The sequence below is a fragment of the Convolutriloba macropyga genome, chromosome 9 (genome assembly GCF_964194025.1).
Source record: "Convolutriloba macropyga chromosome 9, txConMacr16.3, whole genome shotgun sequence".
In the NCBI taxonomy this organism is placed as follows: Eukaryota; Metazoa; Xenacoelomorpha; order Acoela; family Convolutidae; genus Convolutriloba; species Convolutriloba macropyga.
In genome coordinates, this window is record NC_134476.1 from 34669574 (window position 1) to 34741662 (window position 72089).

General features: G+C 34.9%; 2 protein-coding genes across 3 annotated transcripts in view; one reads left to right on the forward strand and one right to left on the reverse strand.

The window, feature by feature from the left end:
• Window positions 1–19194: 19194 nt before the first annotated feature.
• Window positions 19195–27401, reverse strand: LOC142345359 (serum paraoxonase/arylesterase 2-like). Its single transcript, XM_075397388.1, has 5 exons — window positions 27051–27401; window positions 26157–26349; window positions 20913–21227; window positions 20171–20378; window positions 19195–19559 (listed from the first exon to the last, which is right to left on the reverse strand). Exons 1-5 carry the CDS (start codon window positions 27200–27202, stop codon window positions 19285–19287), a joined length of 1143 nt encoding a protein of 380 aa, XP_075253503.1. The 5' UTR covers window positions 27203–27401; the 3' UTR covers window positions 19195–19284.
• A 25349-nt stretch (window positions 27402–52750) lies between these two features.
• The window catches only part of LOC142345360 (uncharacterized), a 34359-nt gene continuing 15020 nt past the window's right edge, over window positions 52751–72089 (forward strand). For both annotated transcript variants that reach the window (XM_075397390.1, XM_075397389.1), the window contains exons 1-4: window positions 52751–52865; window positions 60792–61029; window positions 71299–71330; window positions 72036–72089. The exon at window positions 72036–72089 is cut by the window's right edge and continues 125 nt beyond it. In XM_075397390.1, the coding sequence (XP_075253505.1) occupies window positions 52755–52865; window positions 60792–61029; window positions 71299–71330; window positions 72036–72089 (435 nt within the window). In that variant the 5' untranslated portion in view covers window positions 52751–52754. The remainder of the gene's footprint in view (window positions 52866–60791; window positions 61030–71298; window positions 71331–72035) is intronic.

Consider the following 72089-nt stretch of genomic DNA (forward strand, 5'->3'; position numbering starts at 1 on the left):
AGTAGTAGTAGTAGTAGTAGTAGTAGTAGTAGTAGTAGTAGTAGTAGTAGTAGTAGTTGTAGAAGTAGTAGTAGTAGTAGTAGTAGTAGTAGTAGTAGTAGTAGTAGTAGTAGTAGTAGTAGTAGTAGTAGTAGTAGTAGTAGTAGTAGTAGTAGTAGTAGTAGTAGTAGTAGTAGTAGTAGTAGTAGTAGTAGTAGAAGTAGTAGTAGTAGTAGCAGTTGTATGTTCATGAATTATAATCAGGTGCCGGAAGTCGTGCAAAGCCGAATTTTAAACCTCTTACCTTCGTTATACAGTTGATAAATTTAGGTTTTTTTTAATCTGCGGAGTTCCTTCATCAACCAACTCTTCTTTTTTCGAGAAACTTGTTATCTTTGATTGCGTCCTCTTTGGCGAGGGCAGGAAGGATGTAGAGAGTTTTCAAAGAAATTTTTCTTCCTTTCATTACCATCGCAAGCGCTAGTCTGGCTTCAAGGCCCGTTGCCAGAATAACTAACAATGTTTTCAGATTGATCTGGTTTAATCAATTTTTCGCAGTCTTCGTGTGTGGGTTTTCATTCCAATTGTTTCTCGCATTTCCTGAATTTCTCTATTTGCGGGAACACACTTTCAGGTTTCAATTTGAGGGAATTCTCTTTTTCCTCCTCCTCTATTCTAAAGCTCTTGCTGGTGTCACGATCCAGTGTCTTCATATTGTTTCTGGTCTTAGATTGTTTCTTTTGTTCACTTCTTGGAGCTGCGACTCTCAGTTCTGAATAATTCCTCCCCATTTTCTCTTTTTTCGTCTTCAAAATTGGTTACATATGATTTTGAAACATAAGTGTCTACCTTTCTTCCAGGCTTTACCGTTGAACTTTCAACTATTGCAAGTCCATTTTCTTCTGCTTAGTCATCTTTTAAATGGTTTGGCATCGAATAGAAGAATCGCTTTCATTGTCGCGGCAAAACAACATTGCAAATTGTCTTAAATCCTTGGTCCCAGTTATCTCTACTTGAGACTAGATGATGCAGTTAAGTTCAAGTTTAGGTATAAATTGCACTACACGCAGACGTATTTTGGCATTTAGGGGGATATATAAGCCACATCTTTTGTACTTTTTTGCTCATCTCAGTCTACTATCAAAGAATTAAGATAAAAGAAATTGACTTTTGAATCTGTACAGTCAACTTCAGTAAATAATATAGCTAGTGGTCTTGAACAATCAAATTCATAAACCGGTTGCTACAAACAAGATAAAACGGAATAGATAGACAAGTATAGGTTCGTAACTGGACAATCATTCCCACGTTACAAATTTGATCTCCCGTACTGAGCAATCAACTCAGAAAACCAGCGAATTGAGGTTTACATAAGGAAGCAACGGGATAGCCAAGTCGCCACAAACAGCTTTTTTTTATTACTAAACAACCAAATTGAGAAAACAACTAGTACAATCTAATCGGTGTAGGAAGGGGAGAGCCATGTCTGGTTACTACAGACAACTTTATTTGTTTATTGGTCATCTACTTCTTCAGCTAGCCTCCTGCGCTTCATTTCCTCTTGCTTCGCCGATAATTTTCCCATCGTTCGTAGAAGTGATTACAGATCGAATCAGCTATCCGGAATTACTCACAAATTATTCAGTCCCAGGTCAGGAGTCAAATGCAATTTGCAAAAACTGCTCCCAGAATCAGTATAATTGTACTTTTATTGAGATTACAGATAATTCACGACTTTATATATGGGTATTGGAAGAGTTTTCAGATCTGTAAGGAGGTCTTCTGCTCTGTCTTTTTTTTAAACAACTCCTATGATCCTGGGCCAAAAATGAAGCTTCTGGATGAGCCCACCAACTTAAAGAGGTGGCCAGGGAAAAATATTATTGGTATTTGTGCCATTTATCACTTCGTGCCGAATAATTGCAGATTGGTTTGGATAACCTTCCAAAAATTTTTGTAATGTCTTTTTCTCGATTTGCAATTCTGATGCAGGTTGACACCGATGTCGCTATGGACGTGTGCTTCAGCTCATCCACTAGGGGTAGTAGAGTGCTTTGTGAAGTGAACTTGCTGCAAAATTACCAACATTATCAAGGGGCCACAACGGCTACCCCGAGAAACATGTTTTATCTGAAACTATTTTTAGTTAATGATGTACAAGATCAATGAAATAAGATTGAGAACCTTTAGGTGGTTTACTTAAACTCAAAACTTCCTGTCAATTTTCTCATTTTTAAAATCTCTAGGTATCATGTAGGTTGGCTCGTGACATATGCGCTTAAGAAATGTTAGGAAGAGAACTGATAGAATTTCTGATTCGTAAAGACCACTTCTAATTGGTCGCGACATAGTTCATTGAACTCGAGATTTTTTTTCCGCAGGGACAAGAACTCCGATTCTTTGTAATCCTCCTCTTCTATTTAAATCAGCTTTTTATTCAACATTAGAGACACTAAATCGGGTAAATTGGATAATGAAAAGTAGTAGGACCCATGGAAAGGAGCCATATCTATAGTTTATTGTAAGTAAATTGATCTGGAAGCTGATGCCCCTGCTTGTCAGCTCATCGGAGATGTGCAGTTCACTCATAACAACTCAAAGTTGTGAGACTGTTGAGGCCCCCAGTGTTCAAACAGTCTTTGGATGAAACAATCCAGAGCTCGGCTTGAAGCAATTAAATCTGCTATCTGATTTCACTAGTTTGGTGCCCTTAGTGTAAAGTTGTTCTATCGCAATTCGCGCGAAAGATTTTGCACTGATTCCCCCTGTTTGTCCACAAAAAATTCCAATTAAGCAGGTGTCACCTTCGCGTCAAACTTTTCTGTCAGTGTCATGTTGATCTATATAATCCTGCCTCTCTTTCTGCGATAGTTTAATGTTGGAAGACTGAATGACTTTGATCTCTATTGGTAGTTGTTTCCATTGATCTCTCCAAAAATGGGTCTTGCTCGACGTCGTAAATCTCTATCAGAATCACTTGATTCCTCCTCAGGTTTCAACGTATTCAATACACAGCTGAACAAGTCCTCTGTGCAGCCGAAGGTAGATTCGTATTATCGTCATTTTGAATGTTTTCTAGATCCCCGCAGAGATGAGGTCTGCTTTCTTTTGCTTGTCATGTTAAATGAGAGTTGAAGGTAGGCATTCGGTCTATGCTTGCAGCTATGTTTTTCTTTAATTCAAATCCAGTTAGTTCTTTTTCATTGTCCAAATTTTGATTCCCAGCTTTTTTACTGCTCTTCGTTAAAAAAGTCAGTCCTAGGGTTGTTTTGTTAACTGGAACGTACAAAACTATGCTACAGAAAGAACGATTGTTATATCAAAAGATTCTTATATTCATGGTTTAGTCTCTGATAGTCTTCTCCAGTGATTGTTGTGAATGATTCAGCATCATCTGCGAAAAGATGACTTCGTGCAGTCTAGCATTGAATTTACGAACACGATAAAATGTATAGGACGCCAAACTCATTCGGATAACCCATTATAAAGCTCGGTAACTACTTCTCAATAATTTTCCATGAAATATACCTTAAGTTTTTCGGTCAGTAATTATAGGGACCTTTTTGGCGCTTTCTTGTATAAAGGACTAATACAAGCCCTTCTGATATCTATGGGCAGATCTCCAGCGTCCCACGACAAGCTAAAGACTTCTCTTGGAAATAGAGGCGTCACGGTTCTAGACTCAAACAGTACCCTAGGATGCATATTCTACTGTCCTGCCGACTTTGAAGTATAAATTATCTCTAACTTCTTCAGTATCTTGTTTTATGTGAATGAGATGGCGTCGTTTATGCGATATGTTTTCTCAAATTGATTTTTGAAGACCCCGATGGTTCCTTGGTAAAATCTGATGGAGAAAAAACAAAAAAATCTATCTTCTCTTTGTTTGTTTTGATCATTTCCCCGTCCTCTTTTTGCCCGTAAAGGACAGCCTCGCGTGTTCCCTTTTTTCTGATTTACGCAACTATAAAATACTCTTGGTGTCGAATTTGCCGTAGCAGAAAATTAGATTTCAATCAGTTGGCAACGTTTTTAATTGCTTTGCGTGCTCTGTTTCTTGTTTTTACTTAATCGCGCTAGTTTTCTTTAGTGCTCTCCACGCTCTCTGGTGAATGTTCACCACGCCTCTTTTTTTTTACCTTTGTATTATGCAAGGATTCAGAGGGATACTGGATTTTTTCATCTCTTCATCTTTACTATCAATGTGTTCTTCACATATCGGCGGTTTACTAAAGCTTTGAACGTTTCCCAGCAATTGTGAGGTTCTCTTGTCTGTGAAAATATAATTTCTATAGCAATTCGACCTTGCATTTCATGGTGATAACCTTTCCAGAATTTTTTTCTGTTTTTCACAGCAGAGCTTACTTGGATTGTGAGTGTGGTATTTTTAAGTCGTTGGTCGCTCTTACCCAGTGGTGCACAAAATTCTATGTTACGGGGAGTAAGCGTAAAATCCGGGAACAGCAACTCAAGAAGTGATGACTGGTTATTGTTTCCTGCTCTCGTCGGCTTATCTATGTTTGAGGTTGAAGTCTCGCACAGCTTCGATAGAACGAGACTCTTACCTAACCCAAAAAATAGGCAATGTAAACAGACAAACAGAACTGCTACCAATTTACTGATATCTATATATTTTGCAACGTGTTGCGGGTTTCTTTGATTATAGCCCTTAGCTTAGTTGTCAGATAATCTAGAGCACCCACCTCAATTTTGATTGAAGTTGACATAATGGGTATATAATTTCAAGAGAGGTATAACGAAAAAGACCACGGACTGAAACCTATAGCACAGCCAGAACCTAAACTCCACTTGGGAGGCGATAGCTTTGTTACAACCAGGAAGATAAACCAAATTTTGCTGCAAAAATGCAGAGTACGAACCATTGCGCATCAAAAGACAGCAAAAGGTTGATAGCTAATTCTTTGACAGGATTTGGATCACGCCCAGATGAGTTTCAGCTTATTTTTCTCTTATTGAAGTCCAGTTTGATATGGTCTGTGCAATTGCAGCAGCCACACAATAGTTATCATACACATTGTCTGTCTCAGAATAGTGATAACAGGCTGAACACATTGGTTTTCTTGACGGTGGACCAACATATTTGACGACTGATCGATGTTTGCAGGAGTAATTGAGGGCCAAAGGTGTCCAAGCTACGCTCAAAATTATAGAAGTAAACGGAAAAGAGGATCTGTAGATAAAATAATTCCTGTCGACATAAAAAGACTGCAGTCAAACTAATTCTATCAAATATAACTCAGTTAATCAAGTTTGGCATGATTCTTTGTTAAGACGCCAAAGATGCCATATGGATTTCCACACATTGGATTTGGAGCATCTGCGAAACACGCTCTAAAGGAACTGGGATTACCATATGGAGAAATATAACCAATTGCAGCAAACAATGCAAGACAACTTCATCAAATTATGTAAGATGTAAGTGAATCCTTCAAATAAATAACAGCTCAAAACGCAAAAACATACTCATGAAGTGAATAAAAAATTGCGACGGCCAATTCAATGAACGAAGACATCAAATAGACACAAAGTCACTTGACATTAGCAATTGAATTCAGTCGAATTTAAATTTAATACTGAGTGCTTTTCTGTAGAAGATCTAAAAGAGTTTGCTATACTGACAACAGTTTAAAAGTGTCTTCTCTCTTTATTTCTCTATTCATTTTCTCGTTTCCATTTCTATATATTGTGATAATATTTTTTTTTGCACAAGACCGAAGATTAGGACTCGTTTTTTTCTTCCTGCCGGTCGGGACCTACTATGAGAAGGTATTAAATTTAACTAATAGATTTAATAGGGAAAGTAGCTCACACAGTAGCTAAGAGATGGATTTCCACCAGAAGGTAAGCTGGTAAATCAGACTGCTTCAAACTGTGTACCAAGTGGAGATAAACAAAAAACTCCCCGTACAAACCAGGCAGAGACTACTGACTTCAAGCGATCCTCCAACTGGGAACAAATCCTCAGTACTTGACAGTGAGAGCAGTTGGGCATACTCTAAACAGGACTGACGTCACTGGCCATCACACCCTGTAACTGGCACCCTTTCTGGTTCTACAATCAAGACAAACCTCTTCACTGACGACACTAGTCACTACTTCACTGAGAGGGATTCCAAACCACGACACAAGTCTTAGCCCACTTCAGAGAGGACACAACTCATCGCCTACTCCACCCTACCTTTCAACAAGGATGACACATTCAGTGCATTTCTGCTACACTTCGCAAATTCGGATTTGAAACTCTCAACCCCGGATCGATGTAGCAGTAGAAATACTGAATGTACACCTTCAACCAATCAGAGACAGAGAAGACACTATTCTTTTTTGTATAGAGAGAACCGAACTAAATGTAGTCAGTCTATTAGTTAGATACACCATGTGTATACCATTGACTCCGGTGCTTTACTTCTTAACGACCGTAATAATAGAATTTTGCTCTCAGTGTTTTACAGAGTCGGTTAGTCTTAGAGATATAGGTAAGTCTACTTCGCGCGCAGAATTAAGTAGCCCTAGCTCTTTATACTTTAAGGCTGTAAAAGGAGCCCACATCGGGTCTGCCTTAGTTGCTAGAAGAGACAGTCAAGGAAAACGATATGGAGATTAATAGGTGAAGAACAATCACTTCCGGAGCTTGGACAACCGAGCAGATATTGGCTTCAGGAAAGAACTTTTGAGGAACTCTATAGGTGTGAGTTGCTCCCATGGCCGCAGAGCTGATAACAGAAATTGAATGGGCGGGGCACGTGCACCAAGACTTTGCCCTAGTCGGAGATCTCTCAAAAGTCTCAAACGTTCTCTCAAAAACCGTAATTACACATGTTAAAGAAAAGACAGGTATTATTTAGTTGGAACATTTCGGTAACTCAAAAACTAAAGAATGCAACGGCATACGTACAGAGGGCATTTTTCAAACGCAACAGGCAATAATTCTGACAAATGTTAAAAAAAGAAATAAAATCATTTTCAAAGTCACAACGGCGAGAAAATTTTGCCGAGGAGATGAAGTCTCCCCAAGCTGAAAGGAAAGTTCACAGAATGCACTCTAAATTACATTTGTTCTAACACTTTACTGAAGCGTAGGGATTTTCTCCTGCCAAAAACAGAGCAAGCAAAATTTATTTGAACTTGAGTGCAGTGCATCCGAAAAACTTTACGTTGAAAAAATACTTGCAGTTAATTTGATTTCAAAGCACTGAGCATATCCTTGTCTTGCAAAAGACGTCAATTTTAGGCATGCGAAAAACTTTCGAACTGTAATATGCTTCAAGAACATTTTAAAATTGTAGGAGGTGAATCAGTTTTTTTACTATGAACAATAAATGTCTTTTTACGTGTCTATTACTAAGCAATGTGGATGAAAAAGCCTAAAGTAGACACAAAGTGTTGTCTCGAAGTAATTATTCAATATACTGCGTACATGAAGGGGAAAAAGTGACCAGCGACAATGGAACCAACTCTGATGGAGCTGAATTAAAAATACTGGAAAAGTTGCCACATGAAAAATACAGAGATTAGAGAAAACACGATTCAAAGAGGGATTAAACGGAAGTTCATTCCCATTGTAGCTCCCGAGTTTGGCCGAGATTGCGGGAGGCCGATCACAAATTGCCAGAAAGCAATATATGCTGAGTTGGTGAACAGTTTATTCAGCAAGGACTTTCTATGATCTAAGATAAGATTGGATGAGCATTTATTGCACGCAAGACAAGTGACACCATTTATCGGAATCTTGAAGACCCGGAAAAATTCAAATTCTTTTTGATTCATGGGATTAATCATTATTCGCTAATTTTGAATACTCTAAAAAATCGCAATCTACAGCGAACAGAAGTTTCAGACAAGGCCTTTTCGTGGGTGAATTGATGTTAGTTACATATGAGGAGTCGATTTATAGAGACAATCAATGGGTGTAACTATGAAATTCAAGCAAATAACTGAAGTTTTCAACAACCTCTGATAAAGCCAGCACCTGCACTACCAGATGGGAATGAAATTTTTGCTTCGAGAAACAGATCAGTTTTTTACGTTTGTAAACATACCTAGATAATAAATATTGCTTGCACATGAATACTGTAAATGTAGTGGAACCGGAACTCCAACTACAACTAACTCTGCTACAACCAAGTCTGTATTTCTACGTATGCTCAAATTATGAAACCTTTTTGGTATTGCATCAAACATCTTAGAATTGTTCCCGAATGAATTCTGTTCATGATATAAAATGTTTGACAAAAAAATGACGTTATGGAAAACTGCTGACCTTTTGTCGACATCCCTATCTACAGTCAATGACCGATTCAAAGAATGACATGTACAACCAAGTAACTGGTAGAATAAACAATTTTGGTAATCCTAGGCAGACATTAGGACTGCAGTTAAACGAAAACTTTGTAGGAAATACTTAAGCAAATATTCAAAATAGCTTCATCGCTGCCGAGCATAAATAAATTTATCACGTTTTTGAGCAATTGAATGCACAAAAACAGAAGAAATTCCAATTATAACAAAATTATATTCAGTTTGTTCCTGTCGTTTTAATAAATACTGCGAATTTTGCGTTACAGAATCTAGGAGTTAGAATTAATCCTTGAGACTGCGAGTCGAAATTTTTTTTTGTTGGACATTGAAATTCAGACGACAGCATAATTATTTATTTGGCTGAGCGCTTAAGCTAGCAATTAAATTTTTCAAAATTTTGTCAATGCTACCTTCCGCACTGCTTTAAAAAACTAATAGTAAAGAATTTTGTCTATCAGAATAACAAATGAACAATTTACAGTGAAATGAAGGGTAGGGTATAAAATTGAATTTAGCGTCATCAAACTGAATATGATACCGTAGTACTGTGCCACATTTTCAACACCGATTTCATGGCCAGAAAAGTTGTCATTTAAGTTTTGCCGTGGGGTTGATTTCCGGGGTGGAGTTTTTAAGATTGCGTAGTTGAGGGTTTCTTGGCAATACGTGTCCAAATTTGATCTACCGACGTAGCAAAACTTTATGAGCTCTTTAATTGGTTGCAACAGATGTCTCTGGTGCTTGCGGGGGCGACAAAATGGCTGGTTCTGAAGCAATGAAGTCATCTCTTTCTTGCTTTCTGTTCTACAAACAATTCTAATTAGGGGATTTTTTGTGCGTTTGATTTCCGTTTGAAGGATATTGCGGTATCGTGTGTACTCGGCTGATGACCTTTCGACCGGTCGGTTTCATTTTCACTTTAGAGACTGGAAAACTCTGTACCAGTTGGAGATGGTGAAATTGTTAACTGAGAAACTGAGAGTTGAATGTATTTAACAGGTCGCTTTGGGAAACTAAATTAATTGCTCAAGAGATGTTGGATTGACCGGATGAAACAGGACATCCTGTGGGAATTTGTTAATTATTTCAGCGCTTTTCTTTTTTCCGTCCCCCTTCTATAACAGATACCTTTTGTTGGATCTTTTCCGCTAGCGCCCCCCCCCCCCCCCCCGTCTATATAGCCAAAATTTAGGCACCCCCAAAAAATTAATATTTTGCTCCCTTCTGAAAAGGTTATTTGTTTTCATAATATCGTTCCGGGTATAATACATCAATAACCATATAAGCAACAATTTTCAAGAAAATATAGTAGTAGACTCTTTTACAAAGCTCATATGTACTAAACATGCAATAAGAAAAAGATTTGGTTGATGTTTACATTATATGCAGTGACTTATTGCTATGCACATATATTATTTTTTTCTAAACGCCTATTCACACGTATGCATACGTAATAACTCAAATGCATACATAATGTTTAAACCTATACAAATGATGGGTGCCCGCTTACGCAACACAAATGAATTGCGACTCTGAATAAGAATCTTCTGCTTTGCAATGTCTAGCCGGAGCAGATGCCATTGGCATGAACTGTTCTACGTCAATAATGCTAGAATTTTTTTTCCCACGCAGAATCCTGAACCATATTGTCCACTGGCGCCGTATCTTTGTCTTAAGTCAGTTTTTTATGTTTTCGAAATAAATAGACAACTCTGGCGTAGTGTCAAATTTACTTAGAAGAGTTTGAAGCATTCTTGTAAAACCCATGCTTGGAAAAAAATCCGACAAGGACATTGTTTGAATGTTTGAGTAATTGGTAAATATTGGCAGAAATATTTCGACTGAAAAAGATTTCATTTGTGTTATTGTTCTTCTTTTTTGTAAGTGATAATCTTTTTTTCTATTATTCGGAAAAACTTTTCAACAACGCAGATATATCTATGGCAGTAACTCTGGCTGCAATTTCTTCAACATTATTTTAAAAACATAAAAGGTAGTTTAAGGTACCTAAAGGCCCATGATGAGTTTTTTCGAGGAGTCTGACCAAATTTGATGTCCAAAATTTCGAAGGAAGTGTACTTAGAAAAACAGCAACTTACGCTTCATGTATGTCTTCCAAGCTTACTGTTAAGTTAATTACACAATTTCGCAGTTTTCATGGTGTGTGCTATGACTTTTTAATAAATAGGACAATAAATTGATCAATGCGAACGCAATCACTTTTGACACTTAGGTCCCGCCAGAGGAAAAGGATATAGGGGTTGATCTCTTGCATCATTTTATTCTTCGTTTGAATGCTGTCCTTGAGTTTTTTTACATATGCATCCTGGTTCTTCAGCGCAGCCATAAAACTCGTGCTAGCAACCTTCGATATTTTTGTCTATTGCAGTTTCCCCTGGATGGCGTTGCTGCGGAGCTGATGAAGACGTTGAGTCGTTGGGCGAATGAGACATTATTGGGTACGGAGGAGTTTTTTGCTGCTCGGTTGTTGCGAAATTTTTTCCGAAGCAAGCGCGTTAATTCGAATAAATTTTAATGCGAAGTTTTGGGTTGCTGAATAGACATTGACCTATCATTATGTGAACATGAGGGTGTGTGTGTGTGTGTGTATGTGTGTGTGTGTGTGTGTGTGTGTGTGTGCGTGTGTGTGTGTGTGTGTGTGTGTGTGTGTGTGTGTGTGTGTGTGAGAGAGAGAGAGAGAGGGCGAGACCGTTTTTAAGAGTCTTTTTGAGCAGAAAACCAAACAGCTTATTTTAGGATACTTAAATATAAAAAATGGCTAGTCTTTACATTTTGGTGCCAAATGGATTTTAAAATTAGAGTGAGAACTTGCTGCACGTGCGCTTTTTTAGTAGATTCATAACAATGCTAAAATCACTCAAGTCTATATTTCGCTTACCGAGTGTAGCAGCTATTGCATTTTGAGCATGAGTGCTTGTTAATCTCTAGACAAGCTAAGAGTTTACAACGCTGTTGACACAGAATTTGTTTTCGACTGATATGGCCTAGCAATTGAGTGAGTGTACAATTTGAACAAGATTTGAACAATTCAGTTCAAATAATTCGATGTTTTAATGGTCTGCATGACAAAGTCAACAATCTTCGATAGCGTTGCTACCAAAAATGCTTTGTCGTCAGGGAGCTATGATTTGGTGTAGATTTTTAGTTAAGAACTCCAAACTGTGCGAATTGGTTGTGTTCAAATACAAAGTCAAATGGCAGCAATCAGTCAATCCATCATGTTAACAAGTAATTATGAGAGCTGTAAGAATGACACTATTTTCAAATACACGAGAAGTGCACCATAGTTTGAAAATCGTATAATTTTTTTCTAAGAAATTAAGTTTAAAAGGTTTAATTGGCCAAACAAACCCTTATGATTCTAATTTGTTAACGATATCGTTTTCCTCTTATGAACTAGAACACACAGCCAACATGCAATAGGTTTCCATTCCTTTGTTTGCTGTTTTAAAATGGCACCCAGAAATATGTAAGTATCCCAGTTAACTGGCTCAGCGAAATATGGGTCAGAATGACAATTTTGTGTTGATTGTGGAACTTGATATTTAATTGCTCTGAATCGAATTACATGACATTTAGTCAATAGAAATAATATATTTTTTTTCGACAATGGTCTTAGAGGACAAGACAATTCATCCAATTTGCCAGAACGTTTTAACTATATGATAAACAGGTCCAAAAGTGAACACAAATTTTGTCAAATTTTACACTTGGGTCGAAACAATTGAAAACTGTTTTAGATTCGGTCCTTTATGTTCTGATTTGTATGAGTTTTAAACCATGCTATTCTGTTTTTGTTTTTATCTAAATGACATTTTGGAAGAAACAATCTAATTTTATCCACGTATAGTTTCCTAACGCAAAAAAGTTCGTCTTCTGAGGTTTGGCTTACAATCAAAAAATGAGTCAGAAATCAAAAAGTTTTTGGAGACCTATAATGGCTTATTCCTTGGACTTTAATCTTAATTGAAGCTCTTAATCGCAACATACTGTGCTTGATGGAACTGAAATTTTTACTTTACGTTAAAGATGTTCAATGATCCATTTTTAGGCATTTTTTATTTGATTATGTGTGTTGCTTTTTTCATCGCTTTGTTTTAAGGATATCGGAATTGGGTATACAAATTTTAGTCAGATCAATCTGAAAGTTTTTCAGAATGTCCTTTTGAACTTATCAAAAAATTAGTACTTTATTTTGCAAATTTCTTAGCATTATTATTCTTTTCTGGAGTTCCGGGATAAAAATTCGGGAAATAATCTCTGGATTTCGGACAACCTTATTCACATTGTCGTCTATCAACAAAGCGCGGTGCCATTGGACATTGTCGTGGTTGATAACACGCGTCAAAGAATTCAATAAGTTGAATTTTAAATTAAATTTTGAACTGAAAATATACAAAAATTAGCTTGTATTTATAGTAGTAATCTATTCGAAAATATACAGGAAATTTAGCTTAGCTAAAAATATTTTACATGATAAGCATGTTAATAGATCTTAACTCCGAATCCCGGAGGTGATTTTCTATTGTCATCAAAACTTCATGAGAATCATATATGGATTGGGTACAATCGAGTTCATTAGTTGGAGGTCGGTGGATGTTAGAATCAGGTTTCTGTTGGTGGGAGAATTTACTTCTGACATATGATTGATAGGTAATTAAGATAATGATAGCGCCAAAATAAAATTAGAATTGAGTTAATTAGAAATTAGTTAGAAATTAGAATTAGAAATTAGTTTTGTGGCTATTACTTATCGACACAGCAATAAAGTTCGTCAGGTAAGTTCTTCTTTCGTTCTTGAAACTTTAATAAAGAAAACTTCTAAATTTCTTGATGTTTCTTTGAAACCATCACATTCTCCCTCCTTTTTTAAGCAAGTTTGTGGGTATAGTTTCTCCAAGCCTGTCGGGTTGTTTTCTGTTTCTTGTTCATGTTGGTGAAGGCTCTGAGGTTTCGGGTTGTTGGTGCTCTGCAGATGATGTGGCTGCAGAAGCTTCATCTTGAAGTGAAGTTCCCAAATCTATGTTCTGAAGTTGTTGTTCTGATTGAGATATGGTCTCTTCCACTGCTGGTTCAGTTTTCACATTGTCCTCGTCTAGTCGCGCAATTTTGTTGTCGCTCACTAGAATAGTCCGTGCTGAGTTTTCGAGCTGTATAAAAGATGTTGTCAAGCCCTTCCTGATGATGACGGTAGCAGGAACTGTCTTTGTCTTTTCGTTGGCCTTGGGCTCGCACAAGAATGGGCTCGCACAAGTCGAAATCTGCTATTGCTTGTAGTCTCACTCTGCATCTCAACAAGAGTTCAACTGGAGTTTTTCTCCTCATCTTTGAAGTGTTGCGATGTGTCATCAGTGTCCTTTGCAGGAATGCTCCAAATGACACATTAAGGTTGGGACTCCACGCCTGAAGTGCCCGCTTCACTGTCTGAACTGCTCTTTCAGCTAGTCCATTAGCTCTTGGATGATAGACGGGTGATTCCATTTTCTTAACTCCCAGTGATTCACACCACTGTTTAAGGTCACCACATACAAATTCAGGACCATTATTAGATACTAGAGTTTTTGGTATTCCGAATCTTGCAAAGATTTGACTAAGATATATTTTAACTGTTTCTGATGTTCTATTTCCCGCAGGGAAGGCTTCTATCCAACCAGAACCTGCGTCAACAATTACTAAGAGATTATTGCCTTGGTCCTTAACATAACCCCAGTCCATGTGGAGCCGTTCCCAAACGTTGGCTTCTGGCCACATAGAGACTGTTTTTCCCAGGCTATGCCTATTCATTTGACAATTCTTACATTTACTAACAAAGTGTTGAATGTCCTGGGTAATGCCAGGCCACCATGCTATCAATCTGACTGATGCCTCAGTTGTATTCTTCCCGGGATGTGTCTCATGCGCTTTTGCCAGAACCAAGTTTCGTAGTTTGGGTGGAATGAAAGGAACAACAACTCCGAAGATGATTCCATTATGTAAATAAAGTGCATCTTTCTGTTGTTCGAATCCTTTTTCCGCTTCTGAACATTGTTTCCAATTGCCGCTTTTGATTCGTTTCATTATGTCATGGAAGAGTCTGTGTGTTCCAAGTTCAGTTTTGATTTCTGCTTGGGTCACCAAATCACTCTGGGCGAAGTAGATGTTATTGATTGCGAAGCACAATCGATCGTTGTCCGATTAGTCTTCGTCAAAATCCATTCCGCTCAAAGCATCTGCATGGAGTCTCTGCTAACCTGGTGTGTACTTCAACTCATAGTCGAAACCCATTAGAGCTGATGCCCATCTTGTGATTCTCGCTGATGCTGTCTTCGGGATCTCCTCGTCTTGTGCAAAGAGATATTTAAGTGGTTTGTGGTCAGTCTGTAGGGTAAATCGTCTTCCAAAAAGAAATTGCTTAAGTTTTGTGACCACAAACACAATTGCCAGTGCTTCCCGCTCTATGTTCGAGTAGTTTTGCTCCGCTGGAGTCAACATTCTTGATACATATATGACTGGATGTCCTTCTTGCGAAAGAACCCCGCCAATGGCTTTTTCAGAGGCGTCAGTAGTAACTCTTGCTTCTTTTTGTAGACTATATGGCTGTACTAGTGGGTTAGAACATAATTCATTTTTTTATGTCTTCGAAGTCTTTTTGTTGCATTTTGCCCCATGAGAAATCGCTATTTCTCATGTTATTTAAGGATAGCATTTTTGTTGCAAAATCATGAATCATTCTTCCGTAAAAATTAGCTAGCCCAACAAAGGATTCGTGTTGTTTATTGTTAGTTGGTGCTTTTGCCTTTTTTATTTTTTCAACATGTTTGGGATCTGGTGCTATTCCTTTCTTTGAAATGGAGTATCCCAAAAAGCTAACGCTATCGACTGGTTTTGAGTTAGATTTGTTCTCATTAATGGTAAAACTTTTCTCACGTAGTCGACTCTTGACTGCAAGCATTCTCTTGTCGAACTGCTCCTTGATAGTTCCATACACCATTACTTCGTCCTAAAAGATCAAAACTTGAATCCTTTGAGTGTTGATTCGATGCAATTCTGGAATATTGAAGAAGAGGTTTTCAATCCCTGAGATAGTCGGCACATATTGAACAATCCCTGAGATGTGTTGATTGTGCATATATCTTTTGCTTCTTCTTCAAGTTTAATTTAATAGTAGGCATCTGAGAGATCACTTTTGCCAAAGTATGAGGCCCCATGTAGGTTGTGGAAGATTGTCTCCATGTCTGGTATTGGGTAGTCCTCATCCATGAACTTGCCATTGATGTGCACTTTCAAGTCTACGCAAAGTCTCAGTTCTCCACTTTCTTTCTCTGCCACACCACTGGAGATACATTAGTGACTCCTCCTGTTCAAGCTGTACCGGTTCAAGGATGCCTTGTCTGACCATTTGTTCCAGCTTCTCTGTGACCTTGTCTTGAAGAGGTAGAGGTATTTTTCTGGCTTTGCAGAACATTGGCTGTGTTCCTGGTATCAACTTCACATGAGCTTTGTAACCCTTCACAGAGGGTAGGTGCATGGCTGTGATGTTGTTCACACTGCTTGGGTAGAAGGTCACTACCAAGTAGTCCAAATTCTTTATCAGTCTGCACAACTGCTAGTTGTTTTTGCGTGAGTCTGCTTCCGTTCCACTCAACGTCACAAGTAAGTGATCCCAGAAGCGTTAATTGATGACCATCATAAGCTTCGAGGTGTCTTATCTTACCATCCAACTGAGGTTTACCAAGCTCAGTCCTTATTTTTGAGGATATCACTGTGCTATCTGCACCTGTGTCTACCTGCATTTTTACTTTGCAGTTATATATTGAGATATATTCCCATGTCACAGACATGCTAAAGATTTGGTCTTTAGTATAAAACATTCCCATCTCCGATGCTGGAGATGCTTGCTCTGAAGAAATATTTTCTCCTTCGCAAAACTTATTCTGTTTATTGTACTTACCTGAATTTGGTTGGGGTTTGCTTCTACACATTTTTGAGAAAACTCCAACCTTTTCACAGGTGTTGCATTTCTTACTTAGCGCTGGACATGGTCTACTAGAATTTGTTTTACCTCCAAACCCAGTGCACATGTTGCTGCTTTTATTAGCCGTAATTTTTTCATTTGGTTTTTGAAAGGTCTTTTTGAAGTTAAACCCAACTTCTTCTTTCACAGTAAAGGGCTTATTACCTGACGACTTGACTTCTGAACTGTAAGCTCTCGGTCATTTCAGCAACCAACATTGCTGGTTTTGCTTTAATACCGTCTAGTAGTTCAAGTTTTGCTTTAGGGTCCCTCAAGCCTGAGATAAACTTTATTTTTACCAACTCCTCTTCGGGCTTGGCCGCTGTTTTTAGTTTTTCGAACTCACAATAGCGTGCTTCTTCTCTAAGACGTGCTAGGAAATCGTCGTCTATCTCCCCTACACCTTGTATTACGCACAGAAATTTAGCCCTTCCTGCGGTTACTACTCTCTCTTTAGGAGAAATATAATTTTGATTCGCCAATCCGATGTCTTTATACGGAGTGTCTATCAAATTCCTAGGACTCGTTAGGCTCCTAAGTTTAATAATTGCATCTTGCCCGCACATACTAAGGAAGAGATTGCTTACCTGTAGGTCCTGCACAGTACCATCGTTGTTGACCTTGACCTTTTTCTTCTCTGCGCGACATTTCGCAACAAAAGACATAATCCACGCAGTAGCTGATTCTGCATTCTGTAGATCCAAAATTTGTCTGTCTGTAGCATGTCTGGACACCATTGTCGTGGTTAATAACACGGGTCAAAGAATTCAATAAGTTGAATTTTAAATTAAATTTTGAACTGAAAATATTCAAAAATTAGCTTGTATTTATAGTAGTTATCTATGCGAAAATATACAGGAAATTTAGCTTAGCTAAAAATATTTTACATGATAAGCATGTGAATAGATCTTAACTCCGAATCCCGGAGGTGATTTTCTATTGTCATCAAAATTTCATGAGAACCATATATGGATTGGTACAATCGAGTTCATTAATTGGAGGTCGGTGGTTGTTAGAATCAGGTTTCTGTTGGTGGGAGAATTTACTTCTGACATATGATTGATAGGTAATTAAGATAATGATAGCGCCAAAATAAAATTAGAATTGAGTTAATTAGAAATTAGTTAGAAATTAGAATTAGAAATTAGTTTTGTGGCTATTACTTATCGACACAGCAATAAAGTTCGTCAGGTAAGTTTTTCTTTCGTTCTTGAAACTTTAATAAAGAAAACTTCTAAGTTTCTTGATGTTTCTTTGAAACCATCACAGACATTATTAAAACTTTTTTTAGTCTTAACCTCCATCGTCACTTCTTTTTCCCCTAATGATAATCTCGGCTTGATTTTTGAGTTTGTCATAAAATTAAATGATTCACCACGTGTTTGCTTTGTTGTCAAAAAAAACAAAAGTGATATTCCGCGTCATGACAGCTGAGACTCCAGAGTTCAAGTAAAAAAAGTTTCAATTTCGACATGTGTGTTTTTACTTTTGAGATTTTGCGTCATTCGGTGAAACTGGCAAGTGAAGCAGTTCGTTTGTCACATATGTTCCGCGGTTTTTCACCACATAGTATCCTTTGATCAACCGCTTTTTGATATTTGTTTTGCATGTTCATTTTGTCTTGGACATTTCATGCTCGTCTTTTGTTTTCCCATTAGGCGCATGATCCAGCTATCGGTTCTATTAATGAGGTTTTGGGGCAGCGTGAGAGCTTCGGTAGCTGCGTTTAGAAGAACACCAATTATAAAATTCTCCTTCGCCCAGTGAGCAACTTTGAGATGAACTGTCCGCTTCGCAAAAGGGGATCAAGATTTGAGTTATTCCAAAATTGTCTGATTTCAAGCGAAGTCCTTGGTTATCGCACACTGCTGACTGCGCCTTGACGTGTTTTTTCAATGCAGTTAGTAATTTTTTGTTACCAAAGTTGCAATTGAGATTTTATACTTCATTCCGCGATGCGAATTATTACTTTATTTGAACGCTGTCTATCGAAAGGCAAATTACCTAAATGTTTGGCACAACGAGTAGACTAGAGGTTAAATTTTTTTAAAAAAAACTTAGATCTCAGAAAATGATATACGATTCGATCGCGCGCAATCAAATTAGCGGAATGATTCTGACCAAACAATAATAGACAACCAAATTACATTTTATACCGCGGTCAATTATATAGCAGTGGCGAAATTAATTGCTGAGCGAATCATGTAAAACTTATTTAACACGGTCAGTTAAAATAATGGCAAGAAATATATAACTGAACTACTTCAACAAATACGGTATATTGTACCGTAGTAACGTACCACATTTCCGAAAAGTCCCCGGGAAAAATATCACATCGCCCATTGAAATTATTTGCAACAACCAGTAGCTTGGACAGTTACCTAGAGCTGGACATCTGGGATTATACAGTTCACAAAAGTTAACTGCAGAACATAATGTCCGGGAAGACTTAAAGTTGCTGAAACGAACTGGGCGTTGAGGAGCGTGGGTAGGAAGCACTTTTTTCAAACAGTTTTCAAGCTGAGAGTTTGCTCAAATTAAAACTCAATGAAACGCGGGCAATATGTATTGCTAAAAACATTCATAGAAAAAAGAGCTCAAACACGATCTCAATTAAATGGCTTGCAAAAAATGAAGGCAAAAAAACTAAATTATGTCAAGAAAAAGTCGAACACAAAGAAATAAGGCATTGATTCTTTGTGTTGGACTTTTTCGCGACATTTAGCTTTTTTGCCTTCATTTTTCGCTAACCATTTAGTTGAGATCGTGTTTAAGCTATTCTTTTCTTTGAATGTTTTTGGCAACACATACTGCCTGCATTTCACTGAGTTTTAAATAAGTTATGCCAACGAATATGCGGCAAAAACGGTTTAAAAAACGTATTTGTATACCATATTTTATTGCTTAGACAAACTGATTTTATTTTCTTCTTTATAAGATGATGCTGAACTATTTACAAATCTTTTAATGTTCTATATAGTCCATCTATCCACAATATCATTGGCTACATATGGCACGTTAATTTCACAATATACGAGCCGTTCAAAAACGGACCCAATCAAAAGTCGCGATTTCCAGTGGGCTGCTCCTGCTGAACCCATCACAATCATTCCATCATCACTGAACACTTCATTAATCTGGGGCTCTCTGTTAGTGACTGGGTCGTAACTAATCTTGAGCACCTGTGAGGGAGGAGCTACGGGTCCTTTTTTGAGAGAGAAGATGCGGTAGAGAACAGGATGGGATCCTAAAGTAGAGTTGAGGAAAGTTAAACCAAAAAACGGAAAAATGATTTTATTTCTGAGAGACTTCAGACCTATTAATGAGAGGTCCAATGCACTATAGCAAAAATTCGAAAATATTGAAGCTGCCTGAAAACGATCTAATGAAACTGTGAAACGGTTTTCAAGAAACTTGAGAAACTGTTTGCTAAGACTCCTCAAGAATTGTTCAGAGGAAATATTCGACGTTTTGCCAAAGGCTGTCTGGATCTTGCATGCGAAGGCAAGGTGTATCAAGTTTCTCTTCATTACGCGATTTGTTGAACAAACGAAGACGAAGTGGGAAACGAAAGACAGAGTAAGTTATTGTCCTTTTCACGCTTAGTTGATTTTGCTGACACTGAGGTCATTTTTGTTTACACTGGCGACTAAAATGAAAACATGCCAAAGTTGTGTAAATGTATTTTGTGGAAAGCCCAGTAATTTTCAATATATTTTTGAGTAGCGAAAACTTTTTGTTAAGCACAAGAGCAAGAAGCTTTATTTGAAGATTTTCAAAGTTTATGCTTTTTAGCGCAAAATAGCTTTAGAAGAATCTTGCACAATTATACTATAGGTTTAAATAATATAATTGTACCTATCCATAGATCACCAGAGTCGTGATCAATCTCAATGTTATCTGGGTGACTGTGAGTGTTGATACTTCTGATGTGGGTGAGTGATTTGTCCCTCTGGTTCACCTCAAACACCTGGATGTCTTTGCCCACAAACTCAGCAACGTAGAGATGACGTCTGTCCCGTGTGATTGCTAACCCATTTGGATAATTGAGACCCTCCCACACTACCTTTAATGTAATAATATTCATAAGTGGTGGGTATCTTATGCAATAGGTTTCAGTTTTCAGACTTCAGCTTTGACTTTTTCTCTTATAATATTAATTATAGTCTGGATGGAAACTAACTCAAATTTAATTACTATGATCTTATGGCAGAGCAAAACTGAAGGATGTTTCTTCGAGTGTTTTCAACTATAGCCAATTCCTAGTGTTGTTATTGAGCTTAACATTAGCCCCCCCCCCCCCCCCCCCCCACCACCACCACTGTAAATATATAATAATTGAGAACCATAATTTCGTGGAGGGGATTTAATTGGAAGAAAAACCCGTTTCTGTGGTTTATTTTTACGGTTTTTTTGGTTGCTGCTTATATCCCAGATTCCTCGTTCCAAACTCTCCATTTTTTTTATTGATTTCACATGAACAATTCCAACCGTGCTGCAACTCCAATTCAGAAGTAACAAAGCAACTTTATCTTCATTACTGGCTCAACTAGTTTACGGGTCAATTATTATTTTCTTTTTGTTATAAGAATAATTTTACCTTAGCTTCCGATCCATCCACGTGAATAACTCTGCCCCATTTCAGAAACCCAAATATCTCCCAATATTTCCCTTTCTCAGAAGTGCTGTACTGATCAATCGTGGCAAAGAAACTGTTTTCCCCGGTAGGCGCAATGTCATTAATGTTATAGATCAAAGGATGTCTAAAAGACTTGCGGTAGATTAGCCGAATGTTGGCAAAGTCGACATCGAAGAGCTCTATTGCATCACCATCTGGTTTGTGATTGACTAAGAAGAGTGAGATCCGACCTGTTCGTTGGTTCTCGTAGAATGCAATGCCATGCGGGTTCAAGCCCTAAACATATTTATGCTTAAGCGCTATCAAGGGATAATGAAAAATCGTCAAAGCTCTCGTTATGTGTAAAAGATAAGAAAAATGCTTACTATTTGATGTGAGAAAACAAATGATAAGAACGAGGATTGTTGAAACAAATATTAAAAAATTGTTTAATAGAGCGCGGTGCATGTGTAGAGTTCTGCCTTTCATTTAATTATGATAGGAACAAAAGCATTTTCTGTTATTGTAAACAAATAATAGAGGACACAACCTTTTTTATGATCAACATTGTTTTGATGAAAGTTTTGTTAATGTTTTGGATAAAATCTTCCTCTTTCAAAGCAAAGAAAAAAATTTATTGATCCATCTCATGGGAATCGAAAAATACAAAAATTTCTAGCTAGGATAAAGTTTTATGCAGACCTACCTGAGACTTTAAAGCTATGTTTCGTGCGATTTTGCTCTAAATAATTACAAGCCAAGTCCAAGCCCACCTAACCAAAAACGATTGCCCATGCATTAGTTCCAAAATGCATTGTTTTTTTAATTGTTGCAAGAAGAAAACAGATGCAGTCGAAAAAAGATGGACCCATTTCTAAAGAAGATGTTCTTAGCAAATTGAGTTTGAAGTGCTTAAACTGCAGTGATGTTTGAAATCGATGTCTCAACACAGCTACGCAAGAAACATTATCTAGCATTGAATTTAATCTCTCAATAGTTTTTTTTAATCTTTACTTGTAAATGGGGAAGTATATTACAGGCCATTTTGTTTCTCCGGAGAAAAATAAAAATTTGTAAGTTGTTTTTTGAAAATTTGTAAATTTGTTAAAATTTTAAATTTGTAAATATAAAATAAAAACCTGCCGAATGAAAGCTCATTAGCGGTCGGTCTCAAGTTCAGAAGATTCTAAGTGATAAAACTAGGACAAATTAGATTAGCCTTTACCCAAAGTCTTGAATGATTCACATAGATTCCGTGAGTTTGAAAACATTTGGATTTTTTTTTGTTTTTGGAGAAAAATTTGGATTTTGTTGGAGAAAAAATCTGTACCAATTTTTCAAGTTTTCTTCGAAATCTTTCGTTTTGTTTTGAGCTAAATTCTCAATTTAACTTTCTTTGAATCTGGTTTAATAAGTAGTCGTATGCAACAATAGCAGTCTTTATCAAAACAAGACCAACATTTGGCAAGTTTCAAGTAATTTGTTTGTTTTCAAAATTTTTGTTAATTTTTCCAGTTTTTTTTGTTTTGTGCTCATTCTGCTGGTTCATAATTTTTTATGCGAGAGAAATAAAGCAACCAAAATTACCACAATTTACTTTTAGAATTGCAATTTTTTAAATTTATTTTTTGATAACTTGTTTTTATCTCCTTCTTGTTGTTTTTAAATTGATCAAGGGGTTTTGTGATAGATTGAATTCCCTTCCTATTGCATCTTTGATTTCTTGTTGTATCTTTTTAGTAGTCGGGCTGTAAAAAGGAGAAAATTTTATGTTAAGAATTTTTGTTTTTCATTTTGTTTTTCATTCAGTTTTGATATTTGTTCTTCTTTTTGTGCTTATCTTTTGCATTTTCTTTAGTTTCAGTTTTAAGTTTGCTCTAGCATTTATAGTAAACTACTTCTCTTGGAATCGTTTTTATGAGTTTTGTCCCCATAGTTTTCCGATTATTGGGCATTTGAAAAGGAAACTACAGCAAACGTCAGAAGGAGTTGATTTGCGATTGAGTTATCCCGCTAGCTTTAGTCAGTGGCGTGAGAGGTTTTATAGGAAGGATTGAATTTAAGATGAAAGAAGGAAGCTTTACAATTTTTTGGACCCAAATAGTGAATTCTATCTTTTCTTGTTTATTAGCATCTTATCTAAAACTGGCCGAAAATTGAAGTCGGTCACACTTTATGAAGACAAAAATTGATCCGGAAGTGCCTTCAATAAACAATATCTGGAGTGCATCAATTGTTTATTGAAATTTCAAGAAAAACACAAGGTTTGAAGGTTTGGCAATTTCTTTTGTTAACTATAGATTGAGTTTTTTGAAATGTTTTTCTTTTAGTTTGATTTTGGTCGGCGAATGTTAAATATTTCAAGAAAAAAATATTAATTATTTACACACAACATTGATATAGCCAAATACTCAAAACCTTGATTTTTTTTGAAAAACCTGATTTTAAACTATAGGTAAACAAGCAGTTAAATCTTCTCCCCATTTTTTTTTATTAAACAGAGTTTGTGCTCTTAATAATTACGATTAGGATGAAGATTTGATTTCTTCTTTGCAACTAATTAGATAAAATTGACCGGAATTCAAAGCAAAAGTAGCAAAACTATCTTGGAAATCTAGTGCTTTGCTATTTTTTCACGCTCAGCTCGCATCGTCACAGCTATGAAAAGAAATCGTTATTGAAGAAGTAGAAAATTAGACAGAAATAAAAACCAGAGAGCATTTAATTTTCCTGCTAACTCATGAAAGCTGACAAGTGAACTGTTTTGGAAAAATTAAACAAGCGTGTAAGCAAAAGGCATTGATTGGAAGATCAACTAAAGAAATACAATTGCACACAGAATCTTAATTTTAGAGCAGCTTATCTTTCACTCTTCACTTTGAAGTGCATTTTATTTTTTTTTGTACAAAGCGGAGCGTACACATTTTCTTTTATTTTAATTTTTTGCTTTTTTTGCAAAAAAAAAATAAAAAAGTGCCTGACAAAACCCGAAAATATAAAGCACTGGAAACAAAAAAAAGTTTAACTTAGCAAATGAAATCAAATACCGAAAAAGGTACTCAGCTTTGTCTCCCAATTTTAATGACCAAAAAGCAAAATGTTAGTTATTTGTGTTTATAAAATTAGTTTGAGATAAAAAGAAACAATTGATGACAAGTTTAAAAGAAAAACTAACTGACCAAAATATAACCAAATAAAAAATTTGCTGTTGGAGAGGTTATATTACCTTCAACTTGAAATGATTAAGTTGGATTGAGAAAGCAATGCTTCCATAAAAAACAATTTCTATAAATAATCGAGCTCGGTTTTTGGCTTCAAAAACGGTTTCCTTGTTTTCTTTCTCAGCTTTTAAGAACATTTAAGTGAAACTTATTTTGCCACTTAATCGCAGGAATGGCGACTGACAATTTTTTTTAGTTTTCTTTGCGTTTGCTTTTTGGTTTGCTAGTCGGGAGGCGCAACAGCTGTGAAAAAGAACCGGAATTTCATTTGAACCAGCGCCTCATACTTGCTTGCTCAGTGTGCTAGTTCTAGCACCAATTGGTCACAAATGCATTGACTTGGGCAGCTCATACAACCCATTCCGTTGTTCTTTCTTGTTTTTTGCAAGGTTTCATCTCACTAGACATTTTCGTTGAACAAGTAAAACTTTTTGCCTAGTTTATCCAATGCAAAAATTACAACAAGTTGTTATCTCCATCAAGCAAAGCATGAAAAAACAAAATAAACAGAGGAGCCTTGTTGTGCACGAGAAAATATTATTTGGATTACAATCTAGCTTTGTTTAATCAGATCTCCAAGTGAACAGGTAAGCAGAGGTACGAAGGCATGATTCGAGACATGATTCAAGACACTAGAAACGAAAGCACGAATTCTGGGCCTGTTAAAGAACAATTAATAGAATTAGTGTACCACCGCTCTTCTATACAAAAAATATGGTCAATGCAGCACATTTTTGCGAGAAATGTTGTTAAGGCTGTGGGAAAAATAATTCAGAGCCTTCAACGTAATTTATAGCAAAAAATTTATGGCAGCAAACGATAAACTTGTCAAACTTTTGGAATAACAGTAAACGCGCAGTAATTTTATACCACATATTCACCTAAAAACACCAGAATGCGCCAAAATTATTTTTTTTAAATTACAATTACTCCGCTCTATTATATATATATATATATATATATATATATATATATATATATATATATATATATATATATATATATATATATGTGTGTGTATATATTCTGTACAGCCCCAATTAGTTGGCATAAAACTTTTTCGGCTCCACGGGAATTTGCTTTTTCCTTAGTAACGTACTTTGTAACAAATTATTCATAGAAACTCAACGCAAATCCTACAAAAGTAAATCTCTGATGAATTCAATGCACAACTCACTGAAAGTAACCACTTTTCTGATCAGACGATAGAGTGAATCTCATTCAAACACCAAAATGTTCTAAGAAAAGACAACTGGTGGAACAGAGGAGGAGAAGGAGGCCGTAGCAACTATGGGTAGAGATCATGGATGATGGTTGGGTGATTTTTTTGTACACGAAAATGTTGAATGCGGTGACAGAGTCAGTGAAAACTCACCGCCTCCGACCTCCGCCTCTGACCTCCGACCTCCGACCTCCGCCTCCGACTCCTGCTCAAAGATGTTAACGCACCAATATATGGTATAGTTGGAGCTAGAATAGCGTTTGAGGGTATCGCCATGTTAAAAAATTCATGCATGGGATCAAGTTTTTCGAAATTTTTAAAACTTGCTATGTTCTTTGTATGTACAGTCTGATGATGAGAGAAATGTGAAACATTCTGTGCAGTGTTGACGAAGAATGTAAATGAGGCTGCAAAGAAGAGGGACAGACTGGGATGATTCTTAATGGAGTCTGGGCAGACTGGCAGCAGTTTATACTGCTTTTTGTCTGGTACAGCAATGGTTACAATTGTAAGTCAATGGTACAGCGCTGAAACTCACTGTGAGCAAGATCCGGGCTATAAGGTAAGATTTTTTTGCGTTTAATAGTTTTTCGCCACAAAATTTTATTGGTTATATCAAATGGAAAAGTGTACGGTTTAAAGGTCGTCTGCTTTTTTCTTTGCCTCTAGAAATGCTTGTGTACTCGAACTGTTTTTAAGCTCAATTAGCGCTTCCGGAGCTTTGTATGTAAAACCAGATCAACCGCGATTTTTTTAGCTTGAAGAAATAAAACGAATACTAACTGCTTGGTCGTAATTAGAGCTGAACTGGAATTTGGTCACGTTCTGCCAAGGATTCGTGAAGTCAAAGAGGTACAATCCCGCGTTGTTCCCAACCCATGTCATATTGCGACCGGGCAGTTTTATACCAGATCCAATTATAGCCAGACCATTTGGAAGCACTATTACTTTTTCTGCCCCGTATTCGATTCCTTCATTAGAATTAAACCTCTTTTCCATTGCAATCGTTGTCAATGATGCTTGGTTCTATGCAAGAATCGTACAAAATACTATATGAGTTCAACGGTATCATACTTAATCATTATATGAAACCCAGGGAGTGGCGACCCGGGACTCTAAGGCGAAGAAGAGAGTTTATGTGGCAGCTTTAATCTATTTAGAAACATAAATTTCTGATCACGGTTGAAAATGGAATAGTCATGATACACTTTCTTAAATATTTTTGAACTAGTTTATAAGTTTCCACATAATCGCTCGGGAACAACATTATGCCGGAGTGAACTGTTTTCAGTTGCTGTTTTCTTATTACCCCACATTGCAAACTAACGTTTTGCATAGGCAATAATTATTCTTTTCGGTGACCCGGGATGACCACCATAAATGTTTCTTGGGATACACATTCCATTTATGGTCATCTTGGATACCATAGTTTTTATTAATGGCTATCTTAGGTATCATACACCCGACCATTTATGGTATCTTGGAAACAATGGTAAGATCATACAGGAAAATTTGGCCCTCCATGGATGGAACCATAAATGGTCTTAAGTATGGTATCTAAGATGGGCCAACCCGGGGAACTGACCATGTTGAATCTTTTTTATCTGAAAGTGATGAAGCAATATTATGTTTTTTTTTTCATTATAAAGTCTCAATGGAAAAGAGTATATTCCTTCAACGACGCGACAGGGCCCTGGGTAATGGTTGTAAACATGTTTGCCCAAGTCCAGCAACTTCTGGACATTTGTTGTGTATTGCAAGTAAAACCCACCAATTGCAACAATCACGGGTAAAACTCCCCAGCAAATCAAATTACCAATAGCACCCATAATTAGTATACTTAATTAGTATCAAAAATAAATTGTAACTATAGATCTCAACAATGTTTATCAAATAGGTTTAATTAAACTTCTAATTTTGAAGACTATTGAATTATCATCAGCTTTATTAGCTTCAATGCGGTATCAACTAGGTTTGCAAGAATTTCCTCATAAACATCGTAACCGCATTTCAAAGTAAATATGTGAATAAAAGTTGTGGTTTTCAGAACGTTTCGAAAGTTATAGGAATTTAAGCCAAAGAGCTTTTGAAACACAAAACAGAATATTTGACTTTTGTATGGTGCATTCAGCGAGCTGTACTTCTTTGAATCGTTTGACCTCTTCAGCTCAAAATGTGTCAAAACCCATTGCGATTAAAAATAAAGTGAGGCACAGTTTTAAATATGTACTGCTTGCCAGCTGGAATGACCTACATATAACACTCAATTTTCGATACATTTCGGAGAAAAAAATTTCTTTTTTAATGGTCTAAAATAATTATATGGATTCGAATAGAAACAATAAAACAAATATGAGTCTTCAAATTAAAGATTTTTTGTATGTTTGAAGCATATTCACAGTATAAAGTTTCATTCTTTAGTTCAAGTAACATATGCAGTGCTCCATAATGAGTCAAGCAATTAAGACTGTTATAGTTACTCTTTCACAGGCTAAAGAAAACAAAATTGGTGGCTGAAAAGAAAGCGTACAAAGTACATTTAGGATCAAATTTTTGTGAACTTAATGTTCCGAGCACCGTTCCTTCTCAAATGAGCTCAATATGAGTCTAGTTAAGCTAAATTGTTGATCCAAGACAAATCGACTTACTTCACAATTAAGATCTTGCAAAAAAAGTAATTGCAAACGTCTCATCAGCGTACATTTTCATACTCCATACATTTTCATTCATCAGACATCAAATTAATGAATATTGCTATGCTTACCGAAATTGCATCTTAAGTATATAACTTTTAGAAGATTGGGAGAGAACAACCCAATATAAATTGTGCAAAAGATACGCGTGACAAAGCTCGACAAGAAACTCAATATGTTCTACGTGTACTCGGCTAGAGCACTAAAACCTTGAGGTACAAGGAAGAACATGTGAATGGGTTATAAAAGATTCCCAAGTTCGAGAGCTTGAGACCAGTTGCTCTTCTGGTCTGCACACAAGGCTTACACGTGATAGATTCAGGGAGTCCAGTATTGGTCCAGTATCACAATACTGCGCCTACCAAGACCACCGTAACTTTTTCATCATAGCAAGCTCCAGCAGACAAAATATGTTTGTATTTGGATTTAAAGGTTTCAGTACTAAATTCAAACCCGGGCCAATCTGTTACTTGCAAGCCTAACATGCTTACAAAATCATCAACTAGTTTTGAAATCTCGAGCAAACGTATCGTCTATAAATCCGTCTCTTATTATTTCTAGTTTTTCAGAGCTGTTGCTTTCTAGCCAAATTTACAATCAGCTATTGAAGATTCTCTTTAAGATTAAAACAACTTTTTTCATGCACTAAGTATTTTACGTTGTCCTCTCTTGTCCCTCTACTCTTACATCGTGATAAAAAAATCTCGATTTGTTTTACCTTAACTTGAAAGATGAAGCTTTGAAGAACAAGAAAATGATTTTAAGGAAGTGATCAAGTTCTTGAGCTGAGGGCCTTAAAACAATATAAGTTATAGCCGCAGATTGTAAAAAGCAGATTGCAAAATGACTTCAAATCTTTTCGTAAAATTTCCTTCCATATCTTTAAAATCAGTAGCAAGGTTCAATTATTTTTTGTCGAATAAAGCGGTGTGATTGTGCGTTTGCTGGATTTTGATACCATCAATTTTCCAAGAGTGGCTAATTTAAATCCAAAATTTAAGAAATTTGACCAAAAATGATTTCTATCATGTTAAAACATGGGTTAAACAAACAATTCTCAATTCTCAAGCAGATACGGCAGATGATACAAATGTTTTGCTATTAAACAGTATAGAAGTTCAAAAACATTTATAGAACTTAGATTTTTGTAAACATTTATTGAACTTAATTTAAACCCTTTTTAATGCATTTTTGTTTCATTTCTTGTGTGCCATTTGTATGTGAGCGTGAATAAAATATTTTTCATCTCAATTATTTTTCCTTTTTTAGATTCAGTAAAGAGAAAACAAATGCTGTAGTGACTTGATTGCTACTCAGTTAAAAGGAAGAATTAACTTAGTCATGCCCAGACAGATAACAGAGGCTGAAAACTTTCGTGCTCAGAAAAAATTCAGTTCAGTGACTCATTGACCTCCAAAATCCAGACTGTAATATTTAAAGTGGGACTTGAACAGAGCAATGTGCCGGACTAAATCTGGTGTTTTTTGCCCTGAATCAGCAATGAATTGCAATGCTAGAGTTGTCCGGGTGGTTAACAATTTTATTTGTACATAGGTGAGAAAAAGTCTAGCTTAAATTTGAGTTGCATGCTTAACTTAACTAATTTCTAAGTTTGGTCTAACACCTCAGGCGTATTAAACTTACCACTCTCGAGACATTTTTTGCAAATTTTTTATGTGAAAATCTAACGAAAAAAGCAAATTTTTGGGAATTTATATAGAGAGTTTAAGGAAAAGAAGTAGAAAAACTTTCTGTTTTACGACTGCCATCTTTTAGTTGGTTCCAAAAGCTCCTTTCGTACCTGTGATTTTTAAAGTAGAAGATTAAAATCGATTAAAGTGAAACTTTACCTTTGACTGCAAAACTTTGCTGGAATCTATGATTTGAATTTCGTATACAATTTAGTCTTACCATAAAATCACAACAATTCCAGGACTCCTAGCTAGATAAATGGTGAGATAAAAGGTAGTTTTCGAGTGTAAAACTCGAGTAACCGACTGATGATTACAGCTCTTGCTTCAAATTGCTAGGCACAATTTAATTTGATAGGTTTTTTGACTGGCCAATTGTCAATTCCAGGCAAAAAACTCGAAAAATATTGAAATTTGTCTCGGGTTGAATTTACGTGGCTTTCAAGTTGAAATGATGGCACGATTTATGCCAGCATTAAAATTTCTGTATCTGACGTTGAACGTTGAGAACTTCGGCACGCAACAAAACTGGCTCTGCCTAAAGGGACCATTTTCACGAGTTCTTGTCCGTTTTTGATTGCCTGGTCAAAGTGCCGTGTATAATAAAAATAAGGACAGTAACCATGCTCAACTAACATTGAATCACTCTTGAGATGAAATAGGTGGGCTTCAATAAGTAAAACAAGATTGATGGTTGAAAATCGCCGTTTTCGACCTTTTATATGGTAGGCTGGAAAGATTCCGTGACGTTGCTTGTCGGTAATTGACACCTTTTAAGCTTCAATTTGCATTTGCTTGGCTAATTGTTAATGTCCCTCAGAACACGTTTGTCAGATTATTAACCATAAATTGTCTCATTATGCCCGTGAAACATCAAAATTTAAAAAAAGAATATTTCAGAAAACTACAAGGAACTCATTTCAGATTTCGGTGTCAATTTTGCGATTACCAATGAAATGGCATTGAGAAGACGACACAACATTTGTCTAAAAAAACAGTCACGACATGAATGAACCCTGAGTAAAGATCAAAGTCAACCATGAAAAGAAAGTTTTTTCTTTTGGTGTAGGGGTTCGTATTTGTTAAGTGTGTTTGTGTGCTTGTGTTTGCGTATATAAGTGTCTTTGTGTTTGCAAGGCGCGTGGTATGTGCTAATGAATAAGAAACAAACAGATAGTTAGCCTGAGAGAACCTCAATCTGTATATTTTGATACAAATAGAATCAGAGTGTAAAAACAGTCATAAATCATGAAAAATTGGCACTTTAAGTTTCTCCAATCACAAAACTGTGATTTTGAATCTCTATGGTAACACGTATGGAGAGTATGAAAAAACAATAAACCCATTGTGCTCATGAAACATCAAAATTGAAAACCTTTTCTAAAAACATTAAAAACTTACCTTTCAAAAATTAGTATAAAAATTACAGTTAGAGATACAATTGCCTCGAAGAGTCGACACCTACTTTTTATGTATTATTACCAAGAAGACCTAAGTAAACCGTGCCGGACTTTGAGTAGTGACCAATTGATAAACAAAAAACTTTTTTCGTGTTGGGCTTTGTATTTGTCTGTCAGTGGTTTTTTGTCTAATGTTTACTAGTGTGTTTGTATGCTTTATGTGTCTTTTAAGCTGTACTACTCTTATCTTTCTAGAGTTTATCTTTTTGAAAACACGCGGCGTGTTTTTGGTTGAAACAGTACAAATATTTATCGTCAATGCATATAAATTACCTTCAGATACATCCAACAGTTTCCTTGAGAGGTATTTGGAAACTTTTTTGATAATCAGAACTAACAATTTAGGTTTTTTCAAATACATTAAAATATTTTAAAAAGCAGTTTCACGAAATGAACATCAAAATCAGCTAAATTCATAATTGAAAAAAGAAGGAAATCTCTCTTTTTTTTATTCTTTATAAGGTTAGAGCATATAGTTCAAACTACTCATATCTAGTAAAAATAAAGGCATATGTAATTAGAAGGTAGAGAGTATATGGATTTTCAGGTTGGAAAACCTAATAAATGTTAAAAATTTTTTTTAGAAAATGAAAAATTTATTTTTCACTTCTTTGTACTTTGAAGTTGCTCTTCGAGCTGAATAATTCCAGACTTTGGGCGCTTTTGGTAAACTAGAAAACTGAACGGTTCATCAATTGCATAGCTCATCTTCATTTCATTTGGAAGAAGAAGAAGGAACTATCTTTTCATTTTCTGTTCTCACTAATATTGTTCAACTTCTTACTTCTTTTAAAATACTCCAGCTAAAAAAAGAAAAAAGCCAAAACGTAAGTTTTTGTGACAACCATTTTGCCTTAAAACACCAAAACTAAGTGCTAAAGCTGAAAGAAAAATTAAAATAGAGGAAAAATTTTAAGCTGGACGATTCTGCTGAATATTGCCGTTTAGAAAATATTCCTAATTCTAAATAAATTTAAAAAAATCTAGCAGAGTAATATTTGTTCTGTCTGCGTTATTGTAATTGCCTATGCTGATGAAACATCAAAGCACAATTTTAGAAATAACGTTACAAAAGCCACAAGACATCCACACATAGTGTTCTAGAAAAACAGTCAAGCCATATGTAAATTTTCATAAATTTTGAGTAATGATGAGAAGCCAAAAACTGAACTTTAAAAAGATTCTCTCTGGTGAGGTTTCATTAAATATGTGGTGTGTGTGTGAGAGGGAAAGAGTTTTAGTCTCTAGGTTTTAATCTCCCTCAGAACACGTTTGTCAGATTTTGAATAAAATTTGTCTCATCATGCCCGTGAAACATAAAAAAAACATATTTTAGAAAACTTCAAAAAACTAATTTCAGATTTTGGTGTTAATTTTACGATTACCGGTGAAGTGGCATTGAACATTCATAAATGAAAAAAGAAGGACGTTTGTCAGATTATGAAAAATAATTTGTCTCATCATGCCCGTGAAACATCAAAAAAAATGTAATTTAGAAAACTTCTGAAAACTAATTTCAGATTTTGGTGTTAATTTCACAATCATCGGTGAAATGGCATTGAGGAAACGACACAACGTTTTTCTGAAAAAAATGGTCACGACGTAAATGAACGGTGGCGAACCTTGACTAATGATCAAATGTCAATCATAAAAAGAAGGTTTTTCTCTTCGTGTGTAGGTTAGTATTTGTTTGTGTGTGTTTGTTTGCTTGTGTCTGGGTATATAAATGTCTTTGTGTTTTCAATGCGAGTTGTATGGGAGAATGAGAGAGAAACAAGCCGAGAGTTAGTCTTAGAGAGTCTCTGCCTGTATATATTTGATACAAATGGAGGCAGAGTGTAAAAACCGTCAGAAATAATGAAAAATGAGAAAAAGTACTCAATATTTGCAACAAACTGGGACTTTAGGATTCTCCAATACCAGAACTGTGATTTTGAGTCCTTATGATAACACGTGTGAGAGAATATGAAAAAAACAATAGTCCCATTGTGCTCATAAAATATCAAAACTGAACACCTTTTCTAAAAACATTAAATGTTACCTTTCAAAAATTAGTGTATAAATTAAAGTTAAAGATACAATTGCCTCGAAGAATCGACACCTAACTCTTAAGTAATATTACCGAGAAGACCTAAATAAACCGTGCCGGACCTTGAGCAGTGACCAATTGATAAAAACAAAATTTTTTTCGTGTTGGGCTTTGTATTTGTCTGCCAGTGGTTGTTTGTCTAATGTTTACTGTGTGTGTTTTTATGGCTTATGTGTCCTTGAAGCTTTACTACTCTTATATTTCTAGATTTTGTTCTTTTGAATATCACGCGGCGTTTTTTTGGTTCAAACAGTACAAATATATATCTTCAATGCATATAAATTACCTTCAATTACACACAACGGTTTCTCTGACAGTGTTTAATAGTCCTTTTTGCGAGCTTGAGAGGTATTTGGAAACTTTTTTGATCATCAGAACTAACAATTTTGGTTTTTTTTTCAAAACCATTAAATTATTTTTAAAAGCAGTTTCACGAATTGAACATCAAATTCAGATAAAATCATAATTGAAAAAAAAGGAAATCTCTTCTATTTTTTTTTTATAATTTTAGAGCAGATAGTTCAAAATAATCATCTCTAGTAAAAACAAAGGCATATGAAAATAGGAGGTAGAGGGTATATGAATTGTCAGGTTGGAAAAATTAATAAATGTTTAAAAAAATTTTTAAAAAAATGAAAAAAATTTTTTCACTTTTTTGTACTTTGAAGTTGCTCTTCGAGCAGAATATTTACAGACTTTGGGCGCTTTTGGTAAATTAGAAAATTAAACCGTTCCTCAATTGCAAAGCTCATAAATCAAAAATTTTTTTCGGAAGAAGAAGAAGGAACTATCTTTTCATTTTCAGTTCTCATTGAAATTGTTCAATTTCTAATTTCTTTTAAAATACTCCAACTTAAAAGAAGGAAAAAGTCAAAACGTTAGTTTTAGTGATAAGCAATGTGCCTTAAAACTCCAAGTCAGAGTGCAAAAGCTGTAACAAAAATTAAAATGGAAGAAAAATATTAAGCTGGACAGTTCTGCTGAATATTGTCGTTTTGAAAATATTCAAAATCTAAATAATTTTTAAAAAATTTAGCAGAGTAATATTTGTTACGTCTGCGTAATTGTAAATGCCTATGCTGATGAAACATCAAAGAAGACAAAATATTTCGAAATAAATCGTTTAGTTCATTTTCAATTTTAGTGTCAATTTTACAAATAACGTTACAATAGCCACAAGACAACCACACATAGTGTTCTAGAAAAAACAGTCAAGCCATATGTAAATGTTCATGAATTTTGAGTAATGATGAGAAGCCAAAAATTGAAATTGAAAACGATTCTCTCTGGGCGGTGAGGTTTCATTATATATTTGGTGGGTGTGAGAGAGGGAAAGAGTTTTAGACTATAAGTTTCAATCTCCCTCAGAACACGTTTGTCAGATTATGAATAAAATTTGCCTCATCATGCACGTGAAACATAAAAAAAACATATTTTAGAAAACTTCAAAAAACTAATTTCACATTTTGGTGTTAATCTTACGATTACCGGTGAAGTGGCACTAAACATCCATATTTGAAAAAAGAAGGACGTTTGTAAGATTATGAAAAATAATTTGTCTCATCATGCCCGTGAAACATCAAAAACAAAAAATGTATTCTAGAAAACTTCAAAAGCTAATTTCAGATTTTGGTGTTAATTTTACGATCATCGGTGAAATGGCATTGAGGGAACGACACAACGTTTTTCTGAAAAAAATTGTCATGACATAAATGAACGGTGGCGAACCTTGACTAATGATCGAATGTCAATCATATAAAGAAGGTTTTCTCTCTTCGTGTGGGGTTTGTATTTGTTTGTGTGTGTTTGTTTGCTTGTGTCTGCGTATATAAGTGTCTTTGAGTTTGCAATGCGAGTGGTATGGGAGAATGGGAGAGAAACAAGCCTAGAGTTAGTCTGAGAGAGTCTCTGCCTGTATATATTTAATACAAATAGAGTCAGAGTGTAAAAACCGTCAGAAATCAATAAAAATGAGAAAAAGTATTCAACATTTGCTACAGACTGGGACTTTAGGATTCTCCAATACCAGAAATGTGATTTTGAGTCTTTATGATAACACGTGTGAGAGAATATAAAAAATCAATAGTCCCATATTGTGCTCATAAAATATCAAAACTGAAAACCTTTTCTAAAAACAATAAAAAGTTACCTTTCAAAAATTAGTGTATAAATTAAAGTTAAAGATACAATTGCCTCGAATAAACGACACCTAATTCTTAAGTAACATTACCGAAAAAACCTAAATAAACCGTGCCGGACCTTGAGCAGTGACCAATTGATAAAAACAAATTTTTTTTCGTGTTGGACTTTTTATTTGTCTGCCAGTGGCTGTTTCTTTAATGTTTACTGTGTGTGTTTGTATGGCTTATGTGTCTTTGGAGCTGTACTACTCTTATATTTCTAGGTTTTGATCTTTTGAAAAACACGCGGCGTTTTTTGGTTCAAACAGTACAAATATATATCTTCAATGCATATAAATTACCTTCAATTACACACAACGGTTTCTCTGACAGTGTTTAATAGTCCTTTGCAAGCTTGAGAGGTATTTGGAATCTTTTTTGATCATCAGAACTAACAATTGTGTTTTGTTCAAAACCATTAAAATATTTTTAAAAGCAGTTTCACGAGTTGAACATCAAATTCAGCTAAAATTATAATTGAAAAAAAAGGAAATCTCTTCTATTCTTTTTTATTTTTTATAATGTTAGAGCAGATAGTTCAAACTAATCATCTCTAGTAAAAACAAAGGCATATGAAGTTAGGAGGCAGAGAGTATATCGATTGTCATGTTGGAAAACTTAATAAATGTTAAAAAGAATTTTAGAAAATGAAAAAAATTTTTTCACTTTTTTGTACTTTGAAGTTGCTCTTGGAGCAGAATATTTACAGACTTTGGGCGCTTTTGGTAAATTAGAGAACTAAACCGTTCCTCAATTGCAAAGCTCATAAATCAAAATTTTCATTTGGAAGCAGAAGAAGATGGAACTATCTTTTCATTTTCAATTCTCAATAAAATTGTTCACTTTCTAATTTCTTTTAAAATACTCCAACTTAAAAGAAGGAAAAAGCCAAAACGTTAGTTTTAGTGATAAGCAATGTGCCTTAAAACTCCAAATCAGAGTGCAAAAGCTGTAAGAAAAATTAAAATGGAAGAAAAATATTAAGCTGGACAGCTCTGCTGAATATTGTCGTTTTGAAAATATTCAATTATAAATAAATTTTAAAAAATTTAGCAGAGTAATATTTGTTACGTCTGCGTAATTGTAAATGCCAATGCTGATGAAACATCAAAGAAGACAAAATATTTCGAAATAAATCGTTAAATTCATTTTCAATTTTATTGTAAATTTTACAAATAACGTTACAATAGCCACAAGACATCCACACATAGTGTTCTAAAAAAAACAGTCAAGCCATATGTAAATGTTCATGAATTTTGAGTAATGGTGAGAAGCCAAAAATTGAAATTTAAAAGGATTCTCTCTGGGCGGTGAGGTTCATTATATATGTGGTGTGTCTGAGAGAGGGAAAGAGTTTTTGACTATAACTTTCAACCTCCCTCAGAACACGTTTGTCAGATTATGAAAATTAAATCGTCTCATCATACCCGTGAAACATCAAAATTGAAAAAGATTTTTATAGAAAACTTCAAAAAACTAATTTCAGATTTTGGTGTTAATTTTACGATTACCGGTGAAGTGGCATCGAATATCCATATTTGAAAAAAGAAGGACGATTGTCAGATTATGAAAAATAATTTGTCTCATCATGCCCGTGAAACATCAAAAATAAAAAATGTATTATAGAAAACTTCAAAAAACTAATTTCAGATTTTGGTGTTAACTTTACGATCATCGGTGAAATGGTATTGAGGGAACGACACAACTTTTTTCTGAAAAGAAACGGTCACGACATAAATGAACGGTGGCGAACCTTGACTAATGATCGAATGTCAATCATATAAAGAAAGTTTTCTCTCTTCGTGTGGGGTTTGTATTTGTTTGTGTGTGTTTGTTTGATTGTGTCTGCGTATATAAGTGTCTTTGAGTTTGCAATGCGAGTGGTATGCGAGAATGGGAGAGAAACAAGCCGAGGGTTAGTCTGAGAGAGTCTCTGCCTGTATATATTTGATACAAATAGAGGCAGAGTGTAAAAACCGTCAGAAATCATTAAAAATGAGAAAAAGTACTCAAAATTTGCTAAAAACTGGGACTTTAGGTTTCTCCAATACCAGAAATGTGATTTTGAGTCTTTATGATAACACGTGTGAGAGAATATAAAAAAAACAATAGTCCCATTGTGCTCATAAAATATCAAAACTGAAAACCTTTTCTAAAAACATTAAATGTTACCTTTCAAAAATTAGTGTATAAATTAGAGTTAAAGATACAATTGCCTCGAAGACTCGACACCTAACTCTTAAGTAATATTACCGAGAAGACCTAAATAAACCGTGCCGGACCTTGAGCAGTGACCAATTGATAAAAACAAAATTTTTTTCGTGTTGGGCTTTGTATTTGTCTGCCAGTGGTTGTTTGTCTAATGTTTACTGTGTGTGTTTGTATGGCTTATGTGTCCTTGAAGCTGTACTACTCTTATATTTCTAGATTTTGTTCTTTTGAAAAACACGCGGCGTTTTTTGGTTCAAACAGTACAAATATATATCTTCAATGCGTATAAATTACCTTCAATTACACACAACGGTTTCTCTGACAGTGTTTAGTAGTCCTTTGCAAGCTTGAGAGGTATTTGGAAACTTTTTTGATAATCAGAACTAAGAATTGTGGTTTTTTCAAAACCATTAAAATATTTTTAAAAACAGTTTCACGAGTTGAACATCAAATTCAGCTAAAATTATAATTGAAAAAAAGGAAATCTCTTCTATTCTTTTTTATTTTTTATAATGTTAGAGTAGATAGTTCAAACTAATCATCTCTAGTAAAAACAAAGGCATATAAAGTTAGGAGGCAGAGAGTTTATCGATTGTCATGTTGGAAAACTTAATAAATGTTAAAAAGAATTTTAGAAAATGAAAAAATTTTTTTCACTTTTTTGTACTTTGAAGTTGCTCTTGGAGCAGAATATTTACAGACTTTGGGCGCTTTTGGTAAATTAGAGAACTAAACCGTTCCTCAATTGCAAAGCTCATAAATCAAAATTTTCATTTGGAAGCAGAAGAAGATGGAACTATCTTTTCATTTTCAATTCTCAATAAAATTGTTCACTTTCTAATTTCTTTTAAAATACTCCAACTTAAAAGAAGGAAAAAGCCAAAACGTTAGTTTTAGTGATAAGCAATGTGCCTTAAAACTCCAAATCAGAGTGCAAAAGCTGTAAGAAAAATTAAAATGGAAGAAAAATATTAAGCTGGACAGTTCTGCTGAATATTGTCGTTTTGAAAATATTCAATTATAAATAAATTTTAAAAAATTTAGCAGAGTAATATTTGTTACGTCTGCGTAATTGTAAATGCCAATGCTGATGAAACATCAAAGAAGACAAAATATTTCGAAATAAATCGTTAAATTCATTTTCAATTTTATTGTAAATTTTACAAATAACGTTACAATAGCCACAAGACATCCACACATAGTGTTCTAAAAAAAACAGTCAAGCCATATGTAAATGTTCATGAATTTTGAGTAATGGTGAGAAGCCAAAAATTGAAATTTAAAAGGATTCTCTCTGGGCGGTGAGGTTCATTATATATGTGGTGTGTCTGAGAGAGGGAAAGAGTTTTTGACTATAATTTTCAACCTCCCTCAGAACACGTTTGTCAGATTATGAAAATTAAATCGTCTCATCATGCCCGTGAAACATCAAAATTGAAAAAGATTTTTATAGAAAACTTCAAAAAACTAATTTCAGATTTTGGTGTTAATTTTACGATTACCGGTGAAGTGGCATCGAACATCCATATTTGAAAAAAGAAGGACGTTTGTCAGATTATGAAAAATAATTTGTCTCATCATGCCCGTGAAACATCAAAAATAAAAAATGTATTATAGAAAACTTCAAAAAACTAATTTCAGATTTTGGTGTTAACTTTACGATCATCGGTGAAATGGTATTGAGGGAACGACACAACTTTTTTCTGAAAAGAAACGGTCACGACATAAATGAACGGTGGCGAACCTTGACTAATGATCGAATGTCAATCATATAAAGAAAGTTTTCTCTCTTCGTGTGGGGTTTGTATTTGTTTGTGTGTGTTTGTTTGATTGTGTCTGCGTATATAAGTGTCTTTGAGTTTGCAATGCGAGTGGTATGCGAGAATGGGAGAGAAACAAGCCGAGGGTTAGTCTGAGAGAGTCTCTGCCTGTATATATTTGATACAAATAGAGGCAGAGTGTAAAAACCGTCAGAAATCATTAAAAATGAGAAAAAGTACTCAAAATTTGCTAAAAACTGGGACTTTAGGTTTCTCCAATACCAGAAATGTGATTTTGAGTCTTTATGATAACACGTGTGAGAGAATATAAAAAAAACAATAGTCCCATTGTGCTCATAAAATATCAAAACTGAAAACCTTTTCTAAAAACATTAAATGTTACCTTTCAAAAATTAGTGTATAAATTAGAGTTAAAGATACAATTGCCTCGAAGACTCGACACCTAACTCTTAAGTAATATTACCGAGAAGACCTAAATAAACCGTGCCGGACCTTGAGCAGTGACCAATTGATAAAAACAAAATTTTTTTCGTGTTGGGCTTTGTATTTGTCTGCCAGTGGTTGTTTGTCTAATGTTTACTGTGTGTGTTTGTATGGCTTATGTGTCCTTGAAGCTGTACTACTCTTATATTTCTAGATTTTGTTCTTTTGAAAAACACGCGGCGTTTTTTGGTTCAAACAGTACAAATATATATCTTCAATGCGTATAAATTACCTTCAATTACACACAACGGTTTCTCTGACAGTGTTTAGTAGTCCTTTGCAAGCTTGAGAGGTATTTGGAAACTTTTTTGATAATCAGAACTAAGAATTGTGGTTTTTTCAAAACCATTAAAATATTTTTAAAAACAGTTTCACAAGTTGAACATCAAATTCAGCTAAAATTATAATTGAAAAAAAGGAAATCTCTTCTATTCTTTTTTATTTTTTATAATGTTAGAGTAGATAGTTCAAACTAATCATCTCTAGTAAAAACAAAGGCATATAAAGTTAGGAGGCAGAGAGTTTATCGATTGTCATGTTGGAAAACTTAATAAATGTTAAAAAGAATTTTAGAAAATGAAAAAATTTTTTTCACTTTTTTGTACTTTGAAGTTGCTCTTGGAGCAGAATATTTACAGACTTTGGGCGCTTTTGGTAAATTAGAAAACTAAATCGTTCCTCAATTGCAAAGCTCATAAATCAAAAATTTCATTTGGAAGCAGAAGAAGAAGGAACTGTCTTTTCACTTTAATTTCTCATTAAAATTGTTCAATTTCTAATTTCTTTTAAAATACTCCAACTTAAAAGAAGGAAAAAGCCAAAACGTTAGTTTTAGTGATAAGCAATGTGCCTTAAAACTCCAAATCAGAGTGGAAAAGCTGTCACAAAAATTAAAATGGAAGAAAAATATTAAGCTGGACAGTTCTGCTGAATTTTGTCGTTTTGAAAATATTCAAAATCTAAATAAATTTTAAAAAATTTAGCAGAGTAATATTTGTTACGTCTGCGTAATTGTAAATGCCTATGCTGATGAAACATCAAAGAAGACAAAATATTTCGAAATAAATAGTTAAATTCATTTTCAATTTTAGTGTCAATTTTACAAATAACGTTACAATAGCCACAAGACATCCACACATAGTGTTCTAGAAAAAACAGTCAAGCCATATGTAAATGTTCACGAATTTTGAGTAATGATGAGAAGCCAAAAATTGAAATTGAAAAGGATTCTCTCTGGTCGGTGAGGTTTCATTATATATGTGGTGGGTGTGAGAGAGGGAAAGAGTTTTAGACTATAAGTTTCAATCTCCCTCAGAACACGTTTGTCAGATTATGAATAAAATTTGCCTCATCATGCACGTGAAACATCAAACAAAAAACATATTTTAGAAAACTTCAAAAGACTAATTTCAGATTTTGGTGTTAATTTTACGATTACGGGTGAAGTGGCATTGAACATTCATATTTGAAAAAAGAAGGACGTTTGTCAGATTATGAAAAATAATTTGTCTCATCATGCCCGTGAAACATCAAAAATGAAAAATGTATTATAGAAAACTTCAAAAGCTAATTCCAGATTTTGGTGTTAATTTTACGATTACCGGTGATTGGCATTGAACATTCATATTTGAAAAAAGAAGGACGTTTGTCAGATTATGAAAAATAATTTGTCTCATCATGCCCGTGAAACATCAAAAATAAAAAATGTATTTTAGAAAACTCCAAAAGCTAATTTCAGATTTTGGTGTTAATTTTACGATCATCGGTGAAATGGCATTGAGGGAACGACACAACGTTTTTCTGAAAAAAACGGTCACGACATAAATGAACGGTGGCGAACCTTGACTAATGATCGAATGTCAGTCATATAAAGAAGGTTTTCTCTCTTCGTGTGGGGTTTGTATTTGTTTGTGTGTGTTTGTTTGCTTGTGTCTTTGTATATAAGTGTCTTTGAGTTTGCAATGCGAGTGGTATGGGAGATTGGAAGAGAAACAAGCCGAGAGTTAGTCTGAGAGAGTCTCTGCCTGTATATATTTGATACAAATAGAGGCAGAGTGTAAAAACCGCCATAAATCATTAAAAATGAGAAAAAGTACTCAAAATTTGCTAAAAACTGGGACTTTAGGTTTCTACTATACCAGAACTGGGATTTTGAGTCTTTATGATAACACGTGTGAGAGAATATGAAAAAACAATAGTCTCATTGTGCTCATGAAATATCAAAATTGAAAACATTTTCTAAAAACATTAAAAAGTGGGCTTTGTTTTTCTCTGCCGGAGGTTGTTTGTCCAATGATTACTATAGTACACTGTGCGTTGGTATGGTTTGTGTGCCTTTTAAGCTGTGGTACTCTTATCTTTCCATAGTTTGTTCTTTTGAAAAACTTGCGGCGTATTTTTGGTTCAAACACTTCAAATATTTCTCTTCAATGCATATAAATTACCTTCAAATACACCCAACGGTTTCTCTGACAGATTTTAATAGTCCATTTTGCAAGCTTGAGAGGTGTTTGGAAACTAATTTCATCATAAGAAATAACAATTTTGGTTTTTCGAAACCATTAAAATATTTTAAAAAGCAGTTTCACGGAATGAACATCAAATTCAGCGAAATTAATTATTGACAAAAGAATGAAACCTCCTCTATTTTTTTTCTATATAATGTTAGAGCAGGTAGTTCAAACTACTCATTTCTAGTAAAAATAAAGGCATATGAATTTAGAAGTTAGAGAGTATATGGGTTGTCAGGTTGGAAAACTTAATAAAAGTTACAAAACTTTTTTAAAAAATGAAAAATTTATTTTTCATTTCTTTGTACTTTAAAGTTGCTCTTCGAGCTGAATAATTCCAGATTTTGGCAGCTCTGGGTAAATTAGAAAACTAAACAGTTCCGCAATTGCAAAGCACATCATTTAAAAATTTCATTCGAAAGAAGAAGAAGAAGGAACTACCTTTTCAATTTCAGTTCTCATCAAAACTGTTCAATTTCTTATTTCTTTTAAAATACTCCAACATAAAAAAGGAAAAAGCCAAAACGTAAGTTTTAGTGATAACCAATGTGCCTTAAAAATCCAAACCAGAGTGCAAAAGCTGTAAAAAAAATTAAAATAGAAGAAAAATATTAGGCTGGACAATTCTGCTGAATATTGTCGTTTTGAAAATATTCAAAACCTATAAAAATTAATATATAAAAAAATCAACAGGGTAATATTTGTGGGTAACATAATTCGTCTGCGTAATTGTAAATGCCTATGCTGATGAAACATCAAAGAAGACAAAATATTTCGAAATAAATCGTTAAATTCATTTTCAATTTCAGTGTCAATTTTACAAATAACGTTACAATAGCCACAAGACAACCACACATAGTGTTCTAGAAAAAAGAGTCAAGCCATATGTAAATGTTCATGAATTTTGAGTAATGATGAGATGCCAAAAATCGAACTTTAAAAGGATTCTCTTTTGTTGGTGAGGGTTCGTTGTATATGTGGTGTGTGTGTGTGTGAGAGAGGGAAAGAGTTTTAGACTCTAAGTTTTAATCTCCCTCAGAACACTTTGTCAGATTATGAAAATTAAATCGTCTCATCATGCCCGTGAAACATCAAAATTGAAAAAGATTTTTTAGAAAGTTTCAAAAAACTCATTTCAGATTTTGGTATTAATTTTACGATTACCGGTGAAATGGCATTGAGAAAACAACACAAGGTTTTTCTGAAAAAAAACCGGTCACGACATAAATGAACGGTGGCGAACCTTGGCTAATGATCAAATGTCAACCATAAAAAGAAGGTTTTTTCTCTAGTTGTCGGGGTTTGTATTTAATTGTGTGTGTTTGTTCGCTTGTGTCTGCGTACACAATTGTCTTTGTGTTTGCAATGCGAGTGGTATGGGCGAATGAGAGAAAAAAACAGAGTTTGTCTGAGAGAGTCTCAACATGTATATATTGGATGCAAATAGAGGGAGAGTGTAAAAACGGACCTTGATTTGTGACCAATTGACAAAAAAAAATTTTTGAGAATTTTTTTTCCGTGTTGGGTTTTGTGTTTGTCTGCTAGTGGTTGTTTGTCTAATGTTTGGCGTGTGTGTGTTTGTGTGTGTGTGTGTGTGTGTGTTTGTATGGTTTTATTTGTCTTTTAAGTTTTACTACCTTTATCTTTCTAGGCGTTGTTCTTTTGAAAAAAAAACACGGCGTATTTTTGGTTCAAACAGTAAAAATAATTATCTTCAATGCAAATAAGTTACCTTCAGATTCACCCAACGGTTTCTCTGACAGAATTTAATAGTAGTTTTTGCAAGCATGAGAGGTATTGTGAAACTTCTGTGCTATGCACAGAGTCGCGCAAGCCGTCTTTTTATTTTCTTTGATTAGTTTTCCGCGAAATGTTTATCTGATTCCTTTGTAATTGTTCATATCTTGTGATGCAATGGTTGTTGTTCTCCGTACAATTTGATGGCAGCTGCAATTTCAGTTGATTCTTTCTCCAAGATCGTGTAGTTGGAGTCAGAAAATTTGCATCCAAAAATTGAAGCTTAGTCTTATCCAGTGAGGGCATCTGTTTTATTCTAGATATCGGACCGTCCTACTAGATGCATAATTGCTGAACTGTTTTTTTTGTTCAGTCAATTTTAAACGATCCAAATTTTTCAAATTTTTTGAATATGCTAATTTCCGAGTAGCTATCGATATAAAACGATTGGTGAACAACCAGCTGATTTCCGTTGTTTTTAAATCTTATTTTGACTATTTTTACTGAAATTTGGCAGTAGTGTTATTGATTTCATTTTTAGAGAGTTTTTGAACCGTTGATTCAACCTGTTCAGCTGAAATTTTGACATTTTAGTTTTGGAAAATTCAGCCTTCTCGGCGCCAAATATGTTTCCCTAGTCCAATTTTTCCATATTTGACAAAAGTACAGATCTAACAACTACTGAAACAGGTTTTACTCAGATGAGCTCCATTTTTAACTCAGTTTTATAAGGAATTGGTCTGGAAAAAGCCTTCATTAATTTAAATCGAAATTTATCCAAAATGCAAAATTTACTTTGCTATTTCAAGATTTTGGCTTACGTAACCACGTATTCGGTTAAAATTTTGGACAATAACATGTTTTTAAAGATACGCAACACGTGTAACACTAATGACTGTCATGTGTTCAAAAATACTTTGAGTAAATATAAGTAATTTTGTGAACACCTTAAAAACTCTGCCACCTTTTTAACGCTACATCTCTCAAATAGTAGCTGAGTCTCAATAAGGACTGGCCCCATTTTTTTAGTAAAAATGTTTTTAAGGGGTTCTGATATCTTATTTCTATAGCTTAATCTCTGCTGGCTTTTATCACAGTGGTTTTTGTCTTTTAAATAATGGTTTTTTGACTCTGATACTATAAGTTCAAAAAGTTTTCTGAGATTTTGTTAAGTTGCACATTTTTGTTGTCCTTTTTGGATCTCCTGTCAGATTATCACAAAATATACAGCATATACAGCATTTTGGTCTCCCAACAATAAAATGGCATTGGTGGGAGACCAAAATAAACTTATGAAACGTTTTCAGTGAATAGATTAAACTTGTTATGGCCCCTACACCTTTCTCCAAAAATTCAATTGAATTTTCTGTTTTCATCTGCTTTTGATGTTGTTTTCGTTCTCGTATATGTTTTTCTATCAAATGAAAGATCTCAATGAACTTGTGTAACACCAGTTGATAGCTAAATTCGCTGTTTTTTTATTTCTTTTGTTTTCAGAATTATTCATCTATATCTGAACTGTGCATTTTTTGCTCTTCTTTTGTTAATTTGAAAGTAAGTGTCATTCATGAAATGTATCATGCGCATTCTCTGGAAGCAACTCAATTCTGGTTTTGTGTTCTAATTGACGATTTTACGATTTTTAAATGAATTTTGCTAAACATGTTTTGAGGTCTTCATACCGGTCTTTATTTGTGAATTTTGTGTTGTCTCTTCACTTTTCTCATTGAAAACTGGCCGATTTGGTTTTCTATTGAGGTCTTAGTGAACAAATATAATCATTTCAATTAGTACCTCATGATAATGATGGCTTAAACACTTTGTGTTTTCGAAATTTATTTGAAGATTTTTTGATTCACGTCAGTAATCGTTTTTGTTTGTAATCGTTTGACCTTCTCTTACTGATAACAAGTCTTATCTGCTTCCCATGGACTTATAATGCAATTTTTTAAGTATTGTTTAATTTAAACCTGATGGTTGTTAAGTTTTATGAATCTATATGGTTTCGAAAATTTCATTGGATTTTGATTTTCCCCCTTTTTGTTCTTTTTTTTGCCAACTTGCTACCTAGTTTAATTAACGAGAAAATTGCATTTGATAATCTAAGTTATTTTTTGAGCTGCGAATTGATCTGAAAGTTTTGCAGTGTTTTTCTTTTTTTCTCTTTTAAAAAATAGATTTTGAATTTTGCCTGTTATTAGTAATCTTGTCTGTTTTATTTTGATGTTGCTTTTATCTCGTCAACTTTGTTAATCAGTTATTGTATCTTTCATTGATTTTTATTGTGTTTTGGATACAAGGCAGAGTTATTTCTGATTCAAAAGACAATTTCTGTCGAATAAGTTGTGTTAAAATCTTTTGTTTTTCAATTGGGTTCGTAGTCAATCTTTAGATTACTTCTGTTAAGTTATCGAACGCTTTCCCTTCCAATTGAGTTAAAAACGATTTGCTAGCTGGTATTCCAAGTATTTTCCGAAATATATTTGTGTGGTTATTGAACTTCAATATAGTTTCCTTCCTAATTAGTGGCTGAACGTAAGAACAAAAATACATTTAATTTTTCGCTTGACTTTAGTGCTATGGTTCAGCGTCTGTTCTCCTTATTTTGGGCCATATGTCCCATCATAATTGTTTCAATTGGACCAATTAAATCAATTTTTTTTTCAAATTAGCAAGACTGCCCCTGTTTTACAATTCTAAATAGAATCAAGTTAGATTTATAGAGTCTTTAATATTGATTTTGGGGCCTCTTCTCAATTCAAATTTTGATCCAATTAAGTGCGATCATCTTTCAGCAAAGAAATGCAGCGTTTTGTGAAACATTTTTCTAAGTCTTTTCTCGGCAGGAATTGGCTAGATGAAAAAAGAATAGTTGTCATCAATTTATATTATTTTGTAGCAATTTCTAGCTAGTAGTTAGTCATTATTTGGAGTCGTAACATGTTGGAAACACCCACAGTGTTTACCCTCGACCACAACAAGATAACAAATATGTTGGACAAGATCAAAACTACTAATTATTAACAAAAAAACGGCTAGATTTAATATTGCTAAATTTAATATTTGAAATGAACTCTCGAAAATTTAGAAAAAACTACCGGTACTTTACTAGGTTAGCACTGTTTTTTGGGACTGCTGTCGTGCTTATTTTAGGGGCTTATAATGGCTGTTTTCATTCATCCCGCGAAGTTACGCTTGTGAACAAATTGACATCTTATTTTGTCAATAAAGGAACAAAAAATGAACAAAACTTGGCTAAACCCGAGAATTCCAATCTATGGCGACGACTGAACATTTTGTGCATTGTTCACACATGTCCTGAAAACTTAGAGACGAAAACAAAGTACGTCAAGGAAGTTTGGACGTATTTATGTAACAAAACTTTGTTTGTTAGCGACGAAAATGACGATACGTTTCCCACAATAAAAGTCACAAACAAAACGGGGTACAGAGAAATTTGGGCAAAGTCTAGAAATGCCCTGGAGCTGGTTTACTCAAAGTATTTGAACAAATTTGATTGGTTTTTCAAAGCTGATGATGATACCTACGTCGTAATGGACAACTTACGAAGATTCTTGTACAAAAAAAATTCTTCAAAACTTAAATGGTACGGAAAAGTTATGATTAACGGTTACCAAGGTGGTTATTACCCACAAGGTGGAGCGGGTTATGCTTTTGGAAGAGCAGCTTTAAAACGGCTTGTAGAAGTTGGTTTCAAAAAACGACCAAATTGTCCCAACATAACCTGGAGTACCCATTCGGACGACGTTTGGCTGGGAGTTTGTCTCAACGAATCCGGGATCACTTTAGTCAAAGATTGTTATGATTCCCAAGGGAGGGAGTTATTTCATCCAACAAACTTGAGGAACGAATATTTTCTGCCATGGAATAAAAGATTTCCTTATTACAGGCACTCTTATAACAAAACTGCTACAGAGAAGTGTTGTTCGAGTGAGAGTATTTCGTTCCACAAAGTAAAAGGTGCAGAACAAATATTCACTGATTTTATAATGAGGCGTTTATTCAGCTGAGAAAATGTCTGTTGATCATAAGCTATAGAAACAAGAAAATGGGAAAATCTTGCTAAATTCTGGTTAACTTTTCAATGTTATGCTTCAGTTTTTTGCTTGCTTGATAAATAATTTAAAAGTTAAAAACAATAAAAAAAAAAATAAAATAAATCTTTTATGTAGATCAATGGTAGATCTCATTGACAGCAATTGTACGGTTTGATCCAATGTTTGGAAGACAACGTTTTTTGCGTACATGATTAGTGCATGTTACTTGATAACTATATAAGGCCATATAAGAAATTTTATCATGACCACATAAATGGTTCTTGAAAACAGATAGCTATGTTTCAGGAAATCATGAAATTATAGCAAAAGTATTTGATTAGCGTTAGTTAAATTTTCCGAAACCTTGTTTGTAGAGTTTTTCCATTTTTTCTTTTTAAATTTCAAATAAAAAATTCAAATAATCAATAATTTCAAGCGCTTATTTAGTATAAGCTCTAACTTTATCTAAGACACCTCAGACACCTGAGAACGAATCATTGGCACAATGGTGATCTTTCTGTAGTCAAATAATTGTGTAGTGCAAATGATTGATTAACTCATGATATTCTTGACTAAAGAACACCTTGTTTTCGTATAACTAGTACGTATTTTTTTGGCTTGATTGTCAACTATTGTACTTATATTTTCACAGGAGGATGGGGTTCGTAAGAATTTTTTGTTATAGTTTAAAGCAACAACTAGAACAATCGCTAAGTGGTTTGTTATTTAAGAATGTAAGTGTAAATGAAAAACAAATCAAACTTAAAAAAGCTCCTTTCCTCCTCATTATTTGCAAAACTTGAAAAGTAGCTAGAAGATATTTTTCTTCATAATACAACACAATACATAATCTTCAAAAAAATTTATTCAGAGTACATGAAAAAGAAAACATTTAACTGCATACCAAGTTATTTAATGTATTCAATAAGATTGGGGGACATACAGAAATGAAAAGGAAAATTATAAAATAGACTTAAAAAATGAACAAGTTTTGACTGAGAGTACAACAGGGCTCCTCTTTAAAGTCCAAATAAAAAAATTGATATATGTAGTTTTTAGATTTTTTTGTCTTAGCATTTTAGAAATAAATGGCAAATCCCTCCAGTTCTTTTTCTCATAAACGAATTTTGCATTTTTTGCTGTTAATTTTTGAGACTACGAGTATGCAGGTTTTTTTCTTAGATTATGTGTTAATCACCTGGTGACAAACAGACGAAACATTCTGCGGCCCACTGCAGGTATGATATTTTGGAGAAAAACGACATTTTTTAATGTATAACACAACAAACAGGCAAAAACAACTAGTTAGTTTGACGTCTTTTGTCGAGTTGTTTTTCTTGTAGAACAGTAAACCATTCTGTTACCATAACTGTCCATTTTAGTGGGTCATCTTGTAATTTTAAGCAGTTTTGGCCAATGCTGTGAACGATCAAAAGAGTAAAATTCATTTGGCGCAGAATAAGAGTGTTTATCATTAATCTCATCTGTTTTTTTAAATAATATAAGTAGGTCCTGGTTAACATTAAATTCAATGCATTTAAATTTTACACAAAGCTTCTCATTAACAAACCGATCTGCAATTTTTGTGCGGAATTTAGATTTGCTTGAATAAATAAAAAGGTTGATTTTTGATTCACTCATTTTCAAGTCGAAAACCTTCAATTTTTTTGTTGAATTTCAAACTGTATACTGAAAATGGTCCATAGAAAAGTTTCATTTTTCATTTAAAAACGGTGTTATTACATATTCAAACCAATTGTTCAATATTGTATAAAAAATTAACATCGGGCGAAGTGCTGTGCTTGAAGAACACTTCTTTCCAATTCTATCAAGTCAAATTTGGCCTCACAGCGTTTAACAGTTTGAACTTCATATGCAAAAAAATGCTGAAAAGGAAGGTTTTTGCTTTATATTCAATTTCTCGAAGCCTTTTCTCTAAGACACCTGAGACACCTGAGAACGGATCTTTGACTCAATGGTGATTTCTCTGGAAACAAATGATTGTGTAGTATAAATGAGTGATTAACTCATGATATTCTTGACTGAAGAAAACAATTGATTTTGAAAATTAATTGTTGTCACAAAATGAAAAACCTTGTTGTCGGATAACTAGTATTTATTTTTTTGGCCTTACTATCAACTCTTGTACCTACTTTCACTGAAAGATGTAGTTCGTAAAAAGTTTTTTTATACTTTAAATTAACAACTAGAACAATCGCTTAATGGTTTGTTATTTAAGAATCTAAGTGTAAATGAAATACAAATCAAACTCAAAGAAGCTCCTTTCCTCCAGACTATTTGCAAAAATTGAAAATTAGCTAGAAGAATTTTTTTCATGACAAAACTGAATCTACAATAAGTTTTACTCAGAGTACACGAAAACGAAGCCATTTTAGTGCATACCAAGTTATTTAATGTACTCAAAAAGATTGGGGGACATACAGAAATGAAAAAGAAAGTTATAAAATAGACTTCAAATAATAAAATTTTTGAACGAGTTTTTGAGAGTACTTTATTTTATATTTTATTTTCATTTGTTGCTTTATATTTAATTTATCAAAACCTAATAGTTATAAATGCGTAGTCAATTAGGAGTCAGAAGCTTCACTTCAAACAAGTCAAGAAATGCATCTATACCGTAATTAGTTTATTTCTGTTGTCGCGTATATTTTGAAAAAAAATGTTTTCAAGAAATGGTTATAAATTTATAGAGATTATCATTATTTATGATCGCAATAGGAGTTCAAATGGTTTTGAAATACATGGAATTAATGGTGTTGATCGGTAATTATGAGGCTTCGCTGCATCATTTAAAGAAGAGAATAACCAGAACAGAATAACCAGTTCTTAAAAAAGAAATCATGTCGTATTACATTCCTCTCCAACTCTCAGTGCCCAAGTTACAATTTTTCAAGGCTCTTGAAGTTTTACTTCTATTAAGCTGTTTCAATTCATCATGTACTAAATTTACTGTAAGAAAGTTGAGCGCAAACGTATTAACATGCCTACATGTTTGAGTCTGCATTCTGGATGTTTCACGCTACAAACTTCTAATTCTTTTGCAAACCATTCGTTTATTTGTTCTACGTCTTGTTTCGTGGTGATCAAAAGCACTTCTTTATTTGCACTTAGATAATCATGAAAAATTGGGGACAGATCTCAGCAGGACAAGTATTGAATAGCGATATAAAGAATTGATTGATAAGTTCCAAATTCCTATTAGCAGACAAATAACCATTCAACAAACGAATAGGATTTAATTAGAAATAATTTCACAAGTTAGAGAAATTGATAACTTAGTATCAACATGTTGAATTTTGATGGACAAAATTCAAAAGCAAAAATGCATAAAAAAGTGACTTGAAAAATAAGGGAAAATATGCGATTGATATATAGGAGACAAGAAGAGGCAGTCAAAAACATCAAATAATATTTAAAAAATTTTAATTTAGCAGCAATCAAAAGATTTGTTGAGATTTCTGTGTTTTCCTGTATTCAAAACAAAATTGTAATGCTAAAAATGGCTTAAGACCACTGCTTTATTTGCCAGGGATTGACCACGTGAACTAAAAAATTTCAAAAAACGGTGACAATTTCAAAAAAAATTAAAAAAGCGCAAATTTTTGCTGGTTCGTTTAATTTTTCGTCAAATGAGACTTTCAAACCAACTCATTCCTGGCAAAACTTGCACGAAGACTAACTTGCTTTTTATTAAAAAAATGGTCATCTGATAGTCAAACAGACACAAAAAATTGACGAAAAAGCTTAGAAAGTCTGTTAAAAATTAGTTAAAACTTGTGACTTTTTCCCCAAATTTCCTGAAAACAGTTTTGGTCAAGCAAAATCTACCCCACACCCGAAATGCAAACCATAAGAACTTTTCATTAGCCTTTTAAAGTTCAAATACACCTTAAACGAGAAAAAAAGTTTAAAAATTCTTGAATAAATCAGCAAAGTTTAAAACTTCGATCAAATTCGGGACGCTATGTACTTGAAACATCTGCGACATTCTTACTGACATCAAAAAGTCAAAAAAAGTGAATTGATCTGAAAAAAAAAAACAGCGCACCAATACAATCTAAATCCTTTGCATTGTAAAAAATACAGCTTCCAATTCATTTCAAAATCTTTGAATTGCAAAAAATTGTTCCATGGGGGAAGAAAGCCATTCTGGTAAACATTCATAACTGTTTCTTAAAACAAAAGAACTCAGTATTTTAATCACTGCGGAATTTCATTATAATGCTTCGCAGTTAACTGTTTCAACATAAAACGAACAATTTTGTCCCGTGGGGTTCGCCGCAAATTTGTGATTTATTTTTGACAACTTTCGGCAACGAATTGCCGCTTGCTCTTGTATTTAAAGCGTGCTACAGTTCCAATTAAAAACTAATACGTTTACCAAGAATTGTTTTAATCCATTTGTGTAGATTAAACAATTTTTTGTTAAATAATTTTGTTTTGATTTTTACAGTTTCTTTTTTGCTGATGGATCCTTCTTCCGACCATGAATACGATTATGATTACAACTACGGCTTTGCAGAGATGTTGTTGTTGTTTTTATTAGCACATGCTACGCCGATTCTAGACTCTTTACAGGTAGGTTTGTGTTTCTATCATTGTTATTATTACAAGTTTTTAACAGCATAAAATTCCATACTATAATTTATCGCTTCTTCAAAATGCTGTATGAATATTGTAATGAAAAGTACATCTCTCATAATTCCCTGCAAACAAATTTAGTTCAAATTAATGTAGTTCAAATTGCCGTGCGTTCGAAAACACCTCTGCTCAGACTTTCGTGCTTTCTTTTTTCTGACCAATAACCCGCTATTTTGAAGGCTCGACGCCCTTTGGTGCGTTCATTTTGGTCAGGACATATCAATTTTCGGTCTGGCACCTCAACCTGGGATTGCTCATAACCGAATGAGAGGTCCAATTAGCCAGATAAATGAGATGAGTATGAAGGAACAACAGTAATCAATTTATGGAAATAATAAACATACAGTCTTAAAGGAACAATTCTACCTTGTATGAAAATTATTGCCAAAATAGCATCGACTCCCTTCTTATTACAGTACTTTATCAACACACACAATAACAATTTATGAAGAGGTTATTCCTTCTGCACAAAAATATACAAGTACGTTTGTTTCTACTATGAAACTCGTTAAGCCTCCAGCTACAACTTTTCTTGTTCTAACATAGTTAGAACAAATTCAAAGCTTTAGTAAATTTCCCTTATCTTCTATTTTTCCAAATTGTTGTACATAAATCATGTTTTAAAGTTTTATGCCCTTTCGAACAAAATATTCCGAAAACAACTACTAGAGGTTTTCACAAGGTAGACATTAGCTGTATTTTTGTTTGCAAATATTGTTTTCAATAATATTTTATAGCATTCTAATAATTCTAATATATGTTTTTGGTACACTTAAGATAAAATGCGATAATCACATTTTGAAACTACAATGATCTAAATCATAGTGCTATTTTTAATTTTGTACAGAAATTTACTTGCGTCGTTCACGCAATACTGAGATGCGCCCTAGATCTCCAGAACTGATAGGCCTAGAAAAGGTGTGGAATGAGGTAATCATGATCAGTCTCTACTCGACGATTATGATACATTTAATATACTTTTAAGGCTTCACAGCAAGGCCCTAGATTCGGGAATAACTTCTGAATCAGAACCTAGAGTAAAAAAGAACACTTTTTGAGCTCGACTCCTAATCTTTTCTATTTTTTTAATTACACTCAAATGATTAAAATATAAACGAAACGTGTTCCATTAGTTCACAAAACCATCTATTTATTTGCTGCACGTGGTTTGCTTTCAGTGGTTTTATGGTTCAGGTTAGTGTACCAGTTTGATCCGGTTCCGCATTGAATTTATTTTACTGTTCTTTTACAATTTGATTGTTTTAACTCCTCCAATCTTCACAGCTGACTTATTATAGCACTAAAACAAAACTCTTTTGTAATAGGAAAGATGACTTCCGCTTGTACCACTGAACTTATCAACGAATGTTGGCCTATTGCAGAATAATGCTGAGCGGAGATAGTTATTCTGAGAAAAGACCTCAGGAATAGGTTCGATCCCCAGTCGACTGTCCCTACTTATTGTTGTCCAATCAATAACACAGTTAAAAATAGCTAAATAGGATGGCGAATAAAACCAATTTCATTCACGCAGGATTACCTAGTGCAGCGTACCATTAGGATTCATTGGAGAAAATGGATGCTCGGGTCTCAACCATGAACAAAAACTTTTCCATTTTTTATCCAATCTATTTTATTGTTAGTGATAAATTACAGCACGCCTACCTGTCCAAAGAATCGTGTCTATCAAACATAGCTTGCGAGGCTTAGGCTTATTGAGAGAGCAAAACTTCAAAATTAGAAAACGTTCAGTTCACTGGTTAGTAGTCTTCCATGGCACTTAGAATGGCTGTGTAGCAGCCGATGCAAACACCAAATATCTTTATGCGAGTAGTCTGAGTTCTCATTCTAGCGCAAATCTTTTTTTTAAATCAAACACCAAAAAACTGATATCTTAATGTTCGTCAATTGTTTTTCAGCAGATGATAGTTCTTTTATTTCTTTATATACGGTGTAAAATTTTTACGGGATGTTGCAATATAAATTGAAATTAAAAATTTTAAAATTTTATTAGAAAACTAGACCCGTTCACACAATGTTATTCAAAATTTTTCATTTTCAGTTCCTAGCGGTCACTTTAAATGGATAAAGAGACTGTTAAACAAAATCAAAAAAGTGTAGAAAGTTCGCAAAATAAACCAATTCAGAAATTTTTCAATATCTCAAGAACGCAAAAATGCTTGCTCAAGTCTCAATTGCTGCAAATTACTTTTGAAATAATTGTTAGGAGAAATGACTAAGGCTAACAAAGAGGATCAAAAATCGACTGGATATAAGCTGTAAAAACTGTTTAATCTTATCTTCCATCCTGCAGGATTTTGGATGTCGTTCGGTCTCGAACTTGTAGAATGAAGACTTCCTCTACACTCTTCTAAATTAGTGTTTGTCGACCTAACAAGGTCTGAAAACCAAATTTTCAAGTAAGGTTATTTTCAAATCTTCCTTTTTGCCTCAGTTTTCGAGTACAGTTGGAAAAAAATTATAACTGTCCTACGTAGCTGGGGAGGAAGTAATTTTCAAATCTTTTATAAATTAAAGATTGTTTTTTCAAAAATATTGTTCAACGATACGACGTCACAAGTGCTCTACCAAATGGCGCCTGCAATTTTGAAGACTCGGGAGAGTAATAGTATTCACTTAGATCATTTTGAAGAAGAAATTAATACGGAACAAAAGCGGGAGAAAAACAATGCAGTTTAGATCACTCACTCCAAAATAGGTTACATATTTCCCGGATCTGAGCGTCATTAAAATTCAGTACTGAATCATAGAATTTTTATTATGATTTTTATTATGCGCAGAGCTCTGAGCATGGCACTTATTAGACATTTCATGATTAAACTCAGAGTAAAATTCTGGAATTCTGCTGAACATTATGAACCTCAGAATCTGTTTTTTCTATGATCAGATTGAATTTTTGTCTGTTTTGGCATTGAATAGCATGTAAAATCACCATCGGCCGCAATTTTTTTTTTAAAAAAAACCTCGATAGGCAATTCAAAAAATGAATTAATCATCCTATAGTTAATCGAAAAGTCTTTCAACACATTGTTATTCAAAATAAACTGTTTATTTGAAGCATTTTCAAAGTAGTTTGAAAGTCACAGTTCAATTCCGGGTCAGTTCAATTCACAGTTAAATTCACAGTTCCATTCCAGACCACAGTTCAATTCACTGTTCAATTCCGGGTCACAGTTCGATTCACAGTTCAATTCCGGGTCACAGTTCACAGTTCCGGGTCATTCGTATTTTCTCGAGGTAATTTCTCGTTCATATTTCAGTCGTAATTCGCACCTGTGACCTGACACGCTTCAGTCGTCAACTGATGAGGACACGCTTCAAATACAACATGTATACGTCGTACTGAAACGGCTGAAGGACTTGGGCAGACGTCTCCAAAATGCCAATCAACATCTGCGTGAATTGTATAAAATCCAAACAATCTGCTATGACATGTGTAAGAGGGGGTTCAAAATAGACGTGGGGGGCAAAAATAGAAAAGATCCAAGATAACAACAAGTGGTTTTAGACGGCGAAGTTCTTTGGCTGTTCTTTTTAACGTTCAGAAAGCTCGGGGCATGCAAATGTGCAGTGTTTGGCTAGATATCTCATCTTAAATTTGAACGTTGATCTTTGATACATTCGATAGCATTGCAATTTTATGGAACTGACTATTCTTGTTCATTTTTATTTTAAAGACAAAAAGTCAAATGGGTCAGACGAAAAATAGGTCCACCGAAAAATCTCAAAAAAAGACCACAGGACTTATGTAATTGCTACAAACTTTCGTTTGAGAGCAATTAAAAATATTTTTAGCACATTGAGGTGCTGATCAAAAACAACTTATCTTAACGCAATTATCTGCTCTCTCTAGATATCCCCTTTACTTGAATCCATATAACACAAAAATATTTGGGGTCAAAAGGAGAAAGCTCGTTTAAAAAAGAATAAAGCAACGTTAAAATTTAAAAATTGTTTCTAATCCAGGACCAAACATTCGAAAAGAATTATTCGAACCAATTGTTTAAGTAATATATTTACCTATCAACATATCGCATCACAATTTTGGTACTAAAAGGCAAGTTAGATATGTGTTCGGTTAAACCTGCGTTATAACCTGCGTGTGCGTGTTATAACATTTGCTCGGTTACAATTATACGGAATTGGGCACTGCGGGTTAATAGTAGTGATAGTGACCTAAGGGTGCGTGTTATAACCTGTGTTCGGTTATTATTATACGAAATTGGGCACTGCGGCTTAATGGTAGTGAAACCCGCTTTCGAAGCTCAAAAGTTGTACGAAATAGTTCTAAAATAAACATAGATGGAAAACTAATAATGTCTTTGCCCTATTCTGGCAGTCCCTGTGACTGACTCTCATATTCGTCCTGAACCAAACTGCGTTGGTAAGATACGGGTATTCCGTTCTGTCGTCGAAGTAACCTATTCCGTTCCTCCGTTCGTTCATCGCTCAGAATACTACCCCCTCCCACCACCACGGAATGCGTATTCCGTTATTCGTTTTTCCGGGGGCTTGTTCGTTATTTCGTTCCCTTATTCCGTTCCGCTCCTTCGTCGAAGGAACCAATTCCGTCTCCATTCGTTCGTCGTTCAGATTACTACCCCCACCACCACCACGCAATGCGTATTCTGGGGGGTTATTCGTCATTCTGTTCCGTTATTCCGTTCCGTTCCTTCGTCAAAGGAACCAATTCCGTCTCCGTTGTTCGTCGTTCAAGATTACTACCACCCTCCCCCACCCCACCCCACCCCCTACACACACAAACCAAACAACAATCCAAAGGAATAATAGAAATGTTGTTTGAAAATATAGCATGTATGCTTTGAAAATCCATCTTAGAACCCATGCAGAGAATCCATTACAATCTGAAATATTGTTCCAGTAGTAAGTCCCCCATCCCTCATCACCTATCCCCCGCATTGCTAGCTTACTGCTAACTGGGTGGGGGGCTTACTACTGGAAAATATCGAACTCCTCTTCTAGTAGTGCTCGCAACCATCTTCACGCTGTTCATGCTCAACCAAAAATTTTAAGTTCCATTGAAAAGTTCATTTTTTTCTGAAAACACTATGAACATTATGAAAGACTCAAATCATCATGTTCATCCTACTTTCAGAAAATGCTTTCTGAACATGCTTGGCTAACAAAGTACCCATAGGTTACTCTGATTCAGTACTGAATCGTCAATTTACTATCGGAATATACTGATTCAGTAATGAAAGTCTCTGACACTCGGGTCCGGGTTTACAATTGCGATCAAAAATCACGAGCCTAGTTTTACAACATCTCTGAATAAGCGCAATTAATCTAGGGACCCTACTTTTTTTGGTTGAGATGAGAGGGTATAATTAATCCTACCAAAGAATTATACAAATACATTGCTAAATTCTTCCACGGCTATGTAAGAAACGTCATTGCTTTAGAAAGTCAAATCATCGTGTTGTTTCACTCCCATCTATACCGTTTTATTTTACAAAACTTGTACGGAAGAACGGAGAATTGTCTAAGATTAGTTTATGACCAACAGATAATTAATGCAATTTAAACGCTCGAGTGAAAATACTTTAGCGGTGAATGTGATGAATATTGGTAACGTCTCCCTCCAATAATAATTCAGCACTTTCAACGAATTCAATCAAATTTGTACAATTTTTTAGATGAGATGAAAATTTTACCGCTTATATTGCAACTTTTGGCGAAATTCCGCGACCCAAGAAACAACAATGTTGTTCACTCCACGGCTTGTGTTTATTTGCGGAGTTTTTCTGGCCATTAAAGCTTCTTTTTAGAATCATCAGGTATCATTTTATATTGTTAATGAGATAAGTGAAACTTAAGGTTAATTAGTGCCAGAAACCAAATAGTCAGGAAGGATATTCATCATAGGTTGGATAAAAAAATGTGTCAATTGGGTTTGGAAATTAAAAACATTCGATCAATTTTGCGCCATCTGCATCAATTGAAGTAGCCAGTCTTACTCAACAATGTCCCCTCTCTAATTAGATTCTAATAATCTTGACTCTTTGAGTTATTTTTTTAGAGTAATAATAGGCAAACTGCGAGATTTGGATGAGAGATTCTGTATCAGAAACAGGAACTCAGTTTCAGTCATTACTATCTAATAGAGTAGATAAGTTTATGCACTACTAAAGTAAGGAAATAAGTTAAGTGTTAGCTCTCAATAAGTATTTAGCTCAAGAAAAATGGCTAAGTATTTAGCCTCCAAACTCATATGAATCTCTTGATATGTGCGGCCATTCTAATGATGGGGGGTTTAAATTGCTAGCCAGAGAATTACATCGTTGCAGTGTTGGGAAACTTGATTTTACTTCAAATTTGCCACTTTTTTCATTGTGACGGTTTGCACTTCCTACCGGTTTGCCCAGTCTGGCTGGTTGACTCTATGTCGACATACATTGATATAGCAGTACAGTAGGATCGCATCAAATAGAGCAGATAGCATGAAGAATGTATGAGTGTTGTATTGTTTGTACCATAACTACATCTCACTCCAATTTTGATTAAAAAAGAAAGTTTTTTAGTTGGTGAATATGCCATGTTCTCTGGTTGATACACATGTTCTTCATATGTTCTATATTTTCGGTCCATCTAGTTTTTGTCTCATTTTGACATATCCTTTGGTAATAAATCAATAATTTTCAGATACCACTATGGGCAAGTTATGCTTCATCAAAAAAAACTTTAAGTTCTTTTTGGCATTTTCAATAATAAGCGAATATATCTGATTGATGAATTGAACTTCGCAGTCCAATTATAGAAAAATAACTATCGATATTAAGAAAAACAATGCAGACACAAACACAGTAGAAATTAGCGTAGCTGATGAGATTTTATATCGGAAACAAGTATTTAGTTACAGTCATTACTACCTATTATAATGCATGATTGTATGTACTACTGAAGTAATGAATAAGCTATATTTTAGTTTTTACTGATCGAGCTTTATCTCTACAAATTTATTTTATTATTTGCGATTATTCTTTTGCTGCTGGGCTCGAGTTTCCAGCCGGTGGATGGTGTCCTTGCAGAGTATGAAAAGTGATTCAACTAAAATATTGCCGTTTTTATAGTAATGGTTACACTTCTTGCCAATTGGCACATTCTGATTGGTTGATTCACTATGTAGACGTACCGCAACTTCCCTTCATTGTGATAAAAATCTGATTCAACTCCGATTGTTTATTTTGTCAGATTTTAGTTGATTTGGAAGAAAGTCTTGAACGACGATGCATTTACTGCCTTGCGAATATCGCCTGATTCTTGCATGATTTTGCAAGATAACCATTCGAAGTCGACAGGGGTTAAAACAAATGTTTTACATAATAGTCAAACCTGGCAAAAAAATTGGCAATATTCGATTACAACAATCAAATTTAGGACCATTTTGTTGTAATATTTTTTATTGTTTGTACAAAAATTGTTTTTGAGCAGACGCCAGCTCCAAAAAAGTCATCAACTTTTTGAAATTTTTTCGAGTGCCAATTGAAATCAAAACTTTTTTACGATAACCATTCATCCTGTAAGATAGACAATGATTTGCAAGATCTCTACGGGTAACCACATTTTTGCCAGAATATTCCAAGGTCTTTCAAGATAACCAGCTATCGTAGCCAGGAAAGCGTCTGACGAGTACGATAAAGATTTTTGCTTTTGATTTTGTGGGTTTTAAACCCACTAAAGGTTTGAGCAAATCGATCTTTTGTGATACTGATGGGTCTCTATGAGTCTATAAGTTGTCATAGAGCAAGTGGGTAAGTAATGCAACTGTTGATGCAGCTTATGCAAAATTGACATACTTTTGCATGTTTATGTGTGCTTCAGATAGTTCTGCAAGCTCTAACTTTGATGCTAAATATCTACTGCTTACTGTGTTTCTGCTTCGCGGAAGAGTTGAGGTCGATTGACTTTTTCTCTATTGGGTTTCAGCTATCGGCCGAACTCTTCACATTTTCTTGTACCACATTCAAGTATTTCTTCGATGACGCGTATCCATCACTTCACAGTGCTTATGAATTTGATTGGACCGATATTTCTTTGCTTTCACAAAGATTCCGATCAGGTTTGATGTTTAAAATTAAAGCTATCAATTTAATCGCCTTTGAATTTATTATAAATGTTACCTACAAGCTCCGAAATCGTCATTTGTAAACGTGAGAGATCGTCGGTATGTTCGGTTAAAACAAAAACGCTTAGGAAAAAGCCTTTAAGTTTTTCTTCGGTATCGTCTATATGTTCGATTTTTAAACGCACCATAATCGTTGTTATGTTTGGTTTCTTAGATTTGGTATGTTTGGTTTCAAACGTAAGAAACCGTCACTACGGTTGGTTTCAAGTCACAGGAAATCTTGAAGAATCTTGAAAAAATGTCTTCTAGAGGCGCGTTTGAAAAAGTCGTTTTCTATGGAAATAAACAATTTCATAGAGTAGACAATTTCATACGTTCAAAACTGAATACACTGAATCTAAGGAATTGAACATACCGAATCTAGGAGACACGACCAGATACCTGTTATAATATATTACTCTATCTGAACATATGGTTGATAAGATTCTGACTGTTTTGATATTTTTTACCAAAATTTTTTAGCTTGACAGTATAAGTTACTCTGTGACAGTATTTTATGAGAGTATAAGACGAAGCTGATTTCAGCCAGTTTGTTGAAACCGCTCATCAATTTTTAGTTTAGTCGTTGAAAATGCCACGATCGCTTGCTCCCGTGGTAATTTTTTTGTTTAAAAAATTGGAACATTCCAATGGGCAAGATGAAAATACTTGGAGCAAATCAACTAAAAAAAACTGTATAAAACTGTACTCTGGATAAATTATGTCGTCCCCTGAAAATTCAGTTATTAAAAACGAAAAGGCTCTGAAACAGATCGAGCTTGTAATGTCCAGGTTCGTGAGTGGGTGGGGGCTATATAAAAACACGAGGAAGAACTGAAATACCTATAAAGCATATTGTTGACAGTATGGTCGTATATGATTGCTTAATTACCCTTCACGATTGATATTCTCCCTGGAATGATATCAAACAAAAAAAACGTAATCGCTTCAATTTTAAATGTTTTGCCCCTCCCCCACCACGAGTTATCGATATACCAAATTATAGTAGTATATTTGTTTTGCAAATCCCCCTCTGTCACAACCTCCTGAAAAATCTATATTTCGAAAATCTGCGTACAGAACAACGATGATTTTCATGATCTAGCTCGTAAAATATTTCAATATCCGGCTAGACATCACACCTCAGAATTGCCAAGCGCAGTCATAATTTTTAAAAAAATATTTAACTATTTGTAGTCAATAGATCATTCCCATTATAATTCACTCCGATTCAACTCGGTGGCATGAAAGCTATGGGCCCACAGTTACCGTAAATTTTCCATATTTGATGACACAATTTTTGGTCGGAAGGTGAGGGTGGTGGGTCCTAATGGGAATCCACGAAAAGTTGTATTTCATTTGTTTATTGTCGGCCCAATACTGTATCTGTTTTCTTTGTAGAGCTGAATTGTAGAGCCAAAACTAAGACTTCCACAAAAAACTCCATACAATCTGAAAAAGTCTGTCCAGTCCATTTGTCAAGTTAAGGTACTCGGCGTGTTATAAATGTTACCTGCATTGTTTAAAAAAGTAAATATCGTCAAAAAAGATTTTATTTGAATCAAGATACTCTTAGGATACACTGATACAGTACTGAGCAGACGATATAAAATTGGAATACAATGTTTCAGTACTGATATGGTATGAAAATAGGGTCCGAGAGGAGCAATTATAAGAATGTAATTGATTGTTTTCGTTTTTTTTGCATTGAGCGCTATGGACCAATTCGAACTCGTAATATGTAGTTGGCTTTCACTTGGCAACTTTATTGTTTAATTTTTGAAACATTGGGTTTTAATTGTATAAAGGCCAATTAGATTAGATTGCTGGTATATACAATACAATTTATGTACAACCAGAGGTGAAAGAAGCTATATACACAGTTATATACACAGTAAGAGGAGATTTAGTTGAAAAAATTGAGTTTGAGAAGTTCGAGAAGTTTTTGTTCACAACTTAAAGTTCTATACAACTGTAGAAGAAGACTTTCTCTGCCTCAGATGCACTCAGACATTTCAAGTACCATGGAGGACTTCTAATGGCTGAACTTGACGTATACAAATGCTATTGGATCGTTTTCATGGCTAGCCTCGTGGAAATTGTTTAAAATGAGTGTGATAGTTTCTTCAGGTAAGTGTGATGAATAAAAATAAAAAAAATAAAATTGAATGAGAAAACATTGAATGCTCGATGGGCGTGGGTGGAACTCGAACCCACGCGTGTTGATGATCTGCTTCCTTGAGGCAATAGTTCACTGCTCTAAGTTGACTTATGTTTCTGCATATTTTTCGTTTCAAAGCTTCGTTCTCTCAATGTTTGAGTCTTTGCGAATTTAAAACGTAGATCGCCAAACTGACTCGAACGGTTTCGAACCGAAGCTCCCAGTTCTGCAGTTTTTTTGGCGGTCCGCGCTAAGTGTCATGTATGATGTTACAAAAATTCAGCTTTTATTCAAATATTTCACCGTCCGCTTGATTCAATTATAGCTAGGGCTTAGATCGGTTGCCCTGATTTCAAATAGTCCTGCTTTGATGTCGAAAAAGAAAAAATTGACGAGAAAAAAAGTAAAGGTTGTGATTGATGAAGAGATGGAGAAAAAGAACAAATAAAAGCATTGTTTCTGACTTGAAAATGCATTAATATAGAAGTGAAATTATTAAAAAATTGATAAATAAAAGTGCTACGCTAACCTAAACCCACTGAAACCAAACCTTACGCAGCACAACAGTGAATGTTTTTGTTTAATCTCACAGAAGTTTTCTTTTTAAACCAGTGGGGTGTTGAGGAAAATAGTAAAAAAAGTCATCGATAAAGTAGAAATGAGAGGTTTCGAAAAAGGCGTAAATATTGTTCAATAACTACGCATAATAGATGACAGCTGTGATCTGTTCAGACCCGAATTGACTAGGCAAGCAGCTGGCCGAACAGATGAAAATAATTGAATGAGATGGACAGAGAATGACAAAGACTGAGTTTAGATTGACTAGGCGAACGGCTGGCTGAATACATTTAACTGATTGTTTTTTTGGTTTTCATATTGTTAAAATAGCGGGAAAAAATTAATTATAATAAGGAAAGTTGGAGGCAACTGAGTTGGACTCGAACCCCGGTCGGAGAAAAGAAATGTTAATTCTATCGTTATTAATTCTCGCTTTGTTGACAACTGTGCCACTTTCTTCTTCTTCAAGACGTCAGAAATTTGATGCAGTTCAATGGATGGAGGAAACGCCTCAAGAAAATAAATGTAGAGTTGCTGGAGTTGGACTTGAACCGTAGTGGTGTTTACTTTATTAAACCTTTTCTTGTGCTCCTCGCAACTGTGCCATTTGACAGCTACTTTTGGTTTTCCTGCCAGTTTTTCATTTGCACTATCTGACAATCTGTTTTCTTGTTTGTTGTTGTACTTTTTTTTCCTGTTTTTGCTTTTCTCCTGTTTTTGCTTTCTCATTGAGCTCATTTCTGTTGTTTGAAAGATGAGGATCTTTGATATTGAATTTCCGGGATTAAACTGGGATTGATCCTCCTTTTGTTTAATTGATCACTATTCTGAGCAGTCATCCTAGCTAATAGTCTATTGTGTATGAGGCTAGAAGATTTAGTAATTTAGATGATCAAGAGTGCTTTTGCAAGAGTTGAGCGGGCACTGTCGTTTCTTATATATCAACTCTGATACATATAGTATGTTGTGTTTGATTGCCCATTGAATATACCCGTTGGCCAGTTGCATCTGCATTTCCCTGACTGACTTCATGTTTGCCTCGTCATGGAGGTTTTGAGTCTGGTATCATCTTGCTTTTCGAAGGCAAGTTCGTAGGGCTCGGTTTTGAAACTTTTGTATTTTTTTGATAAGGGTTTGCGATTGATCCAGCCAGCAAGCATTTGAGTACAGAAATAATGGTCTGATCCAAGATTTGTAAACCAAAATCAGGCTTTCTTCGTTAACGTTTAGGTTACTAAGCCTCCAGAGCTGAAATAGCCGGCTGTTTGCTCTTCGTATTAAATCTTTGCAATGTTCATTCCACTTGAGGTGTGGAGTAAGAATGATAACCAAGAATTTTGTCAATTGTGTATTCTGAATGTATATTCTTTTTATGTTGAGCTCTAGAGAAGATTCTTTCTTTGAGGGGTTTTTAAAGATCAGGCAATGAGTTTTATTTGGGTTAATTTTGATTTTCAATGAGTCGCACCAATTAATTAGACTATTCAGTGACAATTGAAGATGTTTTTCGATTAATTTGGGGGATTGTGACCTATAGTAGATGGCAAAGTCGTCAGCTAACTTTGAGATCTGGGCTTTTATTAGCGGCAAACCACTGACGTAAATGACAAAGAGAATGGGAGCAATTATGCTCCCTTGAAGTACTCCAGCTGTCGGGCTGAAACTATCACTGACAGTGGAAGTTATCTTCACGAACACATTCCTTTGCAATGAGAATGAATTTATCCACCATATAACTGAATTCTTCAGCCCTATCCAGTTCAATTTAGGCACGAGTCTTAGGCGCCATACTGCATCGAACGCTTTTTCGACATCCAGGCATACGAAATCAACCATTTCGGACCACTGAAAGGCTTCACTGACGTGCTGAGTTAGTTTAATGTGGTTTTCTGTGGTGCAGTGGTGTTTCCTGTAAGCACTCTGAGTCTCCCGAATATATTTTGGCTTTCACAATATTCCATAACGATATTTTTCGCAACAGTTTCAGATATTTTCGCTATGCAATTTTTAAGGCTAATGGGTCGGTAGTTTTCAGCCTTCGATCGGTCCTTGTCTTGTTTTGGTATCATTTTTATCTGGGATTCTTTCCGGTTAACTGGAACATACGAGTTGTTTATGGAGCTAGATATGAGGAGACAGGCAAGGGCTTTAACATTCTTAGATAATTGTTCAAGGATTTTGTAGCAGATTTTGTCCGGCCCAGGGCATGTTTTTCTCGTCTATTTCAAGATTTCATCAAATTATTTTGTTGTAACAACAATGCCAAGTTGTTCAGTATGTTCATTTGTATTTATTATAGCTTCTTTTTCATTTTCAATATTGTCGCAAAGTTCAGAAATTGTTGATGAATCCGTTTCGTGGTTTTTCATTGTGTCATTTAGTAGTTCTTTCAACATTTTGCTTTTCTCCTTGTCGGTGACCGCCACGCAATCTTTGTAGAATAATTTTGGGTATTCTGCTGCATTTTTTGGGCTCGTTTTTATTAGTTAGTTCTTTTTTTTGCTTTCCAAAAGCCTTTGCTACCCTTATCACCTGCACTCTCCAAGACCTTTGCTTTTTTTCTGTCTTCTGATCGCATCATTGATCGTTTAATTTTTTTCTGTTGGTAATTTATCTCCGTTTTTAAAGATGTATGCTGATCGCCAACTGCTATTTTGAGCTCTCTTTGCCTTTTTCTCCTCAGTTTTATCAGTTTTTTGCGTCTCAACACTGTAGGGGAACTCTTTCTTGTTAATGCAGGAGTGTTCCAAAGATTTGTGTATTAATTCAAATAAACTGGTGCTGAACTGATTTAGTTCATCCTTTTTTGTATACTTCACAGGCCAGAGATTTGATGATCTGTGTAATTTTTTGCATGTTCTCTAAAATAACTGTAGTTGATTTTTGCTTTTAGCTGAAAAACTTCTCAGGTTCAGTGTCGTAATTGTAACTTTGTGATCGCTGCCTAAATCTTCTGACACTTGAAAATCATTAAAATGCGCAAAAAGTGAATTGTCGCAAAAGTGCAGATCTAACATAATTTTGCATTTTCCGTCAAACGACTGATATGTGCGATGACCGTTGTTCAGCATTTTAAAATGGCCCTCGTCAATAATATTTAGGAGCTTTTTTCCATTTTCAGAATCGTAGGAGCAGTTTAATTCATGGTGGGGAGCATTGAAGTCGCCACATACGGAGACATTTCTCAGTATTCGTGCAAAAATTTTATCGGTGGAGAGCGGCTTTCCAGGGAAATTGTAAGCAGTTATTATCCAAAAATCATCGAAAGTGGGCAACTTAAGGCAAACTTTAAGTGTTTATAGTGTTCTTCCCTTGCGATCATTTTCTTTTTCCACTGGTTCTATTCGCTTCATAACAATGCTGTTCTTCACTAAGATAGCAGAGCCATGATGACCGTTGTTGAAAGTTTCCGATGCAACAATGAAGTTGTTGAGGGGGGTTGTTTTTTTCCAGTTCTTAACTTCATTCAAACAAATTACATCTAATTCTTCTTCTATTGAAAACAAAATCAAATCAGTTATTTTGTTGTTTAGTCCGCGACAGTTCCATTGCAAAGTTTTGAGCTTATCCATTTTGCAAAAAGTTTTGGCTGTTTGGTAAATTCTTTGTTTGAATTTAAATAACAGAGAGCTGTATTTGCGCTATTTATGCTGTCATGTATTCTCTGGCTATCAATTTTTTCATTGAAGATACGTGAGGCGCTGTTAGAGACAATATTTATTATGTCACTGTAGGACATAGTGTTAAGAACTGTTCATATTTTGCTCAAAATTTCAGCTACTAGATCAGCAATTTTTTCAGTTGATGGCGTTAGGTCAGTCTTTGCTTGAGATTTCAGTTTATTAGCTACGGCTGAGAATTTGTGTTCATTTATCTTCTTGGAGGCCTCTTCTGACTAATGCTGATATACTGGACAGCCTCGATAAACTGTCGCATGACCACAGCCACAGTTTGAGCATTTGGCATTTTCTTTGGCAACAGTGCATTCTTTAACACTATGATCTTGTGAGCAGCGAAGACATCGAATTGCATTAGTGCAATCTCTTGCTGAGTGGCCAAATTTCGGAATAGCTGCCAGCCTATCTTGACGCCATGTTTTTGAGCTGCGTTGACTTGATTGTTTGATTCCGTATCACGCGTATTAATTTGTTGGTTGGCCCGTTGCTCAACTTGTAATTCGTGAAACTTTGGTGGCGTTTATTGCGTTGTTATTTAAAAGTTCTTCTTTTACCTCATCTTCAGTAATGCTGTGGTGGACGTTTACAATGACGAAACTTGGTTTTGTTTTAGGCTTTGGAAGTGTATTCCTTGCATTAACTTTGGCATTTGGAAAGGCTTGATTTAGGTTTAGTGACAGCATCAAGCACTCTCTTGAAATGAGGTCCTCTGGCTGAAAAAAGAAGTCGGTATTGTTCCTCAGTTCTCTTATTTGTTTAATCTTGACGGCTGGAAACTTCGACCTGATTGCTTTTGCAAACTGAATTTCTGATGGTCGTGGATCAATTGAAACAATCATCGGCCTTACGTTGTTGATTGGAGTTGGCACTTTTCTGAAACGTTTTCTTTTATTCCTTACTTCAGTAAAATCGCTTTCATCTTGCGTTGATTTTTCTGCTGTCCTTCTAGCCTCAGATAAAAGTCTGTCAATTTGGCTCATGTTGAGTATGAGCCTCAATGAGGCTCTGAGTTAAAGGTGAGGGCAACTTAAAGATCTACTTAAAGAAAAGGTAAGAACTACTGACAAAGATAAAGCCAAGAAAAAAGGGGATTTAAAAGAACTTTTGAAGAGCGAAAATTAAAAGAAAAGGGTAATTGAAAAAGTCAGGATTTTAAATCTTAAGCAACTTTTAGTGAAAAATCTCTTTTTATAAAAGACTCACCCCCAAAGGGCGTTCATGCACAAAGTGGAGTACTTGCTTGTGGCTTTCCTATCACACTTTGAGGTACTGATCCGAAAGTGACATTAATAGCTTTTTAATCATCATGGCTAGATGATTGATCCAATTAGATTGCTGGTATCAGTTTTTTAGGAGAAAATATACGCCATTGGGCGGCGATCAAGCAAGCCGATAGGCAAGCAAGCCGAATTTTGATAGGCTTCGCCGCGATATCCGGCCCGCGGTTTCCGGATTACATCCCACAGTGGATGAGAGGCATGGCCATGGACAGCGGTCTGCTGAGGTCCGTACCCACTAGAAGTCTAAAAATTGACGAAGTTTTGTTTCTTTGGTGCATTGGAATACATTATGCGCTATAATACTATGCGCAGTGTTGAGTTTAACGGTTAACAATGTATTATTTCTGATAGATTACATAACTATTGCTTAACGTTCGGCTTGCTTTTATGTCGGCTTGCTTTTACTTTGGCTTACTTTGCGTTCACCATGCTATTGATGGTGGTGACATTAGAAGACGTGACTGCCATGTAGAAAAGTGAGACGTTAGAGACCTGGCGACGGTGGTTACTTTTAAGAGACCGCTGGTGGAAAAATGCATTCTAAATGATGTGGAAATTGATAGTCTTACAGCTACTCGAAGCAATTTTTACATAGTTGATCCGCAAGACCTGGACCAGATATCTTTGGTATTCATTGTTCGACAAAAAGGTCTTATTCCACGTATTGTTCTGCGTGATTCTAGTCCGGCATCCCATACACTTGACTCAAAAAATTGTCGGTAATGATACTCAAGGCAATAATATCTTTCCGGGTAAACTGGCCTGTCTACGGGGCTACTTGCTGCACAATTCCCTTCAAAACCCCGACTAAGCCTAAATACACTCAGTCACAAAAAAGCTTATTGCCACGGCATGTGTTTCTTATCAAACTGGAGACAGTTCGCATGATCTTGTTAAGCAAACTTTTGTGATGTATTTCGAATACTGCATAGATGAGATCTTATTAACACATGTTCTATTTAAATAAATACCAAGTTTTTGCATTCAAGTCTGTACCCGGGTTGCTCATCATACAAATTTCCTAGTAGTCATACTAGGTCATATATGATTCTTAGTAATCATACTAGGTCATATATGATTTGTATGATTTCCCAGTAGTCATACAAGGATCATACAAAATATCAAACTTTACACTAATAAGCTTAATTTAATACGGCCTAAACAACTGACACCAGAAAAACAGGATCATTGCAGCCATTCTATAAGAACAAAAAAATTTTTTCCTTGTAATCATACTAGGTCATATATGATTTGTATGATTTCCTAGTAATCATACAAGGATCATACAAATTTTTTTTTAATGGCGCAACGCAATCGTAATGTTAAAAGAGACCTTCATTGAGAAGAACAAACACCATAATTAGCGTTGGCAAACCTTAGCAAAGCAAAAAAAATGGACATTACTTCGTAATCGTACTAGGTCATATATGATTTGTATGATTTCCTAGTAATCATACAAGGATCATACAAATTTAGGTGCTGTTTAGGTCCCGGCTTATCTGGGACCTTCCCCTGTGCGTGATTTCTTAGTAGTATTTATGATCCTTGTATGACTACTAGGAAATCATATTTGATCCTTGTATGACTACTAAGAAATCATCTATGATCCTTGTATGTCTACTAAGAAATCATATGTGATCCTTGTAGGATCATATATGATTTCCTAGTAGTCATACAAGGCTCATATATGATTTCCTAGTAGTCATACAAGGATCATATATGATTTCCTAGTAGTCATACAAGGATCATATATGGTTTCCTAGTAGTCATACAAGGATCATATATGATTTCCTAGTAGTCATACAATGATCATAAATGATTTCATAGGTCTTAGGTCAGCTCGCAGTGGTTTCAATGGGTCGGCTATCGGTTTTCGAACGCTTGCGATCTACGAGCAGTATTAGTCAGCATTTATGATTTTCTTAATTTCATACAAGGATCATATATGATTTCCTAGTAGTCATACAAGGATCGTACTAGGAAATACGTTATGATTTGTATGACATCATATATGATCCTTGTATGACTACTAGGAAGCGGCGACCCGGGTACAAACAAAGACATTTTGCGAGCTAGAATTTTTTCAAAATTTTAAATAATACTTTATTTCAACTTGAATTAAAGTTGGATGGTTAGTTACAGGTACAAATTGATGTATTTCATTAATAATAAATATTATTTCGACAAGGACAACCGATGAGAAAAAATTCTATTCGAGTGGTTGCCTAACTTTACCATTCATTTCACTGGATTTATCAACAGACTTCTATAAAACTTTCCTGCTGTTTTCAGAGTTTTGTCACAGAGCATTGCTTACTCACAGTGTGATCCATTTCTGAAACAAGCATGTAAATTACAAGTTTCTGGATCTTTTCCGTTTGTGCCCCCCCCCCCCCCAATATATTATGCTGCTCCCCAGTTACAGAGCACGTGGCATTACATAGTAAATCATTATGTAAAACTATGGCACGTGCGTCTGGAGGGTGCAAATATTATGCACCCACTAAGCTGGGGGGCACAAACGGAAAAGATCCAACTTTCTTTTCAGAAAATCCGATTCTAGCTAGATGTGCTTTGACTGTGAGTTCTAGCCCTGCAATGGTTTCAAATAGCTTCCAATTACGGAGATCAGTTTTTAATTTTCTACAACCAGCAGGTTAATTGCGTGGGTATTTTCCCTTTTCGATCAAATTTCCTTCAACAGGCCGTTTTCGATCAAGCCATTTCAGAAAGCAAAAGTTACCTGCCATTGAGACATTTCCTTCTTAGAAGCTTTTAAATTTATATATGTAATTGTTTGTTGGCAAAGTCCATTTTGTATAAGTTGTACCCATGTTTTTTAAGTAAAGTTGTGAAATTTTAGCGGTCTGTCGTTTCGTTTGAAATCTAACTGACCTGAAAACCCATTCTTTTATCAAAAAATCTTGTTTCAATAAAATCATAAAATTGGTAATTGCGTTAACAGAGTAAAAACAATACAGGTTCGCTATATTTCAAACTTTTTTGTCTAGGGAAAATAACTTTCTCTACATAAAGCGATGTTATGCCAAACATTTTTTAAACACTTTTATGTTGCAGGCATAAGCAAAAAAATCACCTAGGGTTTTCGATTCGAAGTTCCAATTAAGCATTGGAATATTTATATTCTATTTGGTAGGGATACTGGTATGCAATGAGATTGAACTACCCAGTTGAAAGATAATCATTAGGTGTTTTACAATTTTTGCCAACATTTTTGTTTATAAACAGATTGTTAACAAAAAACCATTGCTTGACAATTTAAAGGGAACTGATGAAGCTTGGGACTATGAATGCATCAATCGCTCTTTTGCAGTCCTG

What these genes read in the sequence shown, in the direction of transcription:
- LOC142345359 (XM_075397388.1), bottom strand. Translation starts at nt 27,202, where the DNA reads ATGGGTGCTATTGGTAATTTGATTTGCTGGGGAGTTTTACCCGTGATT. An exon ending in CCAGGGCCCTGTCGCGTCGT is followed by an intron (nt 26,350 to 27,050) that starts TGAAGGAATATA and finishes GTTTAATTCTAA; the next exon opens with TGAAGGAATCGAATACGGGG. An exon ending in TGGATGGATCGGAAGCTAAG is followed by an intron (nt 20,379 to 20,912) that starts GTAAAATTATTC and finishes ATTACATTAAAG; the next exon opens with GTAGTGTGGGAGGGTCTCAA.